The 69,469-nt window shown below is 60.2% G+C and overlaps 1 protein-coding gene across 4 annotated transcripts; it reads left to right on the plus strand.

The window, feature by feature from the left end:
* Positions 1–1,051: 1,051 nt before the first annotated feature.
* Positions 1,052–36,955, plus strand: LOC116945782 (uncharacterized). 4 transcript variants are annotated; one of them, XM_076069746.1, is made up of 3 exons: positions 1,053–1,367; positions 11,763–11,900; positions 28,285–36,955. In XM_076069746.1, exon 3 carries the CDS (start codon positions 28,501–28,503, stop codon positions 33,256–33,258), a length of 4,758 nt encoding a protein of 1,585 aa, XP_075925861.1. In that variant the 5' UTR covers positions 1,053–1,367; positions 11,763–11,900; positions 28,285–28,500; the 3' UTR covers positions 33,259–36,955. The 4 variants fall into 4 exon arrangements, with proteins under 4 accessions (XP_075925864.1, XP_075925861.1, XP_075925863.1 ...); XM_076069749.1 differs by lacking the exon at positions 11,763–11,900 and having other exon boundaries at positions 1,052–1,367; XM_076069748.1 differs by lacking the exons at positions 1,053–1,367; positions 11,763–11,900 and adding an exon at positions 20,373–20,855.
* The last annotated feature ends 32,514 nt before the right edge of the window (positions 36,956–69,469 follow it).

Consider the following 69,469-nt stretch of genomic DNA (forward strand, 5'->3'; position numbering starts at 1 on the left):
TCACAGCAGCCGCCGCCCCGTCCGTGTTCGCTGTGAACCCCAACACGAGCAAGCGGGCTGACAAAAGCCACAGCTTGCAACGGGGGTGGGGGGTGGGGGGCGGGGGGGGGCGCGTAACGCAGTACAGCCCAGACGTGAGCCTTCCCCTCGTCCTCACAGCGAGCAAACTGGAGGGGGGTGGGGGGGACACCAAGAGGGTACGAGCCCTCCCCAGCCCCCACTCGAGTCGACACTCCCTGCTGCTGCTGCTTTGCGCACTTCTCAGCCTTGTTTTTGTTCCCATGTCGTGCGTCTCCTCGTTTCCGAATCCATCACTCCCGCTAAGGTACCCCGACTCCACTCCCCCCCGACTCCACTCCCCCCCCGACTCCCCCCTCCCCGACTCCACTCCCCCCGGTATCCCCTCCCCCCCGGACTCCCCCCCCCCAGACTCCCCCCCCCCGGACTCCCCCCCCCGGACTCCCCCCCCCGGACTCCCCCCCCCCCCGGACGCCCCCCCCCCAGACTCCCCCCCCCCGGACTCCCCTCCCCCCCGGACTCCCCCCCCCGGACTCCCCCCCCGGACTCCCACCCCCCCCGGACTCCCCCCCCCCGGACTCCCCCCCCCCCAGACTCCCCCCCCCCGGACTCCCCTCCCCCCCGGACTCCCCCCCCCCGACTCCCCTCCCCGACTCTCCCCCCCCCCGGACTCTCCCCCCCCCGACTCCCCCCTCCGACTCCCCCCCGTCTCCCCCCCCCCGACTCCCCCCGACTCCCCCCCCCCAACTCCCCCCCCCCCGACTCCCCCCCCCCGACTCCGCCCCCGACACCCCCCCGACTCCCCCCCCCCGGACTCCCACCCCCCCGACTCCCCCCTGAACCTCCCCACCTCTCTCCGTCTCCCTCTAGCTCCTCCCCTCTGACTCCCCCCCACTCCCTCTAGCTCCTCCCCTCTGACTCCCCCCCCCACTCCCTCTAGCTCCTCCCCTCTGACTCCCCCCCCCCCACACACTCCCCATCCGCCCCGTGCCCCTCCCCCCGCCTTAACCAAACTCTCTCCTTCAACCCCGCCCCTAGCCGCCCCGCCCCCCAGCCGCCCCCAGCCGCCCCGCCCCCCAGCCCCGCAGATCGGGGGCTGACGCCGCTTCCACGGCCGCTCGCTCCTCCCCACGGCTGCTGCCGCTACGCCGAGGCGCGTCGTGTTATTGTGGCGCTGTGCGGTGGGGGAGAGAGCAGGGAGAGAGGTGGTGGTGGGGGGGGAGACGCAGGAGGCGGAGGAGGAGGAGCCGCGCAGCCACGCGTGGACGCGGGAGAGAGCGCGAGCGAGCGAGGGAGCGAGCGCGGAGAGAAGAGGAGCGGAGCTCGCGACTCGCGAGCGGACCGAAGAGGTGAGAGCGATCGATCGACACCGCCAACCCCACCACTAACCCCACCGGCCCGCGGTTGTGTCTCCCCACCACTACTTCCACACCCGCTCTTCCTCCTCCCCTCGGCGTTGTGGCTCGGCGAGGAGCCCCCCCATCCCCCCCGGGTTCTCCACAACTGTGCTTTGAGTGCGAATAGCGCCGCGTCTCGCCGAGGAAATGGCGAACGGGATGATGGAGAGAGAGAGAGGGGGAGGAGGATGAGGTGTGGAGGAGGTGTGGAGGTGCAGGGCGGACGACGAGGAAGGATGAGTGAGGAAGGATGAGTGAGGAGTCTGGAGGAGCGATGGGTAGAAGGAGGACATAATGAAGAAGGCGGATGACTGACGAAGATGTTCAGATGAGGGAGGAGACGGGATGAGGTTGAGAGACGAGGTGAGATTATACCAAGGGATGAGGAGGAGCTAAGAGGATGGAGGGATGAGAAGAAGCGAGGGGAAGTGACGAGGAGAGTGGGTAAGTTAATCTGCATGAGTAAGTAAGTCTGTATGAGTAAGTCTGCATGAGTAAGTCTGTATGAGTAAGTAGGTCTACATGAGTAACTAAGTCTGTATGAGTAAGTCTGTATGAGTGAGTAAGTCTGCATAAGTAAGTCTGCATGAGTAAGTCTGTATGAGTAAGTAAGTCTGCATGAGTAAGTAAGTCTGCATGAGTAAGTCTGCATGAGTAAGTAAGTCTGCATGAGTAAGTAGGTCTGCATGAGTAAGTAAGTCTGCATGATTAAGTAGGTCTGCATGAGTAAGTAAGTCTGCATAAGTAAGTAGGTCTACATGAGTAACTAAGTCTGCATGAGTAAGTAGGTCTGCATGAGTAAGTCTGTATGAGTAAGTAAGTTTGCATGAGTAAGTTAATCTGCATGAGTAAGTAAGTCTGCATAAGTAAGTCTGCATAAGTAAGTCTGCATAAGTAAGTCTGTATGAGTAAGTAAGTCTGCATAAGTAAGTATGTCTGCATGAGTAAGTAAGTCTGCATGAGTAAGTAAGTCTGCATGAGTAAGTCTGCATAAGTAAGTAAGTCTGCATAAGTAAGTAGGTCTGCATGAGTAAGTAAGTCTGTATAAGTAAGTAAGTCTGTATGAGTAAGTAGGTCTGTATGAGTAAGTAGGCCTGCATGAGTAAGTAGGTCTGTATGAGTAAGTAAGTCTGCATGAGTAAGTAAGTCTGCATGAGTAAGTCTGCATGAGTAAGTAAGTTTGCATGAGTAAGTTAATCTGCATGAGTAAGTAGGTCTGTATGAGTAAGTAGGTCTGTATGAGTAAGTAGGTCTGTATGAGTAAGTAGGTCTGCATAAGTAAGTCTGCATGAGTCTGCATGAGTAAGTAAGTTTGCATGAGTAAGTTAATCTGCATGAGTAAGTAGGTCTGTATGAGTAAGTAAGTTTGCATGAGTAAGTAGGTCTGCATGAGTAAGTAAGTCTGCATGAGTAAGTAGGTCTGCATGAGTAAGTAAGTCTGCATGAGTAAGTAAGTCTGCATGAGTAAGTAAGTCTGCATGAGTAAGTAGGTCTGCATGAGTAAGTTAATCTGTATAAGTAAGTAGGTCTGCATGAGTAAGTAAGTCTGCATGAGTAAGTAGGTCTGTATGAGTAAGTAGGTCTGCATGAGTAAGTAGGTCTGTATGAGTAAGTAGGTCTGCATGAGTAAGTAAGTCTGCATAAGTAAGTCTGCATGAGTAAGTAAGTCTGCATGAGTAAGTAGGTCTGTATGAGTAAGTAGGTCTGTATGAGTAAGTAGGTCTGTATGAGTATGTAGGTTTGCATGAGTAAGTAAGTCTGCATGAGTAAGTAAGTCTGCATGAGTAAGTAAGTCTGCATGAGTAAGTAGGTCTGTATGAGTAAGTAGGTCTGCATGAGTAAGTAAGTCTGCATGAGTAAGTAAGTCTGCATGAGTAAGTAAGTCTGCATGAGTAAGTAAGTCTGTATGAGTAAGTAGGTCTGCACGAGTAAGTAGGTCTGCATAAGTAAGTCAGCATGAGTAAGTTAATCTGTATAAGTAAGTAGGTCTGCATGAGTAAGTCTGCATGAGTAAGTAAGTCTGCATGAGTAAGTAAGTCTGCATGAGTAAGTCTGCATGAGTCAGTAAGTCTGCATAAGTAAGTAGGTCTGTATAAGTAGGTCTGCATGAGTAAGTAAGTCTGCATGAGTAAGTAGGTCTGCATGAGTCAGTAAGTCTGCATAAGTAAGTAGGTCTGTATAAGTAGGTCTGCATGAGTAAGTAGGTCTGCATGAGTAAGTAAGTCTGCATGAGTAAGTAAGTCTGCATGAGTAAGTAAGTTTGCATGAGTAAGTTGGTCTGCATAAGTAAGTAGGTCTGTATGAGTAAGTTAATCTGTATAAGTAAGTAAGTCTGCATGAGTAAGTAAGTCTGCATGAGTAAGTAAGTCTGCATGAGTAAGTAAGTCTGCATAAGTAAGTAGGTCTGCATGAGTAAGTAGGTCTGTATGAGTAAGTAAGTCTGCATGAGTAAGTTAATCTGTATAAGTAAGTAGGTCTGCATGAGTAAGTAGGTCTGCATGAGTAAGTAGGTCTGCATGAGTAAGTAAGTCTGCATGAGTAAGTAAGTCTGCATGAGTAAGTAAGTCTGCATGAGTAAGTAGGTCTGTATGAGTAAGTAGGTCTGCATGAGTAAGTAGGCCTGCATGAGTAAGTAGGTCTGTATAAGTAAGTCTGCATGAGTAAGTAGGTCTGCATGAGTAAGTAAGTCTGCATAAGTAAGTAAGTCTGCATGAGTAAGTAAGTCTGCATGAGTAAGTAAGTCTGCATGAGTAAGTAGGTCTGCATGAGTAAGTAAGTCTGCATGAGTAAGTAGGTTTGCATGAGTAAGTAGGTCTGTATGAGTAAGTAGGTCTGCATGAGCAAGTAAGTCTGTATGAGTAAGTAAGTCTGCATGAGTAAGTAGGTCTGCATGAGTAAGTAAGTCTGCATGAGTAAGTAAGTCTGTATGAGTAAGTAAGTGTATGAGTAAGTAGGTCTGTATGAGTAAGTAAGTCTGTATGAGTAAGTAGGTCTGCATGAGTAAGTAGGTCTGCATGAGTAAGTAGGTCTGCATGAGTAAGTAAGTCTGCATGAGTAAGTAAGTCTGCATGAGTAAGTAAGTCTGCATGAGTAAGTAGGTCTGCATGAGTAAGTAAGTCTGCATGAGTAAGTAGGTCTGCATGAGTAAGTAGGTCTGCATGAGTAAGTAGGTCTGCATGAGTAAGTAAGTCTGCATGAGTAAGTAGGTCTGCATGAGTAAGTAGGTCTGCATGAGTAAGTAAGTCTGCAAGAGTAAGTAAGTCTGCATGAGTATGCGGGGGGATGAGTATGAATGGCGAAGGGTGCGAGAGAAGAAGTTGGATTAGTCGGAGGAGAGACGAGGAGGGAGGTCATAACGACTTAAAACCCAAACAACAACAAGCTGCGGCATGCGAGGCGGGAGGGAGGGAGAGGGGGAGGGAGGGAGAGGGAGGGAGGGGAGGGGGAGGGAGGGAGGGAGAGTTCCCCTACAATAGGGGGATGCAAGAGGAGCCGTGCGTAACGAACCGCGACCCCTTGAGACCACGACCTCTTTTACCAACCCCTGACCGCGACCTTTGGAGCGTGTGACCTATTGACCCCCCCGAGACCCTGATGATCTCGACCCGCTGGGGTAAGTTGCATTAAGAACTCATTTTGCGTAGCTTTGTTGCTGCCGAGTTTGCTCTTTAAATCTGAGCCGTTTAAAACGGTCAGTGAAATACTAAAACGGTCACGATTGACCACTGCTGATGCTTGATGACACCCATTACGGAGGAAATCGGTTTGAGAGGGGGTGAACAATCAGATGGGTGGACAATGTGAGCGGTGGATAATCAGAGTGAGTGGTGGACAGTCATTAGTGAGGGGTGAACAATCGTGGTTATAGTAGTGAGAGGGTTGGGCAATCGAAGTGAGCCGTGGGCATGGGGTAAAATTGGTGGACGATCGTGGAAGCAAGTGTGGTGGACAATGAGAGTGAGCGTGGTGGAGCAGTAGCAGCTGCTGTGGCTGCCACCACCCCACAGTTCCCCGAGCACCAACTGTTGAATGCGTAAACACCGCCAGCAGTAACATCCACCACCGCCATCACCACCGCCATCATCACCGCCACCACTGCCATCGCCACCACCGCCATCACCACCACCGCCATCACCACCGCCATCACCACCGTCATCATCACCGCCACCACTGCCATCACCACCACCGCCATCATCACCGCCATCATCACCGCCATCACTGCCATCACCACCACCGCCATCATCACCGCCATCATCAACACCACCACCACCGCCATCATCACCGCCATCATCAACACCACCACCGCCATCATCACCGCCACCACTGCCATCACCACCACTGCCATCATCACCGCCATCATCAACACCACCACCACCATCATCACCGCCATCATCAACACCACCACCACCGCCATCACCACCACCGCCATCATCAACACCACCACTGCCATCATCACCGACGCCACCGCCGAGCGCGTCAGTGCGACTGCCGCTCGGCGTCCAGCAAGAGGGGCTGGATGTGAATTGAGGACCGGTGGCAGTGACAACTCTCGGAGGTGATCATTAGCGCCGGGTGTGGTGCCCACAAGATGCGGACTCCCAGTATGGGGTCATAAATATGCAGTACGCAAAGTGGCTTTTTGCTCCGGTTTCCTCCCGCATACTAAACGCACAAACGCACGCGCAAAGCGCGATTTTGGCTTTTAAAAGTATCAAACGTCCAATTGCCAGGTGCCCTGCTGAAAAGGACGGGAAACATCGCGAGGTTCTCCTGGATTACGCACGATTTTGTTGTCATCATCATCAGCATCATCATCTTCGTCGCCGGAGTCATTCAAAGCCGCCACCTAGCTATTGAAAAGGAGTTGGAACAAACATCGCAATGTGGGACGACCCTGGAAACGAGTTGCGGACCCCAGCAGAGTTCCGTGTGTGTGTGTGTTGGGTTTTTATTTTTTTATTTTCACGGTTGCTGAGCGCGGTTCTGCCCAAAGGACCGTCAAAGCCGTGATGATGGCCCAGCCGCCCGCACTGGAATGTCGCCGTAACCAATCTCGATGTTGCACGGGTCCCCTCCTCTAGTCGGGTGTTGGTGAAGGCCACCGTCCAGGGGCGATCCCTAGGCACGCTGTAGCGCATCTCCGTTATGCCCGAGGCTGTGCACGCACTTTGTTTACTCGCTTCATAAACGTGATATCTTCTTTTACGCCGTTGTTGTTGTTGATTTGTACGAAACCGTTTATCGTTTGTCCTGTTTGTAGAAAGTTCTGGCGTGGGTTCCCCTGTGTAAATAATTTGTTGTTCTTGTTGTTTCTGCTCCTCGTCAGTTTGCACATTCCCTTCCACCCTGCAGTGCCCTGTAGTGGCTGCCTGCCAATCCCGACGGCTTTAGGCTGTGCTCTCCGAGTCTCTGTGTAACTCTTTAGAGCTCTGTGCAACTCTTTAGAGCTCTGTGCAACTCTTTAGAGCTCTGTGCAACTCTTTAGAGCTCTGTGCAACTCTTTAGGGCTCTGCAACTCCGCGGGCCTCTGTATAACTGCAAGGTACTGCAACTTCCGCCACGGCCGACCATTTTGGGCCGTGGTTGTCCCGGTAACGGAGCTCCCTAGCTCAACGGGGCCTTGCCAGCTGAAATAAATCCCAAGTCCGAGGAGTGAACACGTTGCTGGAATCGACGAACGTTGTTTAAAATTGCTTTTAATGTTTAGCTAAGTTTGATGTTGTTTTTGCTGCTTTTATGATTTTATGTAAAGTGTCTTTGAGTATTCAGAAAAGCGCTCAACAAATAAAATTTATTAAGAGCTTGGGGATGAGAGGCGACGGGATAATCCCAAAGCGGATCGTTGGTGCGAGGGAAGAAGCGGAGAGAGAAGCGTTGTGACAGGCAGCGTGGCGAGTGAGTGGTGCAGTGAGCAGGTGGGTAGGTGAGTTGGTGGGTGAGCGAGTCTGTTGTTTTGACACAATAGCAAGCGGAGCGTCGGCTGGCTCTAACGCAAAGGGTTGGCACAGAGGCGAGCACGGCTGGTGCATCTGCCAGTCACCTTAGTCAGTCAACCCATGGCCACCTGGGTTTGTTCCGTGACCGACCAACGGCCCTTCGACACTTAACGTGGCCTGAAAGTGCACCCATCACGGCACAAGCGCCGTGGTGACATAACCGCCACTTGGTGGTTGTTGTTGTTGTGACCTGCAGTGTGGTGGTGGTTAAACACGGTGTGGTGGATGAAACGAAACACTCCAATGGTCTGGTACAGATCGAGTCGCCAGCACGGATGGTGGAATCAACGCATTAAGTAACCACGGGAGGTGGTCATCACGGCAGTCGCGATAGAGGAGGTTTTTTGCCGCTCGACTTCTATTTAATTAAAAAGCCGCTGATTTAGTCAACTTTCTTCGACGCCTTTCAGCTACGCGCGGAGTGAAGTGCGACCGATGTAGTACTGTATAGGATAACGACGTCGGCCTTCCTGCCACGGCTGTACGCTCACGAGATGGGCTCGCTGCCCGAAACTTTACGCACTTGCTCGCTATGTTTCCCGTGTCCGTCGGCGGTACATGTGTGCGCCACAGTGGCTAGGAGATGTTAACTACCTCGCCTGGTATACAGGAGTTCGTGGGTTCGATCCCGACCCTGACGCCTGCTGTATATTTGGAGTTTAAATGTCTCTCTCCCTGTGATCGTGTAGATTTTTCTCCGGGTCCTCTGGTTTTTTCCCTCCACCTTTAGTTGAGAGTATTTGGCCGCGATAAATTTCCACATGATGAGCCACTTTGTCGAGCTCTCATTTGTGGCCAGGTCGCTTATGGAAAAGAGCTACATAGTTCAGTGGGCCTTACCCGGTAAAATAAAGAATAGTTTGTAGAGTTTAGTTTAGGCTGGCTGTCAGCTCGAAACGTTGCACGCTCGCTCGCTCGCTCGCTACGTTTCCCGTGTCGAACCGCGGCGAACTGTGACCAAGGGGAGGGAGGGGCAGGCAGAGTTGTTTTTTTGCACAGAGTGCTCGTGGAGTCGCTTGGTTACATCTCTCGGTTTTATTTGGCAAAATAATTTGGCGACGTTTCTGCTGCTGCTGCGTCGGCAGCGGTGCACAGGCGCTAAACAACAAACGCCACGTTCGTCAACAGCGGCGCGTAGAGAGGCCGGCGCCGCTGCCACCGCCACCGGAGAGACGGAGCGAACAATAGCTGGAGACCGCACCACACCCCCATGGTGCCCTGGCAACAATTACATTCTCGCAATGTTTCCCAGTGACCAGGTCTCACTTTTTGCGTATGAACAGTCATCCGCCCATCGGTAGGTAATGAGTAAGGGACACGTTCTGCTTTTTTTGTTAATTAAATGAGTTTATGCATAATTCAGTGCAGAACTTTTGAAGGGCTTGTCTGCCAGGTCGCTTATGGAAAAGAGCTACATAGCTCAGTGGGCCTCACCTGGTAAAATAAAATTAGCGTTTTATAATGAGTTTATAGTTACCTAATGTCTGCCAGTGGGTGGTCGGTCATCATCATGTTAACATAAGACCGTTCAACAAAAATAGGTTTTCACCCTTTGTAAGGAATCAAGTCTCTATGAACCACACGAACTTGTGGTGAACATGCAAACAAACATGCTCTGATAATATATACATTGCCTTTGAAACTGATTGACCTACAACATCTTAACACCTCCTGGTTTTTTTGTCAAAAAGGGTAAAACCTATTCTTAATTTTATACTTTGATACTGGCAAAAAAAGGCCCCGTGATATACGACCGTTTACCTGGAGACAGTGTCGACGTTTCATTCCTCGCAGCCCCCACCCCCCCTCGTGGCCTGTACAGTGCAGTCTCCTGATCATATCTGGATTCGCGTTGGCGACGTCCGTTTTTGCCGAGTCGACGGTGTCGGTTGCGTTCAAGGTGACGTGAAAACGTGTAACAGGTGGAGGCGCCGCGTCCAGAACGAGCCCCTCGTTCGAGACCCAAACGCCGCGCCTTCCGCTGGCTTTTTGACGTTCCTGCTGTGACCACCAACCGCATCGGAACATTACCAGGCCAATGCGCACATCTCCTACGCGGCGAGTACACGCACAGCGATTGTGGCCATGCGACCCAAACTATGGACCAGACAGTAAATCCAGTGGTCTGTGCTCCTCCCAACAGAGGAGGAGGAACAGCAAAACGACACTCTCTCTCTCGCTCTGATGAAGCCCTCTCTATATGGCCAGTAACAGACCTCGACATTGGCACCTGGCTTCCTGAAGCTATTGCCAGTCTTAACGTGCCCCTTGAGACCATTTCATTGATATTTACCAGAGAAAGGACGTGGAATTTATTATTTTGAACGTCGGGTCCAATTTTCAAAGCTTGAAATTTCAGCATTGCCGCCGCCACCGCCATCTCCCCGCCCTCCCCGGGAGGTTGCTATGGCTCTGTGTATTTATTTTATGTGGGGGTAGCGGCCTGTGAAGAGGGAACCGCCCGCTCTCCTCCTCCTTCTCATGCAGGACCGGCCGACTTGAGCTCAAGTTGTTTTCTTTTAATGGTGCGGACTCCACGTCGGGTTTCAAATGAGTGCGGGCGCGGCCGGGGGGAGCGGCCCGGCCTCGTGGGAGCCCCAGGACGAGCGCGGGAAAACAATGATGACCATGAGCCCGGCGAGCGCTTCGTCCGCATGCCCGAGGGCAACATGCGTGGTGTTGACGTGCGTGGCGTTGACGTGCGTGGTGTTGGCGTGCGTGGCGTTGACGTGCGTGGCGTTCACGTGCGTGGAGTGACGTGCGTGGTGCGACTGTCCCGGCTATTCGTCTGAGAAATGGTGGCAGAGAGATGGTCAGCGGCACATTAATCCACTTGCAATCCAGAGGTCGCTGCCGGTTCGATTCAGTCGCCCAGCACCGCGGTTGTAACAATGGGGGAGAATTTCTCGAAGCCTTCTCCGCCTCCGCCCACTCAGCTGGGTAGACGGGGTCAACCGCAGTTGGTCTGTGATCCTCCATAATACAGGTTTTTTTTTGGGTTAGATCGTGTAAATATAAATGTGTAAATATAAGTGTCCTCATTAAACCCGTCTCTGATCAACAGGTTGTGAGCGACTCTTGTCCACCTCTTCCCAGACGTCTGGTCAGCGTGGAAGAGTAGACCAAATACTACTCCCTGGCATGAGCAAGCGAACAATAACAGGGTCAGTTTAACACATAGACTTTCGCGACCAATATTATTCATAATAAACGTTTTTGGGTTATAACGCGATCTAACCCAAAAACGTTTATTATGAATAACAGGGTCGTCAGCTGAGAAAAAGAGGGCATGTCTAACCACGCGGTGACTTTTACCGCTTTGCTGTTTGTACGTTGGTGCATGCTAATCAGCGTGTTCCTGACGCGCGCAACCGGTAGTGCTGAATGTGGTTGTCTCTGAACAGCCCTCCTTGGCGGTTCCTCGGCCGAACGTTGGTCGAGCACAGAAACCCCCCCCCCCTCTCTCCCTCTCTCCGGTGTCGTTTGGCTGAGCGAGCCAAGGAAAATTAAGGTCCCGCACTCCCGGCCGGAGTGCGTGGGTGAGCGGCCGACTCGGTGTTTTGCTGCGGAACGTTCTGTCCTTTGGAGGGACGCTGTCTCCCGCACACGCATGCGCACGCGCGTGCATGCACGCGCGTGTGCTCGCGTGCACGGAGATGGAAGTCTCCGTTGCCAAGGGAGACCTGGGGTGGAAACGGAGCGACAAAAATAGTGATTTTTTTTTTTTTGCTCAACCGAGCGTCGAGACGGTGCTCACCTGTTTACAGCGATGGAAATTGCACATTCCACATTACTATGGTGGGAGCAAGTCTCTCCACTGTTGACCTCCCCACAAAGTGGTATATCATCAACCTCGAAGTAATGGTGGGCTGAGTCAACCCCCCCCAGTCCGTGAGTTAAGATACAAATTGCAGCTCTGAGCAATTGTAATTCATCACAATGCCGCCATCTCTACCCTCTTCCTCGTCCTCCTCTTGTCTCCTCCACTTCTACTCCCCTCATTCTGTTTGCCCTCCTCATCCTCTTCATCCTCTTCATCCTGTCTCCTCCCCGCCTTGCTCACCCTGTCTCCTCCTCAGATCTTCTCCCCGGGTTCCCCTAATTCCGACTTTTGTCCGCCGCTCGCCGTCCCTCCCTCTCTCTCCGGAGGCCCCTCGTGTCCCGGCTCATCAGCCCGGGCCGCGCACAGCTTCTGACAGAGTCCTTGAGATGCGGCCTTGGCACGGGCGTGGAGAGAGAGAGGGAGGGAGAGAGAGAGAGAGCGCGGGAGAACGAACGACCTCTGTTTGTCGGGACGCCCGTGTGGTTTGAGATCTCACGCGTGCTTGCGTGCGTGCGTGTCCCCTCCCAGGTTCGTGCGGCTCGGCTTGAGAGAAAGAGGGAGCGGCCATCACGGCGCCGCCGTGCGGTGGCTGTTTCTGGCAAGGGCGCGCGCCTGGCAGGCCCCGTGGGTTCGCGCCGGGCAGCAGGGGACGCACGGCCGTTGGAGGTATTTGCGAAAGAAAAAAGAAAAAAAGCGGGGAAGAAAAAAAAACCCCATCTTATAAAAACACGAGCCCCGGAGCGCCGCGATTTTAACGGCCGCCATTTACGGTTACGCTCCGCGGAGCCGAGACCCCCGCGGACCGCGGCGCGGCCCTCGGTGGCCGCGGTGGCGGCTCGCCCGGCGGGGGGAGGGAGGGGGGCCAGGATGGGGGGGGGGGCAGGACGACGACGTGGAGGGGGTGCCCGCCCCGCTGCGTTGCAGGCGGGTGCGGGGTAAGAGCGGTTCTGGACGTAGGCTCGGGACGTGGGGGCTGGGAGGTGAACATTTTTTTTGGAGCTCCGCTCAAGAATGCAGACGGCCGTTGCCGGGTTTCCTACTTTCGCTGTTTCGTCCGAACGCGTGGCCGTTTCGTTCCGTCGAAAAATCGTTGGAGGCATGGGCTGGGACGGTTACAAAATTCATTCTCGCCGTCGTCCAAATACATTCCTTTTTTTCGTGACTATTCTGGCAACTGGAATATAAAAACAATAGAATTGCGCCATTTCAGTTGCGGTGTTGTGTTTTAATCCGAAATAATGAGTACGTTGATGTATTCCATCCGGTCGCGGTTATAATTGTGGACGCCACTTCAATGACGGCGCGCGTATGGCACGGTGCGCGGCTGCCTAAACGTAAACAGCCCCCCGCTTCGAGAACTGGGAAGTTGCTCAACTCGCACAAATAAAAATGCACTCGCTCGCGCGCCGCCGCGGTTGTCCGGCCGCCTCCTCGACGGAAGCCCGGCACGAGACGGCGATCGCTGTCCCCAAATCAGGGTCTCTTTGTCCGCACGCGATCACTGGCGGCGGCAGCCAAACGAGCGTGTTTACCGCGACGGCAGCTTGGCGCGCGCCCGGGCTCGTTAACCACCGCCACCGCCGTTCGATCGCTCTGTCGTCGGCGGCTGTGGCCCGGGGGGTTGTGTGCTCACGGTCGAGGCTGTAGCCCAGGGGCAGCGTGTGATAGACGCTACAGCCCAGGGGCTGGGTGTGCTCACGTTGGAGGCTATGCCGAGGGGCTGTGCGTGGTGGAGGCTGTGCCCAGGGGGGGGCTCTACGTGCTCACAGTTGAGGCTGTAGGAGATGGGCGGCCGTGGTCGGGGATGGCATCGGCTGCTGTTGCATCGTCAGCCACCACGGCTTCCCCGCTGTCCCTTTAAAACCCCGTCTGGCCGCCCGGTGCCGGGCCCAGCTTCTACGGTGCTGCTGCGCGCGCAACGAAGTGCGTACCCGCGGGGGACACGTGGACCGAGTGAACGCGCTCGGAATTGTGGGCGTGCGCGGTGTGTGCAACGGCGGTGGCTCACGCGTACACACAGGGCGTACTCGCTGAACCGGTACGCGGCGAGTACGCACACGGCGAGCGCATAGGATGGGAGCGTGTGCACGGGGGTGCTCGGGAGTGCCCGCGCGTACACCCTCCACGCGCGTACACGCTCCACACGCTCCACGCGCGTACACGCTCCGCGCGCGTACACGCTCCGCGCGCGTACACGCTCCGCGCGCGTACACCCTCCACGCGCGTACACGCTCCGCGCGCGTACACGCTCCGCATTCCTGCTGCTCAGTGCCAGCGCCGCTCGGCTCGGGCACCACTCTGTAATTTCACACCACAATGAGCTCAGCAGCCGCACCGCGTCCACCACGCGGGGTGGGGCAGGGTGGGGGGGGGGGGTGGGTGCTTTGGGGGGGGGGGGGGGGCGGGGTTTACCAGATTCACACGACGCTCGCGCCGCTCGCGCACACGTGTTATTCGCACGCGTGTTTACACGCGTGCGAATAACACGCGCATGCACATCCCCCACAATGGCAAATTTTCTGCTTCGGCCTACGTTACCTTGGGGTCGAGCAGCGGACCGTTGGGGGCTTGTTGCGGACTTTCGCGGTTCAAACTCGGCGGCAGCCCCGGTTAATGCCGCGTCACACGTGCGCCGTCTGCTCCGCAGTGGACGCCAAAGTTCCCGTAGTGTTATTCAGACGGCCGTGTTTACCGTTGTCACGGTGTTAAGTTGCCAAATTCTTGTAAATGACCATCAAATTATTTAATTGGGTAAAAATCATTCGGCCACATCTGCTCGCACCCCCCTTTTCCCCGCCCGCCCCCCCCCCCCCCCACAGCCTCGCCGCTACAAGAGCGATGCGAGTGCCAAACGTCCCCGGCGGTTTGATTTCGCGATCCGTCGTCGCATAGTCGCATAGTCCGCCTCGGCCACAATGGACCGAGTGTTCAGGCGGGGCCGCGGGCGCCGAACGCTCCGCTTGGGAAACAACGCGTCGCCCCCCGTGCCGCCTGACACGCCATCACGTGCTTTACCAAAAACGATGGAGACCCCCTCCACTGCCGCCCCCGCCCCCCGAACCAATCGTTAACCTCCCCGGTGCCCGGCTCTGCCCGCACGCCGGGTGGCGCGGGGAACAATGGGCGCTCTCACGGGAAGCCTTTCCGCTTCTCAGCGTTCTCGAAGCGTCGACGTTGCTCGGCGCTCCCCGTGCCGCGGGTGTGCGTGCGCTTGGACGTGGGCGCGGGGGTGTCAGGATGCAGATTGCCGTGGGTGTCAGTGTGCGTTACAACACGGGCACGTGAGTGGTTGAGCACGCTGCAACGCGGGAGTTGTGGGTGTTAGAACGCGGGCGTGTTAGGGGGGGCGTTAGAACGCGCACACGACGGGTGTTGTGGTTCGTTATCACGTGGGTGTTGGATCAGGTGAGAATGCGGACATGTGGGTGTTAACGTGCGTGAGAATGCGGGCATGTGGGTGTTGAAGTACGTTAAAACGCGGGCGCCGTGGGTGTCGGGGTCGCGCTATGCACGTTGAACTTCTTTCGCACCGTACGTAGCCAACCGTGCTAATCGGCGGTGCGGGAACGCGGGCACGGGTGTGCAATGAAACTGCTCTGGGCTGAAGGTGGGTTGTGGCGACGCAGGTGTGTGACGCAGGTGTGTGACGCAGGTGTGTGACGCAGGTGTGTGACGCAGGTGTGTGACGCAGGTGTGTGACGCAGGTGTGTGACGCAGGTGTGTGACGCTTGTACGCCACGTCAAGCAGCGCACGCCTCTTTGCATTGGCCCAAGCGGCTGCGCGTTCGGCGCTCGTCGCGGACGTTGATGGTCCGACTCGGCCTGGCCGCCCTGGTTAACACCGCGGGCGTATTGGTCCACTCGGACAAATCGCTTTTGACAACCGCGTCGAGTTGCTGTGCCGTCGCCGCACGGCTGCCCACGAGGACGTTCAGCGGGTTTGACGACAGCGACCCGCGGGGCCAGGAAGGGGTTGTAGCCGCTGCTGTCGGGGGGTGCCGAGACCCGATTCTACATACCCTGAACTTAAACTAAACTATTAACTAGACAATTTTATCTCACCAGGTGAGCCCCATTGAGCTGTACAGCTCTTTTTCAAAGGCGACCTGGCAATCACAAATGATAGCTCATTTGTGATTTGTTAAGTGTGGCGGCTTATCGCATGGAAATTTATAGCAGCAGCCAAATACTCTAAATGCGTGCCGTTGATTCTGAATGTGGTGGGAAAAATCGGAGGACTTGGAGGAAAATCCACACGATCACGGGAGGAGAGAGAGAGAGAGAGAGACAAACTCCAAATATACAACAGGCGTCGGGGTCGGGATCGAACCCACGACCTCCTACATACCCGGCGAGGGAGTTAACATCCCGCCACCGCGGCACCCCTCCCCCACTCAGGAAGTCAGTTTGCGAGAGTGAAGTCGGTGAAACCTGTCCAGGGAGCTCGTAGCTGTGGACGTTCCAAACGCGGTCCGATCGGAATCTTGTCGGATGCTCACTGCGGGGCGGTCAAGAAGTGTTTCTGCCATTTGTCTCCGTGATAGCTGAGCACAGGCCTGAAGCCCCCCCCTCCCCCCCCCCCCCAAAAAAAAAAACCTCAAGCGATCGGCAACAAGCGGCGCTAATTGGCACCGGTGCGGCTCAAAAGGGGCGCGCTGCCCGCAGCGAGCTTGCAAGCTAAAACGTTCGCAAAGGACGTAGAGTCGGTCCCAGCCAGGTCTGTTGATGCCACCACCCCTCGCCGTCGCCCCCTTCCCCCTGCCAGACCCCCCACGTCCTGGCCCCTTGACTCGTCCCGCTCGTTGAGTTTCGCGCCGTGGATTTTTTTAACCTTGCCCCCCCACCCCCGCCCCCCCCCCCCCCCCCAATATTATGCAGCTCCCCCTTCCCGAAGGCCCCGCCACCATTTCCCGTGTCCGAGAAGTAACGCTCATTACGCGACACGGCGACGGTAACCCCCTGTCGGTGACTCCACGCCCCCAGAGGACCCCCTCGTGCCATACTTCCCACCGCCCCGCCGCCCCCTCCCGAGCCCCCACCGCTGCCCACGTCCTCAATGTCAGCCCAAGGTGAATAGCGGCGCCGCGGCGATCGCGCTTGCCAGCTCGCGCGCTGACGCCGCCGCCGCCGCCGTTACCGCCGCCCTCCTCGCCCTGCCTCCATAATTTATACGCGGCACGGCGCGCCGGACCGCTGCGGCAGTGCGGGGAGGAGAGAGAGACGCCGCACATTTTAAAGAGAGACCCGGCGGCCGTGACAGTCGCGCCGCGCTGCTCGTTTCAGATTTTCCACTCCCGGCGTCGTCTAATTTTAATTCCCGCTCGCCCGCTCGCCCGCCCGCCCGCCCGCTCGCACCGCGTGCCCACAGTTTGCATGCGCCCGGGCGGTGTTTTGGCCGCGTGCGAACGGCGGAGGAAGAGTGGGCCGATGTGCCCGGCTCCGGGACCTGCCCCTGCGGCGGCGGCGGCGGCGGCGGCGGTGATGGTGGCAGATCAACCCCCAGAACAAACATTGCCTTAGCCGCTCGCTGTGGCTCCGTGTTTGTCTTGGCTGCAGGTGATAAGGCGCGGGGGTGCAGGGACGCGGTGGGGGGGGGAGGCGGGCGCGGTGTTGGTTTCATGGCGAGCCGTGGGACGCGCTGAGCTGCGTGGAGACGTTTTGGCTGTGCGAGTTTGCCCCCCCCGGCCGCCCGTGCTGACGGGCGGAGTGCGGTAATGGTTGCCGGACTCCAGGGCAGGATCCACCTCATTTCTTGCTGCGGTTCTGTCCCTGTGCGTGCGTCTGTGTTTGTGTGTTGGGGAGCGGCAGTGTGATGGTTCGCGCTTTACGCTGCGAACCCGGTGATTCGGGTCCAATTTCCGCTCACGGCCAATGTCAGTGACGAATATCGACATCGGTCTAGGGCGCTCCACTAGGTCGGCTCGGCATTAATAAGAGTAGCTGGTGCGGTGTGTAAACATCGACACTTTTGAGACAAAGGCGGCCGGACGTGGCGACGGCCGCACCATCGCCCCTCGTGCGCCGCGCCGGCCTTCATAGGTGCTCTCTAACGGCACTTGCCCCAACAGTCCATGGAAGGCTGCACGGGTTGGATCTTTGTCTCCGAGCGCGGTGTGCGTCTTTTCACTCCGTTTGGCCGGCGGCTCTGGCCCTGAGGAGCCGCGTTGTCCGCGTGCGAGCCGACCTGGGCGTGCGCCGCGGCGGTGGCGGCGGCCCGCGGGCACACGCGTCGTCTGGGTCAGTCGAGAGGGCCCCACGAAGCGCCAGCAGAGCTACGGGGAGCAGAAATTTATATTTTGGGAGCTGAGGGTCAAATGGGAGAGGGCGCGGGCAGGGCTGGATCCCGGTTGCCCTGGACTCCCGCTGCTCACGTTGCTGCTTTTGTTGGTTTTGCCAGTGCCCCCCCCAACTCCCTCCCTCCCTCCCTCCACTCCGCCCTCTTCTGCGCCACACCCTGCCCAGTGCCGTGCCGCCCGCGGGCGATGGGCCGAACTCCGCGTTCCGTGTCGTGCGTTGCTCGCTCTGCGGGTTCCCCCCCCCCCCCTGCCCCGCGTGGCACGGTCCGCGCTAACTGTGCCAATGCGCTGTGTACGTCTGCCGTGTCCTGTACTGGCGTACGCAATATCCTGCGTGGCACCGTCCGTTTCGCGTATACCACGTGCCCTGTCCCCTGTGCCACGCGCCACGTCCCGTGGCGCCGTACCCGCTTGTGCCACCCCCGCGTGCCCGCCGTGTGCCACGCCGTCGCCGTGCGCCACGTCGGGGATTGCGTCCCCCTCGCCGTCCAAAATTGCGTCACGTGCGGCGGCGGCGGCGGCGGCGGTGGCGGCGGCGCCAATTTCGGCGTGACATCACCGGGCTGTGGGTGCGACGAGCGGTTGCCCGCGGGTGCGCCAACTCGACGGGATGTTGGCTGGCCCGGTGGAGACTCCCGCCGTCGCTGGGGGGGCAGCAGGAATCGGAGGGGTGGGGGGTCCCTTGGGAGCGCCATGCGAGTGCGCGCGGCAGGGCGGGACTTCCTCCTGTTCCGTGTTCAAATGGAAATCTCCTCTCACTTGCCTGCGATGGGGGTGGGGGGGGAGTGGGGGGGAGTAGGGGGGGGGTTGCAGGGCAGTTAGCGGGTGACGTTGGGAGGCCGCGAGTGCTCAAAACCGCACCCAAAAATCCCCCGCCGAGCCTTCGTCCAGTGCGTTAATCGCGTCGTTATCCATTTACATTCACTTGCGTGTGAGCGGCACCATCACGCGCATCGCAAGCTTGGAACACGGTGGGACGTGGGTAGCCGACGCGGCGGCCGGAGGCGCGATCGACGCGGATGAGGGTGCGGAGAGGCGAGGGGGAACAGCTTGTGGAGCGCTTCGGCGTAGCCAACGGCGACGGTGGCGGCGACGCTCCGACGCGTCGGACGCGGGGGCACAGCGCGAGCCGCGCGTCGCTAGCGTAGCCGCTGTCCGCGGGGACGGAATTCCGTGAGGGGGAGAGAGACCCGTGCTTGGAGTCACAACTGAGAGCGGGAGAGGGGGGGAGCAGGCATGCGGATTTTGAGATCGCACGCGAATGACGTCAACAGAACGGTTCGTAAAAGTGAGCGGGGGCTTTTGGGGCGGGGCGGGGCGCGGGCCAGACGGTGGAGCGAGGATCACTACGGAGCTGCAGACAAAGGGGGGAAAAGCGCCTCGGGGCTGTCCACCGCGGAGGTTGGAGCATTTGGATTGGTTCGTGTGCTCGTGCTAAGTGGGTCCACTGCGTTGCGATACCAAGTTAGCGTTGGAACTACGGAGGAAGGTAGGGGGCCCGCTCGTGTTATACGTAGGAGCTGTGGTTAGAACCATGATCAAGCTGAGGATAGAGTTAGGGCTACGGAGATGGTGCATAGCTTTGGACGGTGAGGAGTAGGGTTGAGGTTAGGGGTTGAGATACGGTAAGAGGTGGTCAGCGGGGAGCTCTATGGGTAGCAGTATTGTTCGGCTTCGGAGTCCAGTCGGGAGTTCGTTTGTGGGTATAGTTCTGGATAGATTTAGGTGATGGGTTAAGGGGGGGGTAGGCTTACGGTTAGGGGGGTGGCGTTAGAAGTTGGGGTTGGGGGCATAGTGGCACGGTTAGTGGTGGGGTCACAGAGTGGTGGGGTCACGATGGGAGGGGGGTCACGGTGGGGGGGTGGGGGGGGTTAACACGAGCGATGCCGTGAGGGTTGCATGTTCCCAGAGGGCCGTCTCCTTGAGCTCCGGCGGCCACCGCTAAGTGAGGACGGGCGGCACTGCTGGACGTGCGTGGAGTGTGATAAACGCGCAGCCGCAGCAACATAAATACACGGGGCTGGTGGGAATGTTTTCCTTTCCGTGCGGCAGCCCCTGGCTGTGGGAGGCAGATTGGGGCAGCAGCATCACTCAAACCCCCCCCCGGCACCCCTCCCCCCCTCACCCTGTGCATCGCTCTCTGCTGGTCCAGCGATCACGGTTGTCCACCCCATCCCCCTGTCCCTGCCCCCTCGGTGTCTGTGGGATCAGCTCTGCCGCAGCTCAGGGTGCCACCTGTTGGGGTTTCGCCGAGACGGTCCCGCCAGGAATCGGCATCCCTTGTACCGAAATCTCGTACCGGTCTCGTGTTAAACTTTGTTGCAGTCGCGGACGGCACTGTTTTGGGTACTCCACCTCGGCCGAGCGGGAACCTACGCACTGGTTTTTTTTTATCCGCGGTGGGAACGGTGGCGACGCCGGTCAGAGCGACCCTCCGGGGCGTGCGGGGCGGTTAGCTCCAGACGTCAGCTGTGCCCCGCCACGAGCCCGGCCGTCAGCCTTTCCTTCCTGCGCCGCGCGAAGCCGCCACGGCAGCAGCAGCAGCAGCAGCAGCAGCGGCGGCGGTGGCGGCCCCGCCGCTCGTCCGGTTTATTATTTTTTTTGGTTCCGGTGGTTTTTTTGGCACCGACTCGGCGATTTCCAACTCGGCGCCGCGGCCGTTGCCGCGCCGCTCGCCCGGCGTGTTTGTGACTCGTGGCTCCCCCCACCCCTTCCTCTCTCTCCCCTCCCCTCGAGCTGCCGCCCTCTCCACCGTGACCCCCTCCTCCCCTCCCCCCACGGGCCCCGCTGCCCCCACCACCCATCCTCCCCGGGCCCTCCCCTCTCCTCGTTTCGGCACCGTTGCGCCGCTTGGCACGGAGTAAAAGCGGTTTTGCTCGGTTGCCGCCGCCACCGCCGCCACCACCGCCGCTAGAAATGTTATTGATGTTTTTCTTTCCACCGCCCCCGCCGCTGCCACCACTAAGACCGTCCGCGCCGCGCGCTGCAAAGCATGTTGGGAAACAGATTTGCTGGCGGAAAACCAATTATCCCTGGCGCGTGTGAGAGCGTGCGTGCGTGCGTGCTAGCGAGGCGGGGAGAGCGCGAGCTAGCGAGGGAGAGAGAGTCGGAGAGAGCGAGAGAGGGAGGGCGAGCGAGCGCGCGCGCTTATGATCCCGCCGCACTGTACGGCGCACGGAGAGGCGCGCGGCGCTGCATTAGTTTTGTTGTTTTTGTTTTGAATTTGAGCGCGCTGCCCACGCGACGCCACGCCGATGACTTCTCCTGCCGGGGCGGCGGTGGCGGCGGTGGCGGCGCCGGCGTCATCGGCTCGTCCTCGCTGCAGGTGACGACGGCGGCGGCGGCGGCGGCGGCGGCGGCGACGGCGACGGTTACGGCGCGCACGCTGCGTTTTTCCTGCGCGTTCGCTCGACCCGCTGGTGCAAGTGGCTCCCGCCATTCCGTGCCGCGGTGGGGTTTTTTCAAAGCGCAATTCTAAATTCTGAGACAACCGCACGCAGCGTGAAATGAGCGCAGCAGAGCCCCTGGGCTCGGCACCGGGAAGAAAAACGTCTCTCGTGCTCTCCCGCTCTCTCTCTCTCTCCCACTTTCACTCTCTCTCTCTCTCTTCCCAACGTCTCTCCGCATCCCTCCCAAGCTACCGCCGCCGCCGCTGCTGCGACCGCTGTACGTGCCCTTATAACCAGGCCGCCGCCGACGCCGCCGCCTTCGGCTGTCGGGCGGTTATCGTAATTTTTTTTTCGGCGCCGAGTGCACCGCTCGCTCGGTCCTCGTGTATCTAGGTCAGAGCGACGGCGGAGAGGGACCCGCAGCGCCGGAGCCAGCGGCCACGGCGAGCGCCGCCACTGCCGCAGGGACGGCTCGGCCGGCGTGGCGAGCGCTCCGCCGGTGCTGGTTCTGCGTGGCTCGCTAGGTTTCTGCGTGCGCTCCACGGCCACCCCACCTCCTCACCGCCCCCCCCCCGTTCCCCCCCCCCCCCGTTCCCCCCCCCCCCGCCATGTGCGCACGCGTGCGGCTTGCGTCTGCGCCACGGACATCGTTTGCATTCGGAAGGCGGCGTCGGCTCGCCGGGATTCAGTGCGCGTCGCGAACGCTCCGCCGCGGTCGGGTCAAAGCCGGGAGACCCCCGAGCGCCTGGGTTCGCCTCCCGGGTTGAGGTCTCGCTCGCGGCGGCGGCGGCTTCTGAGTGACGAGCCGAGCTCTGCGTGGGTCGGGGTCTAAAGGAAGGTGGGGGGCGGGGGCTGCGGGGCTGCGGGGCTGAGGTTGGTGTTTATCCTCATGTGTTGGACAGTTCGTGATGTGTGGGGCGTCCTGGCGGTGTTTGTGATGGGGGCACCGATTGTTGTATGAACAGGGCGCGAGGTGTGTGGGATGTTCTGGGTTTTGGGAGCTGGGTGTGCTGGATATACGGGGTGTTGTTGGCGTTGGGCGCCGAGCGCCGGGTGTGCTGGGTGTGCCGGGTGCCGGGTGTGGTTGGCACTGGGTGCTGCGAGCAAGCTAGCGCATATTAAACGGACCGTGGCCGTGGAGGGGCGGACGTATCGATCGGCCTGCAGGAAGGACGGGAAGTGGCGACGCGCTTCTCGCTCCGTCGCTCGCTGCCGTCCAAGCGAGAATTATTTGGGGGCCGAGAGGCAAAAAATAGACAGGGTGGGGGGGGGGGGTGGGGGGAGAGTTGGCGGGGGGCGGGGGGTGGGGCTGTAATATCAGGCGGCGAGAGGAAGGTGGAGGGAACGGCAGCTCGCGGCTAAGGGCTCGTGAAAAACAGAGGGGGAAAAAAAATCGGCGCAGCTGTTTAATGCGGTCTCACCGGCGCCGGACGTAATTAGGGCCAGCGCTTTGCGTCGGCTTCGACCGTCGCCGGCAAACGAGGGCCCCCGCGCCGCCGCTGCCCGCCGGCTCTGTCGGACGAATAAATAAGCGGGCGAACGGACGCGCCACGGTGAAGCGCTCTGCCCGCTGGTGGGCACCGACTATGAGGGGTTGAGGGGGTGCTGGCGGCGAGGACCCTCGCCTCGTTAGTCGGAGAGCGCGGCCAGCGGGCTCGGCGGAGAGAGACCGCGGCGGTTAGCGGTGGCTGTGGTGGTAGTGGCGGTAGCGGTGGCGGTTGTGCTGGCGGCGGTGGTGATTGCGGCTAATGGTAGTGGTTGGTGGCGATTGCGGTTATGGTAGTGGTGGTGGCAATGGCGATGGCGGGTAGCGGTGGGAACAGCGGTAGCGGTGGTGGCGGAGTTGGTAGAAAAGTGATGATGATGGCAGGTAGTGGTGGAAAAGTGATGATATTAGTGGTGATGATGATGACGGCAAAGGTGGTGGTGGAAAAGTGGTGGCAGTTACGGCGGTTGCGGTATCGGTGATGGTGGTTGATGGCAGTAGTAGTGGTGGTCGCGGTTAGGGTGGCGGTGGTGGCGACGCTACTTGAGATTTGTCTGCGTGGTCGAACCGACTCGGCTACTTGAACGTTCCCGCCGGGTTCGCGGTGCCCGTCCACACCACCGCCATCGTGTGCACGTCCGCTGCGCATCCAGCACCGTCGCCTTCCCCGACGCGGCGGGCCGGCACGCTTGGAGCGCCAACGCGACCGGAATGCCGGCGTGGGAGGGGTGTCCGCCGGCCCGGGGCCGCTCGGGCGCTTCTCTGGATGCGGGCGGAAAAAAAAAAAACTATCCCCCTGACGTTTTCCTCGTGCGCCATGAGGTCATGGAACAGGCCGCGTCGTCGCGCGCGTGCGCCCGGAGCCGTCGGCGCTTGCTTCTGCTGCCGGCGTTTGTTTTCCTTGGCTGCCCTCGCCGCATAGCGCCAGCGCTGGCGCCCGAGTCTCGTACGCAGATTTACGTCCTTTCCCGTTACGGCGCTCGGGTCGAGCGCGCTCCGGCTCTTGTTTTGAATCGTGAGTCGCGGTCATTGCCTCCCTTCGCCGCGGCCACTGCAGCCGCCTAACGCCGACGATCGGGCAGAAGGGCGGGCGACCCTCCGCGCCGGCGCGTTTGTTCGCAAAGTCTGCCGGCGTGCTAATGTGGTTGCCATTACCACCGCGTGGGCGCGGGGCAGCTCAGGACACGCTCCTCCCCATCCTCGTCGCGGTGGGGGGGGGGGGGGGGGGGGGGGCGTTTCTGAGAATTAAATCTGGAGACGCCGGTTCCAGTTCGGCGCGTGCGGCCCATCCGTGGCCTCACGGCCCCGCCGAGCAGCAGGGGGGGCTCCCCCCCCCCCCCCCGCATGACGGCCGGCCCCCGTGCGGCTCCGGCGACGCGGCGTCGCTGTCCGCTCGGACTCGCCGGGGGACTCGCGGGAGACTGAGTGGGCTCCGGGTGGCATGGAGGGCCTCTCCTCGGGGCGCCGGGGAGGGAGCGGTAGCGGTCTCTTCGCCCCACAAGTTCCCCTGCAGGCCACAAAACTCGACCCCGCCACGCACCAAACCAAACGACTTAATTGCGATTCCTGAGCTGAAGGTCGACGGTGGCCGATTATTTCTCCCTCCCCTCCCCTTCCCCTCCCTCCCTCCCCCCTCCCTCCCGGGCCCGCGATTTATTTGCGCGAAGCGTGGGGAGGGAGCGGAGGTGCGGACGTGTAATTGTGTTGACATTCCTGCCGGTGTTCCCGGGGGTGACGCGTCGCTCCGCGGGGAGCCCCCTCGCCGCTCCTCCCCTCCCAGCGAACCCCAACGAACCTCGGCCCCCCCCCCCGACGTCGCTCGCCCCCTCCCCCGCGGTTATATAATTGGGGTCGGCACGGGAATGCAAGTTCTCCGCGTCGGCGCGGCTTGGACGTGGGGATTAAGCGGGGGGCTGCGCTCGTGGTTTCTCTGCCGCACGGCGGGCGCCATCCCTCACCGGGGCGGGGGGGGGGGGAGGGGCGGGTGGCCCGTGGGGGCCAGCCTGGCGGGCCGTGCGTGCGTGTACGCGCCCGCCGCCCCGCGCACTCCGCCCAAACCAGCGCCGCATTCCTGCTTCGGAGAGAGTCGCGTTTGTGTTTGCCCGTCGCGGGCAACGCGCCGAGGGCGCGCACGAAGCGCGACGCGTCCGGAGGGTGCGCGCCTGGCGCCCGCCCGCTCTCCGCGACCATCGCGCCCCGTGCGTGTACGCGGCGGGTGTACGAGCTCTGCGTGCGCGCGTGCCTTGGCGCGGAGGCCGCGCATCTCAGCCGTTGCAACAAAAATGGGGGCGATCGATATTCGCTGCGAAAGAACAACGGGAGGCGACGCGCGTGTGTGCGCGCGTGCGCGCGTGCGTGCGTGCGTGTGTGCTTGCCTTTGACGGCTGCCGAGGGCTGTTGGCCAGACCGACACGCACACACGCGCACACACGCGCGCACACACACGCGCACTCCGTTTACCCAACGCAGAGTGCGCTTCAACACGACGATGCTCGAGAATTCACTTCTCACCAAAATATTTCCTATGTCGACGTTCGACCGGAGCATGCGGCACATGGCTAGTGGTCGCGCCAGTCGCCACGGTCATATTGAGACATACGCTGGCTGCGGTGTGTCAGGGTGCGTATACATTTTTCTGGCTCGCCGCTGCCCGCCGAGCGGATCCCATGCGGCGGGGACGACTTGGACGACGCCGGCCGTCGTGGTGTTTTTTGAGTCCGGCACCCAGCGCCGTGCACGGAGAGCAAATGGGCGCAGGGCCCTCCGCCTCTCCCCCCCAGACTCGAGAGTTCGCGCTCCGCCAACGGCTCCACGAGCGAGCGTTTTTTTTAGTATTTTTTTTTTTTTGCTATTGGAGGAAACCGGAGAACCCGCGGGAAAAACCGTCGGAAACACGGTGGGGGGACATACGGACTCCGCGCAGTCGGGTGCCCGCCCCGAGTCAGCAGCCGAACCCTGCCGCCAAAATTATTTGCCAGCGCGGCGTCGGCAATGGGTGCAGCACAAGCACACAGCAAAGTGTTGGCGCCTTCGTCGATGACACCGTGGCCTTAGAAAGGATGCGTTCGCAAGCAGGGCCGTTGCCTGAAACGTTACCGGCTTAGTGGTAGGCTCTACATTCTTAAGCCCTTTCGCCGCATACCGATTTATTATCTCATTCTATAATCGCTGTCACATGTTTGCCGTTAAGTTCACCGAAAGATGGTTCGAACGCGGCGGCCGGACGCTTCGCTGTTTACGTTCGGCAAGTCCGCGGTGGAGGGGAAATGGCCGTGGCGATGGCGATGGAGGTGCACGGCAGTGATGCAGAGCACCAGAGAGGCAAGGGTTGGTGGATCACGCGGAGAATTTGTGCAAACCTTCGATAAGCCCCGCCGGGCGGTAAGGGCAAGTGGGTTTCTGCCAGCGCGCCCGTCGATTCAATCGCTCGTTGAGTGACGCGAATCGATGCAAACGGCGTGTGAATAACGCGAGTGCGTTGCGCACGTCATGCGCAACGCACCTGCTGCAGCAGCAGCATGGGCGGTTCTACCTCGGTGCTTTAATGGGGGTGCTTGGGTATCACACGTTGACGATGGACAGAAGGAGGGGCACGTGGGCTGGAGGACGCGCGCTCGTTATTGGTAGCATCGGCCGCTCCGCTAATGCCAGACGCGGCATAACGGCCAGAAGAGCGGGATGACGGTCGACGAGGATGGAGACGGAGCGCGTTTGGGGCCCACGTCCACCACGGAGATGGAGCGACAATGAAATCGGTTCGCGTGCGGGTGCTGGGCGGACGTCACTATCGTGACATCTCCCCTGACTGATTGATCGCCATGGATTATTGTTTTTGATAATAATGATAATGCATCGTGATAATAATCACGGGGATCGGACGGAAGTGCCGCCCTCGGTGGCGCCGGGAGTCGGCGCCACCGCCATCGGCCCCTGGTGCGCCACGCCAGCCTTCATAGGCCGCTCGCTAAGAGCACTTGCCCCAACAGTCTGTGTAGGCTACACGGGGGGGGGTCGGGGGGGCGTCTTTGTCTTTGTGCCACGCGCCTCCAGCCGGGCCGGAGAGCAGTCGACCCAGCAGGCAAACTAGGCGAGGCCCCGTGACGATGGCGCAAGCCGCCGGGCCGTCGGGACATTGGCGACGCCGACGACCCTGGCCGACGCGGCCGCGGAGACGGAGAGAGCGGCCATGGCGGCGGCGGTCGCCGATCCCGGCGGCAGAGGTCGCGCGGTCAGTTCGACGTCGAGCTTGGGCGAAGCCGGGCGACGTCCTCCTGACGTCGCCCGGCTTCGCCGCCCGCGTGCGCACGCGCAGGGAGGGGTTAATCTGGAGCCGAGCCGCGCCGCAGCCAAAGGCGTAAACACGGCGGCGCGGCCAGGACCGGGGCGGGGGTGCGGGGGTGGAGGGAGGGAGAGGGGGGGGGGGTGGGGGAGGTGGGGGGGGGGGCAGTTGGAAGGACGCAGCCGCCAGGGTCCATTACGCAGCGCGTTGCCCAGGCATGCGCGCTCGCTGTTCCTACGCGCGCTCGCTGGGAAGCGGACGATTGTGCGTGTACACGCGCGCCCGCGCGCTGGCGGTCGCTCGGGGTGACGGCGCCGCTCCGCCGATCGTACTGGATTCCGGGTCGCGGGGTAATTTATTAAACGCGCGTTTTAATTGCGTCCCCGCTTACGCCCCGCAGCTGCCGGGCCAATTCCATCGGCGAGGGATCGCCGGCGTTCGCGCGGCTCGCTGCGCCGCCGAGCGCGGCCGTCGGCGTGCGCCGGACGGCCGCGTCGGTTGCGCTCACGACGACGCGGATTTTTTTTTGCCCACGGTGACCGGCGAGGGGAGGATCTGACCGGACGACAAAAACGCGGGCGGCGCCTCTGCGGCTCAACCCCCGCGACCTCGCTCGCCGTGCCCATGCCAGGAGCCCGCCGTGCCGGTCGCCGGGAGTTCGTGGTGGCCGCGCAGTGCCGGTGGTGGCCACCGGGGGGTGGTGGTACCGTTTGATTGGCCACCCTCGGGAGGAGTCCGTCGGGGGGCAAGGGGCAGAAGTGACGGTGAAGGAAGGAGAAGTCCTGCTGGGCGTGCGGTGAAGTAAAGGCATTCGGTTACGTGACTAACGGAGCGTGGTTAGGTGAAGGCGTGTGGTTACGTGGCTAACGGAGCGTGGTTAGGTGAAGGCGAGTGGTTACGTGAATAACGGAGCGTGGTTATGTGAAGGCGTGTGGTTACGTGAATAACGGAGCGTGGTTAGGTGAAGGCGTGTGGTTACGTGGCTAACGGAGCTTGGTTAGGTGAAGGCGAGTGGTTACGTGAATAACGGAGCGTGGTTAGGTGAAGGCGAGTGGTTACGTGAATAACGAAGCGTGGTTATGTGAAGGCGTGTGGTTACGTGAATAACGGAGCGTGGTTAGGTGAAGGCGTGTGGTTACGTGAATAACGGAGCGTGGTTAGGTGAAGGCGTGTGGTTACGTGAATAACGGAGCGTGGTTAGGTGAAGGCGTGTGGTTACGTGAATAACGGAGCGTGGTTAGGTGAAGGCGTGTGGTTACGTGAATAACGGAGCGTGGTTAGGTGAAGGCGTGTGGTTACGTGAATAACGGAGCGTGGTTAGGTGAAGGCGTGTGGTTACGTGGCTACCGGAGCGTGGTTAGGTGAAGGCGTGTGGTTACGTGAATAACGGAGCGTGGTTAGGTGAAGGCGTGTGGTTACGTGAATAACGGAGCATGGTCCGGCCGCTCGGCCTGCTGGCAGTGCAGAGGTCCACGCGCCTAGAGGAGGCGTGTTGTCTGATTATTTTACTTCTCGTGTGTTGCGCGCGGGCGCCTCGCCGCATTTGCACCGTGCGTTCTGTAATTTTGTGTCGTGCGCCACGTCGTGTATCGTGTCGCAGGTGAGACCGGGATGCTTCGTGCCGTTCACCGTGGCCTTCACCGCTAGCGTCCGGCACCGCACCTGCATCCCACGGCCGGTCCCGCTGTGCGGCTGCACCACCCGCCCACATGGAGTACGGCGTCGGCAGCATCGTCAGCATCAGCGGTAGGAGCAGCAGGAGGATTTAGGCGGCGCCCCGTGCCGTGTGCGCGCCGGCGATCGCACAGCGGCGGCGATGGCGAGCGAGCAGCGGCTCACGCCGGCGCCGGCGTTTCTCAACCTCCCGTCGGGCGCGCTGCACCAGGACTCGGCGCTCAAGGCGGCCGCCGCCACGTGGATCAGCTTCTCGTCGGCCGTGGCCGCTCAGCGGGCCCAGCAGCAGCAGCAGCAGCAGCAGCTCGGCCGCGCCGCCTCCTCCTCCCCGCCGCCGATGCTGGCGCCGCCCCATTCGCGCGCCGGCGACCGCTACGGCGACGACTCCCGCCGTCGCGGGGACGGCCGCCGCGACTGCGACGACGGGGACGACGAGGAGGACGAGGATGACGAGGATCGCCCGCAGGATCTGAGCGTGCGGGGGCGGTGCCGCGCGGCATCGGCACCGTCTCCCGCGCCGCCGCCGCCGCCGCCGCCGGCGCCGCAGTCGCGCGGCTCGGCGGGCGGCCGCTACGAGTGCAAGCACTGCCACCTGGCGACGCAGGACTTCGGCCTGTTCACGTGCCACGTGGACACGGCACACCCCAACGTCGTGGTGAACCCCGTGTACATCTGCCGCGCGTGCGACTTCCGCACGGCGCGCCAGGGCGCCTTCGCCGAGCACAACTCGCGGCACCACCCGTCGCTCAACAGCATGCGCCTGCGCGTCATAAAGCGCCAGGACCAGACCATCCTGGAGCAGAGCCCCGCCAGGCCCGCCAAGGGCCAGCCGCTGTCCATCTGCGACGGCGACAACGGACGCTCGGACGGCCGCCGGTTCAGGTCGGCGGCAGACGAGGGCGACGCGGCGGGGGCGGCCGGGGCACAGGGTCGCGCCGGGCCGCTCGAGCGCCACGCCACGGCGCAGCAGGCGAAGGCCGCGGCCGCGTCGGCGGCGGACTCCGACGGCTCGCCGAAGACGCTGGCCGTGCTGCCGGCCGGCGTGGGGCTGGGCCAGGCGGTGCGGCTGAGCGACCTCTACGCTCCCGACGCCGGCCTCTCCAAGGGCGCGCTGGCGCTCAACGTGACCCAGCCGGCGGCCTTCCAGATCTTCAACCCGGTGCTGCACCACATCGTGCAGGGCCCGCAGCAGAACCTGCAGCAGCAGGTGGCGCTGCACGCCGCGGCCTCGCCCTACGGCGGGCACGGGCAGCAGTCGCACGCCGTGCAGAGGCTGTCGCCGGCAGCGCTCGGCGGGGGCCTGGGCTCCGTGGTGTCCATCCTGAGCGTGGTGGACCCCGACCCGGCGATGGACGCGAACCCGCACCTGGCGACGGCGTTCGCGCGCTTCCCGTACCCCTCGCAGGGCGACGTGTCGTGGCTGGCGTCCGTGACGCCCTTCTCCGAGGAGCGCATCCGCAGCTGGTTCGCGGCGCGGCGCGTGCAGAGCGGCATCAGCTGGTCCCCGGAGGAGATCGAGGAGGCGCGGCGGCAGCTGATCGCCAACGCCATCGCGGCGCTGGGCGCGGGGCTGTTCGGCGGCGGCGGCGGCGGCGGCGGCGGCGCCGCGGGCGCGTTCGGCCTAAGCCTGGGCCACCTGGGCGCCGGCGGCGTGCTGGGAGGGCAGCCGGGCGGCGCTTCCGCGCCCGTCATCGCGGTGCTGCCCAGCCCCATCGTCATCCCCGCGCAGCAGGCGCAGCAGGGCCCGCAGCAGGGCCCGCAGCTCGTGCCGCACAGCGTCACCTACCAGATCATCAATCAGATCATCAACAACAACGGCGGCGGCGGCAGCACCAGCTGCAGCACCAGCGCCAGCACCATCAGCAACCACGAGGGCGGCGCGGGGGGCCTCGTGTTCAAGCGCGCAGCGTCGGAGCGGCACGAGGAGACCGGCGGCGACGGGGAGGAGGTGGCGGGAAAGTTCGGGGCGGGCGCTCGCGCCAGGGACTGCGCCCACAAGCCCTGGAGGACGCCGCCCCACAAGCGACCGTGCGACGGCTTCGACGCCGGCGCCGGCAGCCCCAGGCGCCCGGGCTGCGGAAAGGGTCCGCACGGCACCGACGAGGAGTGCCGGAGCCGCGAGGCCTCCAAGCAGTTTTCGGCCATCGCGCCCAAGCTGCTGCCCGTCGCGTCGCAGCTGTCGAACATCCGCACGGAGGGGACGGACGCGGCAACCCCGGCGGCGCCGCCCACGCCCGGCGCCGCCGGGGCGTGGGCGGCGCCGTCGGACGGGGGGGCCTCCCCGGCCACGGCGCCGCCACCCGTCGCGGGCGCCGCGCCGCCGTCGAGGACGGGGCCGCCGGCCCCGACGGAGCCGTCGTCGTCGTCGTCGCGGGGGCCCGAGCCGGCGCCCGGCGCGGGCTCCTCTGCGTCTGCGCCCAACCTGAGCCCGCTGCTCATGTCGCCGCTGTGGCTGCCGGTGGCCAAGCGCAGCCGCAAGCACAAGAAGAGCAAGGAGCAGCTGGCGCAGCTGAAGGCGAGCTTCGCCCGTGAGCAGCACCCCGACGAGGCGGAGCTGCGCAGGATCATGGAGCGCACGGGCCTCACCAAGTCGGAGGTGAAGAAGTGGTTCAGCGACAGCCGCTACCACTACCGCAACCTGCGCTGCCCCGGCACGCGCTTCTTCAGCCGCAACCTGCCCACCATGTGCCCCATGGTGTACGACGGCGGCGCCGGCAGCGCCGCCGCGGCCGCGGGACTGCGCGCGCTGCGCCAGGACGACTTTGTCACGGCCCACCCGTCGCTCAGCATCGTGGACTCGCTCAATTGGGCCGCCCGGGCCCAGGAGCACCTCAAGCTCCTCCAGGAGGAGGAGGAGGACCGAGCGGCGATGGCGGCCGCGGCGGCCGCGGCGGCCGCGGCGGCGGCGGCGGCGGCGTCGGCGTCACGTGAGCCGTCCGTCCAGGATATGGGCGAAGTGAACCGCGAGCCGGAGGCCGGCAGGATCGATGCCGGCGCCGAGGGTCGGTTCGCTCGCCTGGGCGGTGCCGCCGAGGTGGCGGACGACCCGGGGCCGGCCCCCGCGAGCGTCGCCGCGGGGGCCGCGCCGCGCGAGGTGGCACGGCCCAACGGCTCGGACGCGGCGCCCTGCCGGCGCGACGTCGGGGCGGACGCCGGGCCGCGCTGCGCCACCTGGCGAGGCAGCGGCGCCCGGATCGACGCTCGTGCGCCGCCGCCGCCGCCGCCCCACGGACCCGAGGGCCCCAGCTGCTCACGGGTGGACGCCGGCGCCGGTACCGGGGCTGGAGAGGGCGACCGGGAGCGCGACGAGCGGGAGCGCGATCACTGCAGGGCCTCGGAGGCCGGCGGCGGCTCGAAGCAGCACGGGGTGAAGCGTGCGGCGGCGGGGCCGGTGGCCGAACCGCCGCCGCCGCCGCCGCCGCACGGCGTCGTCCCCCGCGTCTACTTCGGCGGCTTTGAAAACGGGACCAAGAAGAAGTTTAGAATTTCCGCTACGTCCGACTACAAGGCCGGGCTCAACTCCTACTGCAACAAGGTGCGCATCCGCCTCGAGCGCAAGGAGCCTCCGGCGCCGCGCACCCCGGACGACCCAGCCGCCCCGCCGCCGCTCGATGCCAAGCCGCCGACGTTGGCGGCCGCCGCCTCCGTAAGCGCGGGCGCCACGGGCCCCTCTCCCAGCAAGCGGCGGTACCAGCAGCAGAAGGTGAAGCTGTTGAAGCTGAAGAAGGGCGCCGGGCGGGGCAAGAAGCCGTACTCGCGGCCCAAGAAGACCAAGGAGCAGCTGTCGGTGCTCAAGAGCTTCTTCAGGGTCACGCAGTGGCCGTCGTCCGACGAGTACCTGGAGCTGTCGCTGCGCTCGGGGCTGCCGCGCTCCGACATCGTGCGCTGGTTCGGCGACACGCGCTTCGCGTTCAAGCACGGGCAGCTGCGCTGGATCCGGGACCCGATGCAGCACGCGGACGGCGCGGGGCCCGGCGGGGAAGCTCCGGCGGGGACGCCGGGGCCCGGGATCGGGCGCGGGGGGCGGGGGCGCCGCGGCGGAGGCCCCCGCTCCAGGGGGGGACGCGGGGGCCGCGGGGGCAGGGGCCGGGGCTGCAGGCGGCGCCGGGGGGTGCGGGGAGGGAAGGCGGCGGGAGGGAGAGGCGCGCGGGCCGAGTTCGTCGGTCGGAGGCACCTGCAGATACAGCAGCACCAGCAGGAGCAGCAGCAGCAGCAGCAGCAGGAGCAGCAGCAGCAGGAGCGGGCGTTCACCGTCGCGCAGCAGGAAGCGGAGCCGAGGCCGGGCGTGGGACGTGAGCTGCTGCCGGACCGGCGGGAGGGCGACGCGCCGGCGCCGCCCCGCGGCCGATTCCGCCGCTTCCAGAGGCGCGGGCGGCCGAGCCTGCGCCTCGGCAGAGAGCGGACGGTTCTTCGCGCTGCCGTCGAGGTCCCCGAGGTCGTCCAGGTCGCCGAGGTCGCCGAGGTCGCCGAGGTGGCGGAGGTCGCCGTGCCCCGCGACCCCGGCAGGGTCGACGTCTCCGGCGTCGTCGCGGACGGACGGCGCGCGCCGTTCTGCGTGGGACGCGCCGCCGCCGCCGCCGCCCCCGTCGCCGCCCCCGTCGCCGTCATCGCCGCGGCTGCGGGCCGCCGCGCCCCCCCGTCGCTCGACGCCGTGGAGGACGACCCCGAGAACAAGCTGCTGGAGCTGGCCGTGGCGGCCGAGATCAGGGAGCAGATGGCACGGGCGCAGAGCGAGGCGCTCGCGCGCGACGGCGCCGCCGCCGCCGCCGCCGCCGCCACCGGGGCGGCGGCGGCGCCGCACGATCTTGCGGGGGTCGCCGCCGTCGCCGCCGCCGCCGCGGCCGCCGCGTTCCCCTGCCGGGTCGAGCTGCGGAGCGTCCCGCACGCCTGCGACCTCTGAAGACCGGAGGAGGACTGGCCGCGGGCCCTTTGCGCGGGGGGTGCCACGTGTACATACGCGGCTTCGCTCGTCCGTCGGAGCACGCTCGCTCGCTCGACCTCGGGACGCAAGACCCGGAGCCCGCGACTCGGAGGCAACGGCGGGAAGGGGGGTGAGGGGGTGGGGGGGGTGGGGGGGAGCTTTCGGGGGAGGAGAGGGGGGGGGGGCGGAACTTGGCAGAGGAACCGCCTCGCTCATTACCAACACGCAGCGCATCTGCATGTTGTCATAGAAACGCTAGCGGGGGTACAGTTTTCAAGCTAATATATACGTGTGTGTATAATCCGCGCGATGAGATTACGAGTAGAGAATGTACTGTAGCTGCACCCCACGCGGAATACGGCAGTGGAGGTGCCCCCCCCCCCCCCCAACCACTTCCCCCCCGAGCAAGGCGATGGACTAATCGGTGGCGCTGGGTGTGTGGGGTTCCGGCCACGGTGGCCCCGAGTGATCCACCGTCCCCAATCCGGAGGAGGACCCCACCGAGCAGGACCGCCGGGGACGAGAGGTCGAGAGGTCGTGTAGGGGGCGACCAACTGGGGTGGTGCGGTGGGGGGCGGTGGGGGAAGGTGGGGGGGGGCATGGCGCCCGCGTTCGCCGTCCCGGCACCGCCGCGTCTCCCGGTGCCGCCGGGCGGGCGTGCAGGCCGACTGTTTCCGCCGCGTCGTGTCCCCGCTGTACATTTCCTCGCGCTTTCAAAACGGAGTGAACGACGCGCGGTTGCGGCTGCGTGCGATGAGGGCGCGGGCATCTGGATGAGTCGCAGCGACGGGCCGGGCCGGGCCGCGGAGGGCGCGAGGTCGGGGGGGGGGGGGGTGGGTGGGGGGGGGGCCTTTCGAGCGAGGTGCGAGCGCTTCGCGCAATCGCCGGGCTTCCAGCCGGACGCGGGGGAAATCGCTTCGTCGTACAGACCAAGTCGGCGTTGGCGCGCCGCTCGTGGTCCACGGCTTCCCCGACGAGCCGACCCCCGACGCTGAAACGATCCGTTGGCGTCCCCCGACCCTCCCGCCCCCGTCGATACGTCTCCCAACGTCCACGGCGAAAATAAACCGCGGCGATCCGAGCGCCGGCAAGCTTGGCGCGAGCCGGCCACGGGTCGCCCGCCGGCTTCGGCGGACCGAGGGCGGCCCTCGCTCGGTGGCCGGGCCCGCGCCGGAGCGGCCGATAGCTTCCGCGGTTTTGACGACGGGGCTCGAGCAAAAATCGTCGCGTTTGCCGTGGCTCGCGACGCGGCTGACTTTGGCGCGCACGCGCGAGTTCACCGACGCTGTCCGCAAGCTACGCCGGACGTCGTCGTCGTCGTCGTCGCCGCGACGCATCGTCTCCCACGCTGGCGAAACAGATGGGGTCACCCTGCGAGGCCTTTTGCTGACCCTCGGCGTACGCGGGCGGCGATGAGATCCCGGAGGCGTCACGGCGGTGTGTCGCCTTCTCCTCAAGAGGGCCTCGCCCGGGCCCCACGACTCGATCTAAGGAGAGGGGGGTCCTGCATCGGGACGTTTGGCCAATCCCCTGTTCTTTAAGGGAGCCTTTTGTGTTGTCCATGTTCTCAAGTTCTTTATTTGATTGAACCGTGATTATTACTCGAACAAATATGTGCCAATTGGGAGCCCAGTGATGCCGGGCGATGAGACCCCGAGTCGCTGAGTCCCTGTGACCCCGGAGTCCCTGTGACCCCGAGTCGCCTGGGCGGCGAAGGGGGCCGCGTCGCTTGCCCTGGGGTGGGGCCCGAGCAGCATCAGAGGGTTGAGCGCGAACATTCCAGTGGGCAGGGAGGGAGGGAGGGGGGCAGAGGGCAGGGAGGGAGGCGCGACGCCCAGGCTCGAGTTGCCGGCTGCTCCCTCCTGGCACCCTCCTCCTCCTTCCCCCCTGCCCCTCCCACCATGACCACCACCCCCCCTCCCCTCTCTCCTGCTGCCTCCTCTTGTCACCATTCTGCCACTTCCGACTGCCTCCCACCCCACCCCCCGTCTCTTCCCTCAGTCCTGCTACCCTCCCGCTTCCCCTGATCACCTCCTCCTGCACGCTCCCCTGATCACCTCCTCCTGCACCCTCCCCTGATCACCTCCTCCTGCACCCTCCCCTGACCCCTCCTCCTGCACACTCCCCTGATCACCTCCTCCTGCAGCCTCCCCTGATCACCTCCTCCTGCACCCTCCCCTGATCACCTCCTCCTCTCTTCTCCGCTCCCCCAATCTTCCCACTCGCTCGCTTCCGTCATCGCTCCTCTCCCCTCCCCCTCCTCCCCCCCGCCCTTGCTCCGTCCTCCCCTTGCCTCTCCCCCCCCCCGCCGGCCCCCTCCCTTCCTCCCTCCCCACCCGAGCGTAGCTCCGCGTGGGCCCCGCGCATTCCGCGCGGATTTCAACCAAAGTCGCGCTATTGTTAGCGGCACCCTCCGTGGGGGGTAGTGGCGTGGTGGGGGGGGGGGGGGTTAGAGGGTGGGGGGGGAGTTAATGGCGCCGTCTCCCATGGGGGGGGGAGGGGGATTAGAGATCGTCCCCATTCATAAAACTCGCAGGTGACGTCACTCCGATAGCGACAGGCTGCAGGGGAAGATGGGTGCGGGGTGGGGGCTGTGGGTATGGGATGAGAAGGGGCGGGGGAGGCGGCAGGGTGCAGAAACCGCGATGCAAACTCCCTCCGCTGCCCCCCCCCCCCTCCACGCTGCGCCCCCTCCGCTGTCGCCGAGGTCATGGACTCCCAGACGGCGACGCGCGCGGTGCTTCATCGGTGCGGCTCGAGGGGCGATTCCCCCCCCCCCCCCCCCAGAGAGACGCAGCAAGTACCACCAGGGCGGGGGGGGGGGCTCCACGCGGGGAGACGAGCGGCGTGGGTGGGAGTGGCGGGGGGAGGCTCCCATACGAGACGAAAGGGAACGCGATTGTGTGGTCGCGTCGGCACTCGGAATTCGTGACATTGGCATCGCCGGGGTCGGGGCTCGGTGGATCCGGGACGTGCGCTCAGCGCGCTGCCCGTTGCCGATGCGTGACCCCCCCGTCTCACTGGGGGCTTTTAAGGGAGGGGGCGGGGGGGTGTGCAGGGAGGGAGGAGGGCTCTGTGAGCTGCCAGGAGCTGTTTATAGGAGGAATGAGAGCGAGAGGAGGAGGAGGGTGGAGAGAGCGAGAGGGAGGAGGATGGAGGGCTGGCCGCTGCCGAGGCTGCAGAGGGAGCCGAGACCACGTCTTTGTTTAAACGCGAACATTCGTCTCCCTGCGCCCTCCGCATTCCCTCCCCGCACGAGGAGAAGGAAGCGGCGGCGGGAGGAAAATCCCCGTTGTAGAAATCATTGGAAGGTCCCCGGACCTCGCCTTTCGTGCGGTCTCAGCGATGCCGCCCGCCTTGCGACTTTTCTTTGAATTCGCAGCAGCAGCAGCAACGAGAGAGACGAGAAGCCACCGCCGCGATTCGTCGTCTGCTTCTGTCTCATCCATCACAAAGCTCCGCGTTACTCAGTGTTTATATCAGACATCCACGCACGCTCGACTGTTAGAGAGCTAGAGCTTCCGCGGAGTTCCCGGAGGGGAGGGGCGGGGGGCAGGGGAGGAGGGGTATGGAGGGGGGGGGGCACCAGCAGGGTACCCCCTCCCGTATCCCCCACACTCTCTCCCCCTCCGGACCCCGTGATTCTGTCAGCAACAATAAACGGTGATTAACCCGAGCGGTCGCGCCCTGCCTCCCATACTCTGTGTGTGTGTGTGTTGACCACTGGGGAGCGGTGGCGCAGTGGTTGGCGCACTGCACGACGACCCCGTGCCGGCACCCAGAAGTTCTCGCGAACAGGATCTTGCCCCCGGCAGCTTGTGTCGTCTATATAGGGGATCTTTGTATTTGTTTAACATTTGGAAGACAAAGGCGGCCGGGCCTGGCGCTTGGCCACACTACCTTGCTCACGAACAGCACTAACCCCAACAGTCTGTTCAGGCCGTGGGGGGGGGGGGGGGGGGGATTTTGTGTATGGGGAGTGGTGGCGCAGTGGTTAGCTCTACGAACCGAGTTCGATTCCTGCTCACGGCCAACAACAGTGATGAATGTCTGAACATCAGAACCGGCCCTGTGCCTCCTCTAGGTCGACTCAACCTTCTAACTGATCCGGTAGGTTCGTATTACCAGCGGGAAGACAATGGTGGACACACTGCTCCCTCGTGCGCTGTTCCGGCCTTCATAGGTGCTCGCTAACAGCACTTGCCCGAACCGCCTGTGGAGGCTACACGGGGGAGCTGTGTCTGTGTGCACCTGTCAATCATCATCGTCGATCAACCCATGGCAACTGGGTCGTCACGTGACCTGCCCGCAAGCCTTCCACACTCCACCCGACAAGCCTCGAGTTGCACGTAGCCTGGCACAAGCACGGTGGTGACGTCACCGCCATTCGTTTGAGAATGGCGGCTGTTAACTGATATACAGGGATACCCCTGGGTCTACTCGGCCTTAAATTGCAGGATGGAACGATGTGTTTGAAGCGGTGACGCTGTGAGCTATGCAACCAGCCATCTCAGGAGCATAATATGTATTTAGACGGGAGGAATCCGATGAGATATAAAGCTCTTTTTCACATGTCCGGTAGACATCGGAGTTCGAGTCCCCGCTAGGGCTAGCACCAGTGCCATCTGAACCGGTCAGAGGCTCTTCCCCTCCCCCCAACCCAAGGCTGACTCAGTCTAAAATTAGTACCTGGGTGCAGTGTGTTAACATCAGCACTGGGAAGACAAAGGCGGCCGGTGGTGATACTGGCAACACCAGTGCATGTCGGTAGCTGATCGCAACGCTTTCCCCAGACAGTTCCTTTGCAGTTGGCTGTGTGTGTGCCCCTTCGGCAGGCATCGATTTTCTCCATTCGTCTGGGTGGCATTAAGTGGTTCATGCGATCCCCCTAGCAGCCGCGAGCCGCCTGGAGGAATCCGATGAGCTGTAAAGCTCTTTTTTCACAGATGTCCAGTCGGGGCACGGGGTAAGGACGTCACAACAACAGTGCACAAACACGAGAGTAGTGCAAAGTACAAGAAAGGTCAAACACAAACAAATACAACATTAAACCATCCCCATCCCAACACGCAAATCCTACTCGAGGTATCAACTTCGTTTTCAAAAGCTTCATGGGAGGCCGGAACCCCCATTCATTCAATCCGTGGACGCGACCCCGTAAATGTTTCCGCGCTCGGCACACCACGCCCAGTATCCGTCTCGCTGTGGCCGTGGCCACCGTGAAGTGGTCACCTCCTCCCTCCCGTCTTGGCAGCCACTCGACCAAAACAAAATCCCATTGGGAACGACTCCGCGGTGACGTCACGCGCACAGGGGAGGGGCTGGGCCAGGTTTGTGTGGGGGGCGGGGCCTGTTGTGAGGGGCGGGGCCTGGTGTGAGGGGCGGGGCGTGTTCTCCCGAGCTGTGCCCGATGGAGAAGAGTGCTGGACCGGGCGTCGTTCGTGTGAACAATGGGGAAACCACCTCCAGCTACCTTACGGCTGAATCGCGGTGCCTTTGGGTCCCCTCCACCGCGCATGGGGCGGTGAGGTGGGGGGCGGGGTCCGTCGCCTAGCGACGTCGATTGTGAAAGATCTTTCAAGAAACGCCGACGACAAAAAGTATGCGCGCGGAGTTAATGCGTCGCTTTCGCGACAGGCACATCGACGACCGTGGATGCGCGTCCTTGACGCGTGCACGGGGGTCGCGGCGCGGTGCTGACAGACAGACTGACAGACAGACTGACAGGCGTCGGAATCGCATCGAGCGCGTCCATCAACCCCAAACGTCGACTTCAAGAACCACCTCGACCAAGATGCCCGAGCGCGACAAGAGGTCACGGCATGCGCTACTGCTGCTGCTGGTACTGCTGCTGGTACTGCTGCTGCTGGTACTGCTGCTGGTACTGCTGCTGGTACTGCTGCTGCTGCTGGTACTGCTACTGCTGGTGCTACTGCTGGTGCTGCTTGTGATGCTGCTGGTGCTGCTGGTACTGCTGCTGCTACTGCTGCTGGTACTGCTGCTGCTGGTACTGCTGGTACTGCTGCTGCTGGTACTGCTGCTGCTACTGTTGGTACTGCTGCTGCTGGTACTGCTGCTGCTGGTACTGCTGCTACTGCTGCTGCTGCTGGTACTGCTGCTGCTGGTACTGCTGCTACTGCTGCTGCTGGTACTGCTGCTGGTACTGCTGCTGCTGGTACTGCTGCTGGTGCTGCTGCTGCTGGTACTGCTGCTGCTGGTACTGCTGCTGCTGGTACTGCTGCTGCTGTTGGTGCTGCTGCTGGTACTGCTGCTGCTGGTACTGCTGCTGGTACTGCTGGTACTGCTGCTGGTACTGCTGCTGCTGGTACTGCTGCTGGTGCTGCTGCTGCTGGTACTGCTGCTGCTGGTACTGCTGCTGGTGCTGCTGCTGCTGGTACTGCTGCTGCTGGTACTGCTGCTGCTGCTGGTACTGCTGCTGGTACTGCTGCTGCTGGTACTGCTGCTGGTACTGCTGGTGCTGATGGTACTGCTGCTGGTACTGCTGCTGCTGCTGGTACTGCTGCTGCTGGTACTGCTGCTGCTGGTACTGCTGCTGGTACTGCTGCTGCTGGTACTGCTGCTGGTACTGCTGCTGCTGCTGGTACTGCTGCTGCTGGTACTGCTGCTGGTACTGCTGGTACTGCTGCTTGTACTGCTGGTACTGCTGCTACTGCTGGTACTGCTGCTGCTGGTACTGCTGGTACTGCTGCTACTGCTGGTACTGCTGCTGCTGGTACTGCTGCTGCTGGTACTGCCCTATGATCTGTGGGCTCCATCTGCCTCCTTGGGTGATTGGGCGCGGGGGGGTGTCACACTGGGTTCATGGTTGTGTTTAAGAAGTGAATCTCTGGCCTGGAGTTATCCGAGTCTCACCTCGGCCGAGTCGGTCTCCCCCAACCGAATCGCAACCACAAGAAAGCAATCGAGACGAGGATATAAGTGACGGATTAAAAACGCGGAATGCCTCGCCTGGTCCGCGTCTGCGTGTCTTTTACACCTTAAGGTATAAAAACTACAATTACACACCCCGTCAGCCGCACGGGCCTTCATGGGGAGTCATCCTGTTCAGCAGCATCAGATTTGTAACGCAAGCAAACGATGGACCGGTTTTGACATTCAATGTCTCATCAGCAGAGTCGGGCTTCTTGCAAACACCGATGCTGGTGAATTGCCAGATGCTTCGGTTTTGTTGGCAAGGGCCCCTCCCCGTTAGCTGTGGAGCCACGGGCCCCGGGCTAAGTCCGCTTCCCCGAGCGCCTCCTCGTCTGGCGCTGACGAGGTGACGCCGGCGCAAAGTTGGAGCTTGGCGTGAGTGAATGACCAAAAAAAACACGCAGCATCAACGGTGGCGTGAGAGGCGCTCTCGTCCTGCGCGAACCCCTCTCCGTCCACCAGTGGGCGACACTGCGCACACATTCACACAGAGCCACATTTACTCTGGTCCACATTAACTCTGAGCCACATTAACTCTGATCCACATTCACTCTGATCCACATTAGCTCAGATCCACATTCACCCATAGTCAAATTTACTCTGAGCCACATTCACTCTGAGCCACATTCATTCTGAGCCACATTCATTCTGAGCCACATTCATTCTGAGCCACATTCATTCTGAGCCACATTCATTTTGAGCCACATTCACTCTGAGCCACATTCACTCTGAGCCACATTCATTCTGAGCCACATTCATTCTGAGCCACATTCATTCTGAGCCACATTCATTCCGAGCCACATTCACTCCGATCCACATTCACTCCGATCCACATTCACTCTGATCCACATTAACTCAGATCCACATTCACCCATAGTCAAATTTACTCTGAGCCACATTCACTCTGAGTCACATTCACCCATAGTCAAATTTACTCTGAGCCACATTCATTCTGAGCCACATTCATTCTGAGCCACATTCATTCTGAGCCACATTAATTCTGAGCCACATTCACTCTGAGCCACATTCACTCTGAGCCACATTCACATGCACACTGTCTCTGTCGTGTGCGTATGGCCGACTGACTGAGTCTGTCCAGACGAGTAGAGCCAATGGCTTGAGTTGGTGCGCGATGGGGTCGCTTCAGTGCCTCCGTTTAATGTTCTGGATTCAGAATTAGCATCTTTATTTACGTATCCTGGAGGAGGAATCCGATGAGCTTTGAAGCTCTTTTTTTTCACAAATGTCCAGTAGCGGTGGGGTGAGCAAGTTACAACAGCAAACAATATAACAAACCAACGGAGTGCAAGTCACTAAAATAATTTAATATTCATGAAGTGCTCTATATGAGGACACATTGCGGAAAGTACAAATACTGTACTCTACGTTCAACCCTAGACGCAAGCTGTGGGCACGGCGGACGGACGGGTGACGCGAAACGAGGCGGTAGGAACGAGACGGAGCCAGCCGATGTCGCGACACAGCATCGGCGTGCGGCTGATGTCGGCCCCCTGCCTCCACCCCCACCGCTTACCCCCCCACCGCTTACCCCCCACCGCACCCCCCTCCACCCTCCCGGCACCCCCGGATGTATTTGTCGATTCAGGCCGAGACGACGCCAGAGGGCGCTCACGATCCGCCGGCCGTGACGCTGTTTCGCGGTGCACGCCGGCAGCTGTGCCTGATCGGTGCGGTGGTGGTAGTTGGTGGTGGTTGGTGGTTGGTGATGGTGGTGGTGGTTGGTGATGGTGGTGGTGGTTGTTGTTATTATGGGAAGCGGTAGTGTAGCGGTTAGCGCGCTGCGCTACGATTCCGCCGACCCGAGTTCGATTCCCGCTCACGGCCAACACCAGTAACCATAATCTGAGCCGGTCCTGGGCCTCCCCTAGGTCGACTCAGCCTCAAATGAGTACCTGGTGTGGTGTGTAAACATCGCCACTAGGGAGACAAAGGCGTTCGGGCGTGGTGCTGGCCACCCACCCCCTCGCGCACCGTACCGGCCTTCATAGGTGCTCGCTAACAGCACTTGCCCCAACAGTCGGTTAAGGCTATACGGGGGGGGATCTCTGTCTTTGGTGGCTGTTATGGAGCTGGTGTAGGGGACACGGTAGTGTAGCGGTTAACGCGCTGCGCTACGAACCTGGTCACCCTGGGTCGATTCCCGCTCACGGCCAACATCGGTGACGATTATCTGAGCCGGTCCTGGGTCTCCCATAGACCGACTCGGCCTCAAATGAGTACCTGGTGCGGTGTATAAACATCGCCACTGGGGAGACAAAGGCGCCCAGGCGTGATGCTGGCCACCTCGTGTGCCACAGTGCCGGCCATCGTAGAGGTGCTGCTGCTGCTCGCTGACAGCGAGTGGCGAGACCGCAGGCGGATTGTGTGCAAAAGTCGCGACGCGAACTGTCCCCGCTTATAGATTAATGGGATGGTCATGGCAAGGTGTGGTGTAGAAGAAGACCCTCGTGGTGGCTGGTCATGGTGGTACGGTGATGGTATGGCGCGCAAATGGGACGAGGGGCGGCGCATCGAGACCTGCGTTGGGAATCGCGCATGAGAGAGCAAAGTGGTGGCGATGTTGGGAGTGGTTGGTGGAGGCGGTGGTTGGGTGGTGGCGTGTTGGTGTGATGGTTCACGTTCGTCAGGTGAGAACCCCGTCCACACACACCGACCTCTGTGGCAGTGTCGCCACGATACTAATTGTCTGGCCGTGGCTTTTGTCGTGACGCCGAGCCAGCGCTGTGACACTGCCTCTGGGGTGCTACTGCCAGGATCTGTCTCCGTGTCCGAGCAGGGGCCTCGTCTCCTCGTGACGGCGTTCGCGTATTTATACCCCACGGCCTCCCCGAACTCCGCCCCCGTACCCCCCCCCCCTCCCCCACGCGAGATGTTTGAGGAGGTGACGGAGCGTCGACTGCTTCCGACTTACACGGCACGAGGTTAGGGTCGGGGTCAGATTTCGGAGACGTGCGTTAGCGTCGGGGTCAGTGTCAGGGTCATGGTCGGATTAGGGTTCAGAACCAGGGGTCAGCTGTGAAGTCGCCTCTAAGTTGGCGTTCGGGTCAGGTTCGCCGGTTGGATTTAGGCACCGCAGAGTGATAGGATTAGGGTCAGACTCAGGGTCAGGGTTAGGGTGAAGAGCGGGGAGAGTGGGGAAGGGGAGTGGGGGGAGGAGAGGGGGTAGTGGGGGTAGTGGGGGGAGGAGAGGGGGTAGTGGGGGGAGGGGCGGGGAGGAGAGGGGGGTAGCTGCATTGGCCGCATGCCGCTATGCGCGTTGCGTGCCTTATGTCGGGACTTGTCCCGTTCCGCGTCTGCATCTCTCGGAGGTGGGGGTCGGGGACAGCCTTGCGGGGGGGGGGGGGGGTGTGAGGGGGTGTGAGGATGCCTGGGGAAGTGGGGAACCGGGTGAAGGGGAGCGCGGGGCCCCCACGGGGCCCCCTCCCAATGGGTGGGTCCCGCTCAGCCCCTACCAGTGGCGAACATTTGAAACGGGCCTGCGCCTCCCCCTATGTCGACTCAACCTTAAATGAGTAAAACATCAGCACAACGGCGAGCGGACGTGGTGCTGGCCATTGACAGCACTTGTCCCAACTGTCTGTTAAAGGCTACACCGGGGATCTTTGTCTTTGTTTGGTCTCGCGACATAGCGGGTGAGACGTGGGCTGCTGTTGAAGGCAGTGATTGGTTGGTTGACGTTGATTGACTCATTGGTTTGATTGGTTGACTTTGATTGAATGGTTGACTGATTGCCTCGGTGATTGGTTGATTGATTGACTGAATGAGTGATAGATTAATACATTAATTGGTTCATATCCCAGTTGCTGCCCAGCTCACCCCGAGCTGTAAGGGGGAGTCGACGTCTCAGTGGAGCGTAGCGATGGTGCGAGGGTGCACGCGGAAACGCGTGTTCACATGTTCCACATGCTCGCACAAACACGTGTGTGTGCGTGCGAGCATGTTCACAAGCATATTCAAGTTACCACACACTCACACGTGTTCACATGTTCCACTTGGATCCACGTGCGCGCGCACGTGGTTAACACGCGCACACGTGTGTTCGCACGCACGCGCACACACACACACGTGTGTGCGCGTGCGTGTGTACACATTGTACACGCGTGCCGCCAGGCTCCGCCAGGGCGAGTAATGGCCACTCAGCGTGAATAATGCATCGGGGTTTGAGAGGCCGGGTCCGTCCCGATTCCCCCGTCTCACTCGCTATTGATCGGCAGTGGCCATCGCCTCGAGTGCTTCCTTCATCCTGCTCCTCCTTTCTCCATCCAGGAGGGGAGAATCTGGACTCGCGACGAGTCACGGACACTCGAGACTCCAGAACGCTGTCGGATCACCGATAATTCGCTAACAACGCCCAAATAACTTGTATGGCGTGTGCGTGGCAACGTAAGGTGTGTGTGTGTGTAAGTCGAGACGCATATGCGCGTGTGTGAGTGAACGATTGTCTGCCTGAGTGCGCGCATTAACACGTGGGTTTGTTTAACGTGTGAATACTGTACACACACACGCGCACGCGCGGGGGCACGCTATGCCCGTGCGCGCGTGTGTGTGTGTACGTGTGTGTGCGTGTGTGTGCGTGTGTGTACGTGTGTGTGTGCGTGTGTGTGCGCTTGTGTGCGTGTATATTGCTCAACCACGTTATGTATGCCGATGATTTGGTAATAGCTGCTCATTCAGAGGGGGAGTTGGAGACGCTGCTGCTGTGACTGGAGCGTGCCACTAAGAGATGGGGCCTTACTATCAGCCCCACCAAAACTAAGCACCTGCCTGGGTATTTTGTACCATCGGACACTCCACCCCCACAACTCCCAATCGGTGATGGAGCAGTTGTGGAGAGTTCCCCATACCTGGGCAGTGTGCTTATGACCGGCTGCAATTTAACAGCAGAGGTCTCACTCCGAATCAGTCGAGCGGCAATATAGTTTCATCGGTTGCGTAACGCTTTGTCGAAGCTACCTGGTCTGTCGCTCCGCTCCGCACAGTCATTCCCTCCCTTCTCTACGCTTGCGAAACATGTACCCCCCTAATGGAACATCTTCGCCGGTTAGAAACATTTAGGCTAGCCTGCCTACGTCCATCCTGGGTTTAACCAGGCTGGATTGTGTGAGGACCTCACAAATCCTTGAAAGATCTGGACAAGGTCTCATCGGTAAGCGCCTCCGGCAGGCAAGGCTGCGTTGGATGGGTCATGTAGCCCGCATGCCCAGCCACCGCATGCCTAAACAGCTTTTGTTCGGCCGGATCGAGAGGGCTAAACGGGCGCGGCACGGGCTCGAGAAGAGATGGAGTGATGTGGTACAGGAGGATCTGGAGCAGAGTGGACTTGCCGATGACTGGTACCAGCGGTGTCAAGATCGGCCTCTGTGGAGGAGGCTCGTGAAGGACGCTACTGGGCAGTTGGAGGCAGTCGCCCTCCAACAACAACGGAGGGTGGAGGAGCGACGCTCACAACAACGAGCGGAGCGCCGGGCGGCTAAAGCACAGCAGGTTGGCACAGTAGGGGGCACAGGTGGTGCATCAGCCAGTCATCTCAGTCATCTTAGTCAGTCGACCCGTGGCACTTGGGTCTGCCCCGTGACCTCCTGCCAGCGGGCGTTCGACACTTCACGTGGCCTCAAGGTGCACATGGCCTGGCACAAGCGTCGTGGTGACATCACCGACACTTAGTGGCGAATGGCGGTTGTTGTGTGTGTGTGTGTGCGCGCGCGTGTTGCTAGGCCACAGTGCACAGAGAGAGAGAGAGAGATCACGCGTGTCCATCACGCCTTCGGTGAACGCGAGGAGGTACACCGGTCGGTTTGGGTTCCACGTGCATCGTCTGGGTGTAAAAACTCCGCGAGGCGAGGGAAGAGTGGCGGGCGTCGACTGCGCGGCACCTGGCAGAAGGATGGACTGGAGTCGTGGTGGTGATGAGGAGTAGCGAGGGGACGAAGTGATCCTCGTATCTCGCGCTCTCTTCACACTAACAACCTGCCCCCCCCCCCCCACTACCCACCTCCTCCCTGGGCGTCTCTGGTCGAGTCTCACCCTCGCGGAACTCGCTGGGCTCTGCTCGACGTCATCACCGCTGTGATTGGAGGAATGGAAGCGTGGGGTCGCCGGAATTGAGACAGAGAGCTCGCTGGCAATGCCACGAATGTGTTGTGGCTCAGCCACCTGGGCGCGTGCGTGAGCCCAGGTGTGTGGGTGATGTAACGCCCCCCCCCCCACCCCACACCGCTTCGGGGGGATTGCCTAGAGGGTGGGGAGGGGGGGGGGTTAAAGACGCGTCCAGTCTTGTGTCCGCGCGCATCTCACGCAGGCCACCGCGAGTGATGTGAAAGTCTTTCGAAGTTCCGGGAGAGTTAGAAAGCTGAAAGTTGGCTCATACGCGAGTTGGATCGCTTGGCCACGGCTGACATCGGTTTGCGGTTGTCAGAACAGGTCCGGAACTTCCCCTAGGTCGACTGAGCGGTAACTTCGTGCCTGGCGCGAATTGTCATTTTTCCGCAGCTTTTCAGAGGCCTGGGAGGCGAGTTGTTCGCCTGGATACGGACGGAGTGGTGGGGGGAGCCGCGTTCTGGGCACGCAGAGTGCGTGGAGAGGGGGGAGGGGGGGGTGATGTTACACGGGACCCAAGAGGCATTCAGGACTTCGGCCACATTTGAAATCAGAGCAGAGGTCAGATTTGCCCTCGCCAGAACTGACTTCCTCTTACGCATCGCAGGGAGTGGATCGGCCACGTGTCAATGCCCGTGCGAAGCTCGGCGAGTGGGCCAGGGGTCGGCTTCGGCAATAGCCTCGCGACTGGGATGTCTGCAACGCTGTCGGCGAATGATGAGAGCGAGCAATGGTGTTTACTGTGTGGTACACGGTGTGAGATATAGACTCGCGCAGACACTCGTAGGCAAACAAAGACACCCACCAATGTGGAGATTCACGCATCGTGGTGAAGTCACCGCCACCTAGGAGCAAACGGCGGTTGTTGTTGTTGTTGTACGTGTGGGGAACGCAATGTACAACGAACCCGGCGACCCCAGCTCCATTACCGCTCACGATTCCCAATAAGAGTGGCGAATACTTGGAGCGCTCCTGAGCCCTCACCGATGTCAATTCAGCCCTGAATGAGTACCTGGTGCGGTGTGGGTAAATATCAGTAATGGGGAGACAAAGGCGGCCGGGCGTGTTGTTGACCACACCACCCCCATCGTGTGCCGTGCGGGCCTTAATAGGTGCTCGCTAACAGCACTTGCCCCAACAGCCTGTTGACGCTATGTGTCGGTGGGGGAATCTTTAGCTCTATATGTACACGCGGGGAGGGTGTGGGAGGGGGGGAGAGAGCCCCCCTCCCCCCCTGTTCCCCCACCCATCCCCCCTCATCCCATCCGTCTCCCTGGCGCCTGACGCCTGCAAGCACAAAGAGGTCCCATTTACACGGCCATCGACAGCGCCTCGCTGTGTCCGTCTCTGGCTGATAGAAGCCGGCGCGGGGAGAATGGAGGGGAGACGGGAGGGGGAGGCTGGGGGGGGGGGGGGCGGGGGATCGCGGTGGGGGCTACCGCGCGTGTTCCCCCGCGATAGGGGACGGCGTCTCCCGGCTGGCCATTGCGAACGGCTGCCGTCGAGTGCACGCGTCCTGGGTCTCCCCTTAGGTCGACTCAGCCTTAAAGGAGAACCTGGCGCGGTTTGTAAGCATCGGCACAAAGACGGCCGATCGGTCTTGGGCATTCCCACGGCTTCACCAGCCCGCACTGACCAGCGTGGGTGAAGTATGGTCAAACAGGTGCCCGTGACCGATACGGGCTGTGGAGGCCTTCATTAAGGGGCGCGTTGACACATGGGCCATACACGCAAAGTCGCGCATGCAGGGAAGATTCGCCGAGTCCAAATGTGGGGGCGAAAGCCAGAGGACCCGGAGAAACATCCACTCGACCGCGGGAGGAGAGAGAGAAACGCAGGGTCGGGATCGAACCCACGACCTCCTGCGTACCAGGCGAGGGAGTTAACATCTCCTAGCCACCGCGGTGACCCAACTTACCGGAGTGGAGGTGGGGCGGCGTGCTCTGGGACGGGGCTATCCCCCGGTGGAGCTGTGAGCCCCCCTCCCCCTGTCCCGGTGGTCCAGGTCATTAGGGGCACGTGTCGGGGAGGGTCGCACAGGTGACGCTGCCAGTCCCAGACTACCCCCGACCCCCGTCCTCCCCTCCCCCATCGCGGCTTCCCCGTAACCCGAGCCGACGCGCCGGGGTGGGCACGGGTGAGGGTGGGGGCACGAGGCGGGGGGGGGGGCACGAGGTGGGGGGGGGGGGCACGAGGGGCGGGGGGACACGAGGGGAATCTTTCAGCAAAACGTTTCAGAAAATCTTGGTTTCAATTTACATTTTTTTTTAATCACAGCGTCAAAGACAAAGATCCCCCGTGTAGCCTTAAGAGGCTGTTGGGCCAAGTGCTGTCAGCGAGCACCTATGAAGGCCGCCACGGCTTACGAGGGGATGGGTGGGTGGCCAGCACCACGCCCGGTCGCCTTTGTCTCCCGAGTGGCGATGTTTTCGCACTACACCGTGTCCTCATTTGAGGCTGAGTCGACCGAGGGGATGCCCGGTTTAGATAATCGTGACTGGTGTCAGTGGCCGTTCGCCTGGAATCGAACTCGGGTAGGCGGGTTCGTAGCGCAGCGCGCTCACCGCTACACTCGCGCACCCCCAACTGTGTACGCGCACACACAGCAAAGATCCCCGTGTAGCCTCCGGGGCAAGTGCTGTTAGCGAGCAACTGTGGTGTTCAAAGGCGCTACTGTAGCTGTCACAATACACTCGGCCGTCATTGTCTCCCCCCGCCGCTCTTCATTTCTCTTCACACACACACACTACACACGCACACACACACGCACGCACACACACGCACAGACGCACACGCACACACACACGCACACACGCACACGCACACACACGCGCACACGCACATACGCACACACGCACACACAGACACACACGCACACCGCTACCGGGGTTCTCGTTTCAAGTTGAGTCAATCTCGCCGAGACAAAAGCGGTCGGTACCTGTTCAGATTTAACTCGTCACTCTCCATCACCGGGAATTGAACTCGGCTCGCATGTACACACACATGGGTACGCCGAGATAACGGTCATGGTAACTTATTGGTAAAGGGGGGGGGGGGGGGGTTCAACAAATCAATTGTTATACTGCACCATGTTTAAACGTCTATGCCCCCGGTTTCATCAACCCGCAATGACCAGCGTGGTGAGGTGTGGTCAAATAACTCCCGGAGGCGGCACCCCGTGGGGAGGCCCTCATCCAGCAGTGCAGTGACAGCTGCCCTGTTTCCTGTGCTGATTGGCGCTGGAGGGGTGCCGGCTGGATGGCTGCTGAGTGTGCGTGGGGAGAGCGGTGGCGCAGTGGTTTAGAGAGCTGCGCTACCAACCCGGCCACCCGAGTTCGATTCTCGCTCACGGCTAACACCAGTGACGAATATCTGAACGCGTTATGGGCCTCGCCTAGGTCAACACCGCTTCAAATGAGTGCCTGGTACGGTGTGTAAATATCGCCACTGCGGGAGACAAACGCGGCCGGATGTGGTGCTGATCACTACTACCCCACCGCCTCGTGCGCTGTGCCCGCACCTTCAGAGGTGCCCGCTCACTTGGCCCAAAAGTCTGTGAAAGCTATACGGGGAGTCTTTGTGCGTTCATCCCTTCTGCGCACTGATGTCCCTTGTTTTTCCTCCAGCTCCCCCCCCCCCACTGCCCCCCCCCCCACAACCCCCCGCCTCCCCCCATAGTCGTCACTCAGGACTGTAACGCGACTCTGTCGAGCTTTAGCCTCGTGTCCTCGCGATTTAAATAGACGCAGGGATTAGCGCTTTGAAACGTGGGAGTGGGGGTCGCTGTAGCGAGGGGGGTTGTATCGCGTTGGGTGGTGGTGGGGATGAGGAGGGGGTGGTTGAGTCTATCTCTGGAGCGTGATCTGCCGGGAGCCTCCGCTTACGCGTGCCACGGCGCTCGGAATCCCTCTTTGAACGATGGGAGAAGACTGGGGTGGTGGGGGGCATTCTCACGCCTCCACAAGGGCGCGGAGAGGGGAGGGGGTGCAGGGGCCGCCATGCGTCATCTGCTCTTGACAGCGCTCGTGACGGAATCTTCCTCCTCGTCATTGGACGCGAAGTCCTCTCCGTTTTCCGTGGCTAATGATGGTGTCATGAAGGACCCTTATCTCTAGCTCCTGATGGATTCTCTGGTTGGTGATTGGCTGTTACCTCTGGCTGCTGATGGGTTCTCTGGCTGATGATTGGCCCTTACCTCTGGCTGCTGATGGGTTCTCTGGTTGGTGATTAGCTGTTACCTCTGGCTGCTGATGGGTTCTCTGGCTGATGATTGGCCCTTACCTCTGGCTGCTGATGGGTTCTCTGGTTGGTTATTGGCTGTTACCCCTGGCTGCTGATGGGTTCTCTGGCTAATGATTGGCCCTTACCTCTAGTTCCTGATGGGTTCTCTGGTTGGTGATTGGCTGTTACCTCTGGCGGCTGATGGGTTCTCTGGCTGATGATTGGCCCTTACCTCTAGCTCCTGATGGGTTCTCTGGTTGGTGATTGGCTGTTACCTCTGGCTGCTGATGGGTTCTCTGGATGATGATTCGCCTATACCTCTGGCTACCGATGGGTTCTCTGGCTGATGATTGGCTCTTACCTCTGGCGACTGGTGGGTTCTCTGGCTGATGATTGGCCCTTACCTCTGGCTACCGATGGGTTCTCTGGCTGATGATTGGCTCTTACCTCTGGCGACTGATGGGTTCTCTGGCTGGTGATTGGCTCTTATCTCTAGCTACTCATGGGTTACATGGCTAACTAAACTAAAAACTAGTTTTATTTGACCAGGTACGGCCCACTGAGCTATATCGCTTTTTTCATAAGCGACCTGGCCACAAATGCTCGCTAAATGACGCGGCTTATCGTGTGGACAATTATATCAGCCAAATATACTAAACGCTTGTTTCCAAATATTTAGGGGAAACTCGGAACAGCCGGAAAAAAGTCCACCCGACCACGGGGAGAGTGACAAACTCCAAATACATTCAGGTGTCAGGGTCGGGATTGAACCCACGACCTCCTGCATAGCGGGCGAGGTAGTTTACACCTCGACATTGTGGCGCCCGGTTGGAGTTGAAGTGGAATTGCAATCATCAATGTGACCTGCACGTGAGAGGCGACAAGAGCCGACGAACAGAGAGGCACCGTCTCGTGCCCGTGGGACTCCCCCTGTCCAGGGGGGAGGCCTGCCCCCGCCTGGCCCCCCTTTCAGAGGCAGCTCGTTGGCATTGTTTGGGGAGCCGTTCACCACGCCACGTGACTTCGACACCCCCCCCTCCTTCCTGCCCGCACATATACCACGCCATCACTTCCTTCCTTATGCCAGATCTCGCATTAGTTGCGCAGTCGATGCCTCATGTATGGATAGCCCCCCCCCCCTCAAGCCCCCCCCTCCACGCCCCCCCAAATTAGGCGGTGTCCCCCTTTGTTTACTGTGCCCGAGGATCCCAACGGGCCTGAGGCCCTCAATCCGGACGACACTTCCCCTGCCAAGGCCCTCTCCATCAACCCTCCTCGCCACCCCCTCGCACCCCCCCCCCTACCCGTCTGTAATTTGGGACCCTCAATCCTCAACTGCGTGTTCATTACCGCCTCCACAGAGAGCCCAATGACGGGGGCGGGGCGCGGGCGGGCTTGAGGGGGGGGGATGGCGAGGAATACGCGGGAGATGAAAAGATTCCTCCACTCATGGCGCTCTTCACGTCTTACCCTGGCCCAGCCACGTGAGTGTGCATACGTGTCTGTGCGTGTGTCTGTGTGTGTGTCTGTCTGTGTGTCTGTCTGTGTGTCTGTGTGTGTGTCTGTGTGTGTGTCTGTGTGTGTCTGTGTGTGTGTGTCTGTGTGTGTGTGTCTGTGCGTGTGTCTGTGTGTGTGTCTGTGTGTGTGTCTGTGTGTGTGTGTCTGTGTGTGTCTGTGTGTGTGTGTCTGTGTGTGTGTGTCTGTGTGTGTGTGTGTCTGTGTGTGTGTCTGTGTGTGTGTCTATGTGTGTGTCTGTGTGTGTGTCTGTGTGTGTGTGTGTGTGTCTGTGTGTGTGTCTGTGTGTGTGTCTGTGTATCTGTGTGTGTGTCTGTGTGTGTGTCTGTGTGTGTGTCTGTGTGTGTGCGTCTGTGTGTGTGTCTATGTGTGTGTCTGTGTGTGTCTGTGTGTGTGTGTGTGTCTGTGTGTGTGTCTGTGTGTGTGTCTGTGTGTGTGTGTCTGTGTATCTGTGTGTGTGTCTGTGTGTCTGTGTGTGTGTGTGTCTGTGTGTGTGTCTGTGTGTGTGTGTCTGTGTATCTGTGTGTGTGTCTGTGTGTCTGTGTGTGTGTGTCTGTCTGTGTGTCTGTGTGTGTTTGTGGAGCGGCAGTGTAGCGGCTAGCGCGCTGCGCTGCGAACCCTGGCGTACCGAGTTCGATTTACGCTCACGGCCAAAACCAGTGACGATTATCTGGGCCTCTCCTAGGTCGACTCAGCCTCCTGGTACGGTGTGAGACGAAGGCGGCCGGGCGTGGTGTCACCCACCCCTTCGCGTGCCGTGCCGGCCTTCATAGGAGGTGCTCGCTAACAGCACCTGGCCCAATAACTTGACACGCGCGAGTGTCAGTGTGTCCCTGTGGATTGGTGTGTGTGTGATGTGTGGCCTTAACAGACTGTAGGGGCAAGTGCTGCTAGCGATCACCTATGAAGTCCGGAACGGCACAAGAGGGGGGTGGGTGACCAGCCCCACGCCCGGCCGCCTTTATCTCCCTATTGGCGATGCGGACTAATTTTGAGGCTGAGTCGACCTAGTGGACACCCGCGACCGGTTCAAACAATCGAACTCGGGCCGCCGGGTTCGTAGCGCAGCGCGCTGGCCACTGCGCTACCGCTGCACGTGATGTTGTTGTGCGCACGTGATGTTGTTGTGCGCACGTGATGTTGTTGTGCGCACGTGATGTTGTGCGCACGTGATGTTGTTGTGCGCACGTGATGATGTTGTGGCACAGCGGGGAGCACAGCTGGTGGCCGTGCCAGTCATCTCCGTCAGTCAGCCCGCGGCACCTGGGTCGGTCACGTGACCCGCCAGCAGCGATAGCCTTCCACACTTCGCGTGCCCTCGAAGTGCACCTAGCCTGGCGCAAGTGCTGTGGTGACGTCACCGCCACTATCTGGACGAATGACGTGTGTTGTTTTTGTGACCGTGTGTGTGTGGGGGGGGGTTGCGTAGCGGTTAGCGCGCTGCGTTATGAACCCGGCGCCCTGGGTTCGATTCCAGCTCACGGCCAACACCAGTGACGATTATCTGAACCGGTCCTAGGCTGGTTCAGATGAGTACCAGGTGCGGTGTGTAAACATCGCCACTGGGGAAACAAAGGCGGTCGGGCGTGGTACTGGCCACCCGCTCGTGTATCGTTCCGGCCTTCATAGGTACTCGCTAACAGCACTTGCCCTAACAGTCTGCGCAGGCTATACGGGGATCTTTGTCTTTGTGTGTGTTCGAATGTGCTACTCGCTAACAGCACTTGCCCCAACAGTTTGTTAAGCCTATACGGGAGATTTTTGTCTTTTTGTGCGAGTTTGTAGCTGTGGGTGTGTATCTGTGAACGGGCGTGTTTACGTGTGCGCGCGTTTATATAATTGCGTGAACATGTGTGTGCGTGAACATGTGTGTGCGTGAACATGTGTGTGCGTGAACATGTGTGCGCGTGAACATGTGCGCGCGTGAACATGTGCGCGCGTGAACATGTGCGCGCGTGAACATGTGCGCGCGTGAACATGTGCGCGCGTGAACATGTGCGCGCGTGAACATGTGCGCGCGTGAACATGTGCGCGCGTGAACATGCGTGTGGAAACGTGCGTCTATGTGGCTCATCGCTTGGTATGTTTAGACGAGGGATCTTTGTCTTTTTTGGCTCGTATGTGGAGTATGCTTTGTGCCTCGGCGTGGCTGTGCGTATGCCCACAGCGTGTATGTGTCGGTGCGTCTGTGTGCATACGTGGTGTTGGCCACCCACCCCCTCGTGTGCAACAGGGCCGGCCTTCAAAGGTGCTGCTCGCTGACATCACTTACCCCAACAGTCTGTTACAGGTGACACGGGGGATCTGTGTGTGCATACGTGAGGAGCGGTCGTGTTGAGTGGTTAGCGCGCGGCGCTCCAAACCCGACGACCCGAGTTCGATTGCCGCTCACGACCAAATAACAGCGGTGAATATCGCGTGCTCCGGCTCTCTCCTACGTCGCATTCAGCCTTCAGGGAGTACCCGGTAAGTGAACATCGTCACTGGGGAGACAAAGGTCGACTGAACATGGTGTTGCACAACCCACCCCTTCGTATGACGTGCCGGCCATGATGGGTGCGACTCGCTAACAGCACTTGCCCCAACAGTCTGTTGAAGGCTACACGGGGGATCTCTGTCTTTGTGAGTACGGGATGGCCGCGTGAGCGCGCACGCGCGCGTACAGCCGCATCCGGGCCGCAGTAAATAACGCGCCCCTCCCCCCACTCCCTCCCGCGGGACCCGCATCCACGTAATTGATAGGGAGTCTGGAGTATGTAAATTGTGGATTGTAAATACCACTCGGTCTGCTCGCCCGAACAAGCGCTTTCATCCCGAGCCTTGCACGGAACGAGGAGTGTTTACCTCCTCCTCAATCCTTCCTCCATCCTCCCGCCCTCCCTCCTCCTCTTCCCCCTCCTCCCTCCCTCCTTTCCCATCCTCCTTCCCTCCTCCATCCTCCTGCTTGTCAAACAGACAGCATCACTTCTGACGCCCCCTTCCTCTGCTTGCCGTGTAAAACCAAAAACAAATAATGGAGCTGCATGGTGTTGGACAAACATCCCTCCTCTAAAATTGTAAAATATGTGAAAATTGCTCATTTGGGATTGCATTATTAGACTAACTGTTTAACCAGGTTAGACACACCCAGCTATATATCTATTTTTTCTGAAGCGACCTGGCCACAAATGACAGCTCAACTTTAGTGGCGTACCGTGTGGACATTCATGACAGCCAAATAATCTAGACGCACGTTTCTAAATGTGGAGGGAAAACCCGGGGAGAACACGCAAACTCCAAATATACAGCAGGCGTCGGGGTGAGGATGGAACCGACGACCTCCTGCAGACCAGGCGAGGTAGTTAACATCTCCTAGCCAACGTGATGATGATGATGATGAGAGAGACTCGCAAACTCCAAATATACAGCAGGCGTCAGGGTCAGGATAGAACCGACGACCTCCTGTATATCAGGCGAGGTAGTTAACATCTCCTAGCCAACGTGATGATGATGAGAGAGACTCGCAAACTCCAAATATACAGCAGGCGTCAGGGTCAGGATCGAACCGACGACCTCCTGTATATCAGGCGAGGTAGTTAACATCTCCAAGCCATCGTGGCTCCCCACAGAGAGCAGCAGCATCGCCTCCTATTACAAATTTTGGAACAACTCTCCTAGAATTAGAGAAGTCTTATGACTAGAAAAAGAGACTTGCGACTCAGGAAAGTGTTTTTGGGGTGAGCAGGCACAGTCTTCACAAATCGTTTCATTTACGTCCTGGTGGGACGCGTCTTGATGGGACGCGTCTTGGTGGGACGCGTCTTGGTGGGACGCCTCTTGAGTGGGACGCGTCTTGGTGGGACGCGTGTTGGTGTGACGCGTCTTGGTGGGACGCGTCTTGATGGGACGCGTCTTGGTGGGATGCGTCTTGGTGGGACGCGTCTTGGTGGGGCGCGTCTTGGTGGGACGCGTCTTGGTGGAACGCGTCTTGGTGGGACGCGTCTTGGTGGGTCACGTCCTGGTGGGACGCGTCTTGGTGCGGCCCACGTTAATGTAGAACAGCAAGCTGTAATTCAACACGCGTCCTGAGGAGCGGAGAGGCGAATCGTCGCCGTGGTGATGATGACGATGATGATGCCTCCGACCTAGTTGTGGATGGGGCATTGAGTGATCATCATCGACTCCCTATGGTTCTGTTCTGCGTAGTGACCACAGTCTCTGCATCAGCATCATCGTCCAGTATCCGCATCTGCTGCTGCCGCCATGGTGTGTGCAGTGGATGATGCGGATCAGGGGTTGTGGTCCAGAAGTTCCGCGATGGAGGTCGAAGCCAAAGGGGCATTCTGCGTGGTCGGATATTTCACGGGGGGCCGGCGGCGGGCGGAGCGATGCGCGACACCACGGGAGGCGAGGCTCTGCTGTGCACGCAAGGGCACCCGCGTGGCCTTCAGCAGGTCCCCGCCACACCAAGGTGGAAGGCCACAACATCACGGCCACAGTGTGGTACAGTGAGGCCCGACAGCAGGACACGAGGCACGGGTGAGGGTCGATGCGGTCTGGTGGGAAGCGCAGCGCTCGGGTGACGCGGCAGTGGACACAGCTGCGTGTGTGTGTCCGTGTGTGTGTGTCCGTGTGTGTGCGTGTCCGTGTGTGTGGGTTTGTCCGTGTGTGTGCGTGTCCGTGTGTGCGTGTCCGTGTGTGTGCGTGTCCGTGTGTGTGGGTTTGTCCGTGTGTGTGCGTGTCCGTGTGTGCGTGTCCGTGTGTGTGCGTGTCCATGTGTGTGTGTCAGTGTGTGTGCGTGTCCGTGTGTGTGCGTGTCCGTGTGTGTGGGTTTGTCCGTGTGTGTGCGTGTCCGTGTGTGCGTGTCCGTGTGTGTGCGTGTCCATGTGTGTGTGTCAGTGTGTGTGCGTGTCCGTGTGTGTGCGTGTCCGTGTGTGTGTGTGTCCGTGTGTGCGTGTCCGTGTGTGCGTGTCCGTGTGTGTGTGTGTGTCCGCGTGTGTGTGTGCGTGTCCGTGTGTGTGTGTGCGTGTCCGTGTGTGTGTGTGTGTGTCCGTGTGTGTGCGTGTCCATGTGTGTGTGTCAGTGTGTGTGCGTGTCCGTGTGTGTGCGTGTCCGTGTGTGTGTGTGTCCGTGTGTGCGTGTCCGTGTGTGTGTGTGTGTCCGCGTGTGTGTGTGCGTGTCCGTGTGTGTGTGTGCGTGTCCGTGTGTGTGTATGTCCGTGTGTGTGCGTGTCCGTGTGTGCGTGTCCGTGTGTGTGTGTGTCCGCGTGTGTGTGTGTCCGTGTGTGTGTGTCAGGGGGGAGCGGTAGCGTTGTGTGCATAGCGCGCTCCGCTACGAACCCGGCGACCCCAGTTCGTTTGCCGCTCACGACCGCTAGCAGTGGTGAACATCTGAACCTGTTCTGGCTCTCCCCTAGGTCAACTCAGCCTTCAATTAGTGTCTGGTGTATCAACATCAGCGCTGGAGAGACAAAGACGGCCGGGCGTGGCGTTGGCCACCCACCCCCTCGTATTCTCGCTCAAGAGCAATAACAGTGACGATTATCTGAACCGGTCCAGGGCCTCTCCTAGGTCGACTTAGCCTGAAATTATGACCTGGTGTAAACATGTGCATTGGAGAGACAAAGGGGGCGTGGTGTTGGGCAGCCACGCCCTCGTGTGCCATCCCTCACTGCACTTGCCCCAGCGATCTGTCGATGGCTATCGAGCTGCTGCACGGCGACTCTTTGTCTTTGTGTGTGAGGCATGCGACGGAGATTGCTGCTCCCTCACCTGTCCCCTTCTCCCCCTCATCGCCACGCCCACTTCCTGCCCCGCCCCGCGCTCTCCGCCTGCCGCCAAATTCAAACCCCAGAATTCGCCGTTTCCTCCCTCCAATGGGAAACCTCCACCCCCTCGTCACCCCACCCCCCTCCTATAGCCCCTCCCCTCTTCACCCCACCGCCTCCCCTCATCACCCCACCCCCTCATCACCCCCTCCCCTCATCACCCCACCCCCTCGTCACCCCACCCCCCTCCTATAGCCCCTCTCCTCATCACCCCACCCCCTCCCCTCATCACCCCACCCCCTCCTATAGCCCCTCCCCTTATCACCCCACCCCCTCCCCTCATCACCCCACCCCCCTCCTCTAGCCCCTCCCCTCATCACCCCACCCCCTCCCCTCATCACCCCACCCCCCTCCTATAGCCCCTCCCCTCATCACCCCCTCCCCCTCATCACCCCACCCCCCTCCTCTAGCCCCTCCCCTCATCACCCCACCCCCTCCCCTCATCACCCCACCCCCCTCCTATAGCCCCTCCCCTCATCACCCCACCCCCTCCCCTCATCACCCCACCCCCCTCCTATAGCCCCTCCCCTCATCACCCCCCCCCCCTCATCACCCCACCCCCCTCCTATACCCCTCCCCTCTCCTCATCACCCCACCCCCTCCCCTCCCCTCATCACCCCACCCCCCTCCTATAGCCCCTCCCCTCATCACCCCACCCCCTCCCCTCATCACCCCACCCCCCTCCTATACCCCTCCCCTCTCCTCATCACCCCACCCCCTCCCCTCATCACCCCACCCCCCCTCCTATACCCCTCCCCTCTCCTCATCACCCCACCCCCTCCCCTCATCACCCCACCCCCCTCCTATAGCCCCTCCCCTCATCACCCCCCCTCCCTCATCACCCCACCCCCTTCCTATACCCCTCCCCTCTCCTCATCACCCCACCCCCTCCCCTCATCACCCCACCCCCCTCCTATAGCCCCTCCCCTCATCACCCCACCCCCCTCCTCCTATACCCCCCCCCCCCACTCTTTCCCCCAAACTCGCCGGGAGCCGAGGCCCCCTCTCGCCTTCTTTCATCGCAGAGTAAATTTAGCGGCGATAACTGCTCTCAGTCAGAGCTTCGTGTTTACTGCGGGGGGGGTGGGGGGATGGGGGGGCGGGGGGTGCGTGGTTGGGGGGGGGTGAGGGTGGGGGGGGCGGGGGTGGTTGGGGGGGTGTGAGGGTGGGGGGGCGGGGGTGGTTGGGGGGGGGTGGGGGGTGCTGTCTTGTGCTGGTGGCTGTGTCGGGATGGAAGCGCCGCTGTACTGCTCACTGCTACAGCTGTAACGGTGCTGTTGGTTTCTGGCCGCTTGGCGTTTTGTTGTTGTTGTTGTGCCGATGCTGAGAGCACCGTGACGTAGTAAGGATTGAAGACAAAGACGGCCCGGCACGCGCGGATCGCCGTTCTTACAAATTCACGCGCGGATCGCTGTTCGCATGTCACTGAAACTCCACCGTCGTTCGCCTCGCAGTCCCAGTGAGCCCGACGGGGGAGGGGCGGCTGGTGGCTTCTTCCCTCGAGGCTGGGGGCTTCCTCACGCGGGTCACAGACACGACCACACCTACAGCGGCGTGCGCGTGTGTGTTCGTGTGGTGTGTGTGTGCTGTGTGTGTGTTCGTGTGGTGTGTGTTTGTGTGGTATGTGTGTGTGTGTGCTGTATGTGTGTTTTATGTGTGTGTGTTCGTGTGGTGTGTGTGCTGTGTGTGTGTATGTTCGTGTGCTGTGTGCTGTGTGTGTTCGTGTGCTGTGTGTGTGTTCGTGTGGGGTGTGTTCGTGTGCTGTGTGTGTGTTCGTGTGGTGTGTGTGTGTGTGTTCTAGTGGTGTGGGTGTGTTCGTGTGCTGTGTGCGGTGTGTTCTAGTGGTGTGTGTGTGTTCGTGTGCTGTGTGACCCTGCTGAGGCTGCGGTGCGTCAAATATTGGAAGAAGTCACCCCCTGTGAGTGGCTGGCTGAGGTGCCATCTGTTGAGGAAGTACTGAAGGCGATCCAGAGTCTGAGACCAGGAAAGGCAGCAGAGATGATCTCCCAAGCGAAATGTTGAGGGAGGGTGGCGTTTGTGCACAGACTGCCCTATATGACATCATAACAAGAGTCTGGACCACTGGACGGGTTCCGCAGGATTGGAAGGATGTCCTGGTGGTCCCCCTCTTTAAGAAGGGGGACTGCACAGACTGTAACAACTACAGGGGCATCTCACTCCTCAGTGTGCCGGGAAAGGTCCTGACAAGGATTATTCAACATCGCCTTGCCAGGCACGCTGAGGAGAGGCTTGCAGAGCCCCACTGCGGTTTCAGGAAAGGGCGGTCCTGCACAGATGCCATATTTTCTGTCCGTCTGCTATAGCAGAGGTGTAGGGAATTCCAACAAGACCTACATCTCTGCTTTAGTGACCTGGTCAAGGCCTATGATACCATCAGTAGGCCTGGGCTCTGGGTTGTTCTCCGTGCTTTTGGAGTCCCTGACCCCCTGCTCACGATCATTAAGGGCCTTCGTGATGGTGAGCGGGCCCGGGTAAAACTACGTGGCCGGGAGTCAGAACCATTCCCCTGTACATCTTGGGGTGCGACAGGGATGTCCTCTGGCTCCCACATTATTTAACATCTATTTTGGCCACGTAGTTCGTGAAGCCTTCAATAGCTGTACCGGGGGAATCTCTATTTGGTATAGATGTAATGGGAGGCTGATCGATGCCCGGGTGCGGTCAAGGGATGGCTCCCTATTGCTCAACCACTTTATGTATGCCGATGATTTGGTAATAGCTGCTCATTCAGAGGAGGAGTTGGAGACGCTGCTGCTGAGACTGGAGCGTGCCACTAAGAGATGGGGCCTTGCCATCAGCCCCACCAAAACTAAGCACCTGCCTGGGTATTTTGTACCACCGGACACTCCACCCCCACAACTCCCAATCGGTGATGGGGCAGTTGTGGAGAGAGTGGAGAGGTTCTCATACGTGGGCAGTGTGCTTATGACCGGCTCCAGTTTAACAGCAGAGGTCTCACTCCGAATCAGTCGAGCGGCAATATCTTTTCATCGGTTGCGTAACGCTGTGTGGAAGCTACCTGGTCTGTCGTTCCCCACTAAGCTTCAGGTCTTCTCAGCCACGGTCATTCCCTCCCTTCTCTACGCTTGCGAAACGTGGACCCCCTTAATGGAACATCTTCGCCGGTGAGAAACATTTAGGCTAGCCTGCCTACGATCCATCCTGGGTTTAACCAGGCTGGATTGTGTGAGGAGCTCACAAATCCTTGAAAGATCTGGGCAAGGTTCCATCGGTGAGCTCCTCCAGCAGGCAAGGCTGCGTTGGCTGGGTCATGTAGCCCGCATGCCCAATCACCGCATGCCCAAACAGCTTTTGTTCGGGCGGATCGAGGGGGCTAAACGGGCGCGGCACGTGCTGGAGAAGACATGGAGTGATGTGGTACAGGAGGACGTGGAGCTGAGTGGACTTGCCGATGACTGGTACCAACGGTGTCAAGATCGGCCTCTGTGGAGGAGGATCGTGAAGGACGCTAGTGGGCAGTTGGAGGCAGTCGCCCTCCAACAACAACGGAGGGCGGAGGAGCGACGCTCACAACAACGAGCAGAGTGCCGGGTGGCTAAAGCACAGCAGGTTGGCACAGAAAGGGGCACAGGTGGTGCATCAGCCAGTCATCTCAGTCAATCGACCCTTGGCACCTGGGTCTGCCCCGTGACCTCCTGCCAGCTGGCGTTCGACACTTCACGTGGCCTCAAGGTGCACATGGCCTGGCACAAGCGTCGTGGTGACGTCACCGCCAGTTAGTGGCGAATGGCGGTTGTTGTTGTTGTGTGTGTGTGTACGTGTGGTGTGTGTGTGTTCTAGTGGTGTATGTGTGTTCTAGTGGTGTGTGTGTGTGTTCTAGTGGTCTGTGTGTGTTCAAGTGGTGTGTGTGTTCTAGTGGTGTGTGTGTGTGTTCTAGTGGTGTGTGTGTTCTAGTGGTCTGTGTGTGTTCAAGTGGTGTGTGTGTTCGTGTGTGGTGTGTGTGTTCTAGTGGTGTGTGTGTGTGTGTTCAAGTGGTGTGTGTGTTCGTGTGTGGTGTGTGTTCTAGTGGTGTGTGTGTGTTCTAGTGGTGTGTGTGTGTTCTTGTGGTGTGTTTGTTCTAGTGGTGTGTGTGTTCTAGTGGTGTGTGTGTGTTCTAGTGGTGTGTGTGTATGTTCGTGTGCGGTGTGTGTGTGTTCTAGTGGGGTGTGTGTGTGTTTAACAGCAGTTTAACAGCAGAGGTCTCACTCCGAATCAGTCGAGCGGCAATATCTTTTCATCGGTTGCGTAACGCTGTGTGGAAGCTACCTGGTCTGTCGCTCCGCACTAAGCTTCAGGTCTTCTCGGCCACGGTCATTCCCTCCCTTCTCTACGCTTGCGAAACGTGGACCCCCCTAATGGAACATCTTCGCCGGTTAGAAACATTTAGGCTGACCTGCCTACGATCCATCCTGGGTTTAACCAGACTGGATTGTGTGAGGAGCTCACAAATCCTTGAAAGATCTGGGCAGGGTCCCATCGGTGAGCTCCTCCGGCAGGCAAGGCTGCGATGGCTGGGTCATGTAGCCCGCATGCCCAGCCACCGCATGCCGAAACAGCTTTTGTTTGGCCGGATTGAGGGGGCTAAGCGGGCGCGGCACGGGCTAGAGAAGAGATGGAGTGATGTGGTACAGGAGGACGTGGAGCTGAGTGGACTTGCCGATGACTGGTACCAGCGGTGTCAAGATCGGCCTCTGTGGAGGAGGCTCGTGAAGGATGCTACTGGGCAGTTGGAGGCAGTCGCCCTCCAACAACAACGGAGGGCGGAGGAGCGACGCTCACAACAGCGAGCGGAGCGCCGGGTGGCTAAAGCACAGCAGGTTGGCACAGTAGGGGGCACAGGTGGTGCATCAGCCAGTCATCTCAGTCAGTCGACCCGTGGCACCTGGGTCTGCCCCGTGACCTCCTGCCAGCGGGCGTTCGACACTTCACGTGGCCTCAGGGTGCACATAGCCTGGCACAAGCGTCGTGGTGACGTCACCGCCACTTAGTGGCGAATGGCGGTTGTTGTTGTTTTTGTTGTGTGCTGTGTGTGTGTGTTCGTGTGCTGTGTGTGTGTGTGTTCTAGTGGTGTGTGTGTGTGTTCGTGTGCTGTGTGTGTGTTCTAGTGGTGTGTGTGTGTGTTCTAGTGGTGTGTGTGTGTTCGTGTGCTGTGTGTTCGTGTGCTGTGTGTGTTCTAGTGCTGTGTGTGTGTTCTAGTGGTGTGTGTTATAGTGGTGTTTGTGTGTTCTAGTGGTGTGTGTGTTCGTGTGCTGTGTGTGTGTGTTCTAGTGGTGTGTTTGTGTGTGTTCTAGTGGTGTGTGTGTGTTCTAGTGGTGTTTGTGTGTTCTAGTGGTGTGTGTGTTCTAGTGGTGTGTGTGTTCTAGTGGTGTGTGTGTGTTCTAGTGGTGTGTGTGTGTGTTCTATTGGTGTGTGTGTGTTCTAGTGGTGTGTGTGTTCGTGTGCTGTGTGTGTGTTCTAGTGGTGTGTGTGTTATAGTGGTGTTTGTGTGTTCTAGTGGTGTGTGTGTGTGTTCGTGTGCTGTGTGTGTGTGTGTTCTAGTGGTGTGTTTGTGTGTGTTCTAGTGGTGTGTGTGTGTGTTCTAGTGGTGTGTGTGTGTGTTCTAGTGGTGTGTGTGTGTGTGTGTTCTAGTGGTTTGTGTGTGTGTGTTCTAGTGGGGTGTGTGTGTTCTAGTGGTGTCTGTGTGTTCTAGTGGTGTGTGTGTTCTAGTGGTGTGTGTGTGTTCTAGTAGTGTGTGTGTGTGTTCTAGTGGTGTGTGTGTTCTAGTGGTGTTTGTGTGTTCTAGTGGTGTGTGTGTGTGTTCTAGTGGTGTGTGTGTGTTCTAGTGGTGTGTGTGTGTGTGTTCTCGTGGTGTGTGTGTGTTATAGTGGTGTTTGTGTGTTCTAGTGGTGTGTGTGTGTGTTCTAGTGGTGTGTGTGTGTTCTAGTGGTGTGCGTGTGTGTTCTAGTGGTGTGTGTGTGTTCTAGTGGTGTGTGTGTGTTCTAGTAGTGTGTGTGTGTGTGTTCTAGTGGTGTGTGTGTTCTAGTGCTGTGTATGTGTTCTAGTGGTGTGTGTGTGTTCTAGTGGTGTGTGTGTGTTCTAGTGGTGTGCGTGTGTGTTCTAGTGGTGTGTGTGTGTTCTAGTGGTGTGTGTGTGTTCTAGTAGTGTGTGTGTGTGTGTTCTAGTGGTGTGTGTGTTCTAGTGCTGTGTATGTGTTCTAGTGGTGTTTGTGTTCTAGTGGTGTGTGTTATAGTGGTGTTTGCGTGTTCTAGTGGTGGTGTGTGTGTTCGTGTGCTGTGTGTGTGTTCTAGTGGTGTGTGTGTGTGTTCTAGTGGTGTGTGTGTGTGTGTTCTAGTGGTGTGTGTGTTATAGTGGTGTTTGTGTGTTCTAGTCGTGTGTGTGTGTGTTCTAGTGGTGTGTGTGTGTGTGTGTGTTCTAGTGATGTGTGTGTGTTCTAGTAGTGTGTGTGTGTTCTAGTGGTGTGTGTGTTATAGTGGTGTTTGTGTGTTCTAGTGGTGTGTGTGTTATAATGGTGTGTGTGTGTTCTAGTAGTGTGTGTGTGTTCTAGTTGTGTGTGTTTGTTATAGTGGTGTTTGTGTGTTCTAGTGGTGTGTGTGTGTTCTAGTGGTGTGTGTGTGTTCTAGTGGTGTGTGTGTGTTCTAGTGGTGTGTGTGTTATAGTGGTGTTTGTGTGTTCTAATGGTGTGTGTGTGTTCTTGTGGTGTGTGTGTGTGATAGTGGTGTTTGTGTGTTCTAGTAGTGTGTGTGTGTGTGTTCTAGTGGTGTGTGTGTGTGTTCTAGTGGTGTGTGTGTGTTCTAGTGGTGTGTGTGTTATAGTGGTGTTTGTGTGTTCTAGTAGTGTGTGTGTGTGTTCTAGTGGTGTGTGTGTGTTCTAGTGGTGTGTGTGTGTTCTAGTGGTGTGTGTGTGTGTGGTAAATGGTAGTGCAGCGAGTGGTTAGAGGACACTGTGCTACGAACCCGGCGTCTGATCGCGGTTAACACCGGTGACGATTATCTGAACTAGTCCTGGGCCTCCCCTAGGTCGACTCAGCCTCAAAGGATTTCCTTCGATTAGCACGGTTAGCTACGTACGGTGCGAAAGAATTGCACGTGTGTAAACATCGCCACTAGAGAGACACAGGCGGACGGTTGTGGTGCTGGCGACCCACCCCCTCGTGTGCCGTTCTGGCTGTCTGTTGCTGTGTGATTATGCTACCCTGTGCGTGTGTGTATTGCTGTGTTCACGTTGCTGTTTTTGCGTGTGTGTTCGTGCATCTGTTGTTGTTATCGTTGGCGTCCAAACCTCGAGCTTCTCAGCCGCCACCTGGGCGAGAGGCGGCGGCGACGTCACAATGGTGTTCCCTGGTGAGCACGTGACGGTGAGCGTGTGGCGGTGAGCGCGCGACGGAGAGCGCGCGACTGTGAGCGCGCGGCGGGGAGCGCGCGGCGGGGAGCGCGTGACTGTGAGCGCGTGACGGTGAGCGCACGGCGGTGAGCGCGTGGCCGGGAGCGCGTGACGGTGAGCGCGTGGCGTGGAGCGCGTGACGGTTAGCGCGTGGCAGGGAGCGCGTGACTGTGAGCGCGTGGCAGGGAGCGCGTGGCTGTGAGCGCGTGACGTTGAGCGCGCGGCGGTGAGCGCGTGTCCGGGAGCGCGTGACGGTGAGCGCGTGGCGTGGAGCGCGTGGCGGGGAGCGCGTGGCCGGGAGCGCGTGACGGTGAGCGCGTGGCGTGGAGCGCGTGGCGGGGAGCGCGTGGCCGGGAGCGCGCAGCGTGGAGCCTCTCTCGCGATTCCCGCGGGAGAGGAAAGGAACCCCAACAAACCTCGACGGTGCAATCGTCATGCGGGTGGAAGTTTTTTCTTTTTTCTTCAACCGAACCGCTTCAAACAGTTCCCCGATTCCGTCGCTGTCTCTCGCAAGCCAAGCAGCGACGAGGAACCCCTCCCCTCCCCCCCCCCCCCCGGGTATTGCCGAGTCTGGTATCGGTTACCACCGCGGGGGCTTGCCACGTGCTGTGGACGTGGAGGCGGCGAGTGGCAGCCCCTCGCGCGCAGCGCGGTGGGGTTGTCTCGGGGTTACTCGCACGGCCATGCACTCCGCCACTGCAGCGAAACAGCGGGTGTCGTCACGTGAATGGCCAGGAGGAGGAGGAGGATGAGTTAAGATGTTTGTCAGTAAGAATCCGCACAGACGCACATTGAGAATAATTCAAGATGCGGCTCTTACACGCGCCCCATGCACGATCCGGTGTGTACACCGCAGGGGGTGAAAGGGGACCCCCTTGCGATGGGGGTGGGAGGGGGGCGACGGGGCGGCTATCTGTGGGGGGGGGGTGGCACCAGCTGCGTGAAATCCCGAGCGAGGTGGAGGTGGCTGCTGCTGCTGCTGCCGTCACGGAGAGCGATCGGCGCATCGATCTGTCGATTCGGGAGGCCATTGACCGCCCCATCGATTGCGTTTCTCGTTCTTCGGGGAGCGTTGATAAAAGAGGCGCGCTCGCGCTCGGTAATAAAACCTCTTTTATTTTCTCATTTTATTTTACTGGGTCGAGAGTCAATAGCCGAGATTTAGAGATGATGTACATTCGAGATGGTATATCCGCCTCGCGGCCAGAGAGGAGGGCGGCACGAGGACGACTCCCGAGTCTCGGGAAGTGATGGCCACACGGGGGGGCGGTGCAGATACGGGATCCCCACAGACCTCCCCCCCCCACATCTGTTGTGTTCACCCTCTTAGAGAAGCGCCCCCCACTCCAGGGTGAGTAGCGAACCCCCTCTGACCACCCCCCCCCCACCCCACTCGCCCCAGTTCATAGACAATGAGCTTCGCTCGGGCACACGCGCGCAGAGAGCCGCGAGGGGTGATTGGTGCCGGGAGTCGTAGCGCGCGCTCATTGACTGACGGGGCCGATCGACAGCCCCGCGGAGAGCGCGGCGCCCTGATGAATGACTCCTTCGGGGGGGTTGGGCGTGGGGGGGCGGGGGTGCCGTCGACTCAATCCCCGCATGCCGGCCGCCGGCCACAGCGGGGCTGAGCAGGGGAAAGCCGAGAGGGAGGGTGGCGTGGCGTGGCGTGTTGGGGGTGTGGGGGGGGGCGGGTGGGCAGCGGTGCTGTAGTGGTTAGCGCGGCGCTGCGCTACGAACCCGGTCACACGGCTTAATTCCCGCTCACGGCCTCCCCTAGGTCGCCTCAGCCTCAAATGAGTACTTGGTGCGGTGTGTAATAATCGCCATTGGGAAGACAAAGGCGGCCGGGCGTGTGTGCTGGACACCCACCCCCTCGCGCACAGTGCCGGCCTTCATAGGCGCTCACTAACAGAACTTGACCCTTAACGGGGAATCTTTGGATGAGGAGCATTTGAAGGAAAGGGGGAGGTGGAGAGGGGGCAGGGCCGCACCCTGAACCCCATAGCCCCCCAGTTCGCGGGGGACATCTGATGAGAAGGGAATGCTTCGCGACTCAATCGCGGTTGAGCTTCTCACTTATTGTACTGCCTGCATGCAACTCCGGTACTACAGACAGGACCCCAACAGAGTATTTGTAGATACTTTTGATCTCAGCGATTCGCTGTTGTTAGGGCCTTACTCTATATTTGAGAGAGAGAGAGATTAATATGCCATAGATTTAATACGATTCAGCCACCGTAATACATCACTTTAAGCAAAGGTATAAATTTACATGAACTGCGGGGAATTAGTTTCGCATTAGGAGAGACTGCACTTTAATTATTTCCTCCACAGCCACGCGCTGTCCTTGGTGCTGAAAAATGTTCCCGTGTCGACATCAGCAACGGGGCGCCGGGCGAGGCACGGGTTCGGAGTGCGATATGAGTTTGAGGTGGCGGTGGGAGGAGGGGGGGGGGGTATGGGTGAGGGACTGGGTATGTGGGGGTAACACGAGGGGCGAATGAGGGCGGTACGGAGTGCCACCTGGTATAGGCACAGAGGGTGGAGGAGGGATACGGGGGGCAGACACGGTGGCGTACACAGTGGGTTACCTGCGGCTCAGTTGACGCATCGGCTGCACGTGCTTGGGAGGAGCCGCGACTCAATCGGCCGCACCTCGTGCCGCCGTTCAGTTGCGGATGGGAGGTGGCTTCTCATTCATTCCTTCACGCGGCGTTAGGTGCCACGCGCGCGCGTGCACATGCGGGCAGGCCGTGCACGCGCACTCAAGCCGGTGAGAGATGAAGGGGGAGAGACACCGGGTGAGCTTACCCGCGCGCACTGCAGACAAGAGGGGAACGCGTGGGAAGAGTGCGCACACACAAAGACACAGATCCCCCGTATGTCCGATACAGACTGGTGATGCACGTGCCTTTATAATACACTTTTTTTTGCATATTTCGTGAATGGGAAACATTGTTTATCGAGAACTCGGAGGCGCGATACCGGAGCTGAGAGTTCCTCGTACACTGCACCATGAGCATGTGAGAGCCTGGACAGGTGAGAGCCTGGACAGGTTTTATCCTAAACAGGTGAGAGTCTGGACAGGTGTTAGCCTGGACAGGTGAGAGTCTGGACAGGTGTTAGCCTGGACAGGTGAGAGCCTAGGCAGGTGAGAGCCTTGAGCTGTTGCTTGAAGATGGATGGTGCTTGGTCACTTCTACGTGTGCAGTGGGAGAGAGAGAGAGATGCAGACGACTTCCAGTGCAGCTACAGAAAACCCCCACTCAGCCAGGACGGTGCGATGAGTAGGTTGCTAGACGAGCTCCGCAGGACGGATCCGCTGAGGTCAGTGGAGTGGGAAGGGTGACGTCAGGGGGAGCCAGGGCCCTAGCGGAGCCAAAGAAGCCACGTGGCCGCGAGTGATGCCCTGCAGCGCGAGTCGGGTGGTGCTGAATCCGTGGCCGTTTGTCGAGGCGTTCTCCCCACGTCCGAGTGTCGGTGACGCTGCTGTGCTCAAGGCGAGTGTCGGTGGCGCTGCAGTTGCTCAAGGCGAGTGTCGGTGACGCTGCTGTGCTCAAGGCGAGTGTCGGTGACGCGTGTCGGTGACGCTGCTGTGCTCAAGGCGAGTGTCGGTGACGCGTGTCGGTGACGCTGCTGTGTTCAAGGCGAGTGTCGGTGGCGCTGCAGGCCCGTGTGGTCGCTGTGGTCGTGGTCGACTTTCGAGCGGACGCGCCACGAGGCCCCGAGGTGGTGGTGGTGGCCGCGTGCTTCTACTCTGCACTCTGAGCACGCGGTCGTCGAGTGAGAATGTGGAGCCCGAGGTGATGCCGAGGATTTCCAAATTATTTGAGAGACTGATCATGGAGCTGGCGATGAGTAGAATTTGGTGCCTCGGGAAAAAAAAGGGCTGTTGATTTTCAGAAGTTAATCGGAGATGATTTGGCCAAAGCCAGTGCTGTAAAATATTGACGCACAATTGGCAAGGTTGAGTGGGCCCTGTGTGGAGGTTAGAGTGGCGCGATGTTGCGTTTCATCAGCGTAGTTTATTCCGTGTTATAATTTATATCGTGACCGTCTATGCGATGTTTCTAGGTTGTTTGTCTCTAGTTTGTTGACCTTTCCCTGCACTCGCGATTAGCACGGTTTTGCTACGTACGATGTGAAATAAGTTCAACATACAGACCATACATACGTACAGAGTAGAGATGACCACTT

Source organism: Petromyzon marinus, chromosome 25, assembly GCF_048934315.1.
Source record: "Petromyzon marinus isolate PM22_M1 ecotype Great Lakes invasive population chromosome 25, UKy_Petmar_22M1.pri1.0, whole genome shotgun sequence".
NCBI classification, from domain to species: Eukaryota; Metazoa; Chordata; class Hyperoartia; order Petromyzontiformes; family Petromyzontidae; genus Petromyzon; species Petromyzon marinus.

Coding starts and splice junctions, on each gene's coding strand:
- LOC116945782 (XM_076069749.1), top strand. CDS start 28,501: ATGGCGAGCGAGCAGCGGCTCACGCCGGCGCCGGCGTTTCTCAACCTC.